Source organism: Cherax quadricarinatus, chromosome 79 (genome assembly GCF_038502225.1).
Source record: "Cherax quadricarinatus isolate ZL_2023a chromosome 79, ASM3850222v1, whole genome shotgun sequence".
Lineage (NCBI taxonomy): Eukaryota > Metazoa > Arthropoda > Malacostraca > Decapoda > Parastacidae > Cherax > Cherax quadricarinatus.
Window position 1 is genome coordinate 5863366 of NC_091370.1, and position 72089 is coordinate 5935454.

Here is a 72089-nt window from a genome sequence, read left to right on the forward strand (position 1 = left end):
GGGTATTAGGGCAGCAGGAGCAGGGGGTATTAGGGCAGCAGGAGTAGGGGGTATTAGGGCAGCAGGAGCAGGGGGTATTAGGGCAGGGGAAGAGTGGCATTAGGAAGGGAAGAGTAGCATAGTAGCTAGAGGAGGGGCATGGTAGCAAGAGGAGACATGGTAGCAAGAGGAGAGCAAGGGTAGCTGGAGGAGGGGCAGGGTAGCAAGAGGAGGGGCAGGGTTGCCAGGGAAGGGGCAGGGTTACACGAGGAGGGGCAGGGAGGGAGGTGCGCACTGAGGCAGGTTCCAACACTGTGCGCACGCACTGCCTCACGTTGTGGTGTGCTGCTGCTGCTGCTGCCACGAGCTTCACCCTCCCTAGGACCCAGCTGCACCTTTTAGTGTGTTATATACCCACATCGCCGTGTTGTTGCGCCTTTCGCTGCTGCCCCTCTAGTCTTACACTCTCCTCTAGTGGCGTGTGTGCGTAAAGATCAATAATGTCTGCGTCTCCAGTAGCTCGCCAGGCTGTGGCTCAAGCCCAACCACAGACCATCCCAAGGAGAATCACCATTAACTCACCGGCGGAATTACCCCACGATTATAGTACCACGCCTGGAGGCACACTCTTCTCCACTACCCCAGGAGGTGAGTTACCAGGCTGGGGAGGCCAACTACTGGCAGTTATGTGAAGTAGAGGTGCTGGTGAAGCAGTGAGGGCGAGGGGTGGGGGGGTAGTGCCTCGCAGGTGGGTTTGTTTACCTCGGTAGGTTAAACGTGGCTTTGTTGGCGCCTGTTACTTGGTGTGTCTAGCTAGCCTTCTGTAACCTTCCTCACCTGTCGCTCCCCCTGCATTACCTGTTACCTGCATCACCTGTCACTCCAGCATCACTTGTTGCCCCTCCTGAATCATCTGTCGCCCCCCTCCTGAATCATCTGTCGCCCCCCTCCTGCATCATCTGTTGCCCCCCTCCTGCATCATCTGTCGCCCCCCTCCTGCATCATCTGTCGCCCCCTCCTACATCACCTGTCGTTACCCCCCTGCATTACCTGTCGTTACCCCCCTGCATCACCTGTCGTTATCCCCCCTGCATCTGTCGTTACCCCCTGCATCTGTCGTTACCCCCCTGCATCACCTGTCATCACCAGCATCACCTGTCATCATTCCCCTGCCTCAACTGATATACGTTTATATCCTCCCTGCTGGTGTCGTGAGTACACTTAAGAAAATCACTAAGTGTCAGGGACCCAAGACTATTCAACTGCTTTCCGGCATACATAAAGGGGATTGCCAATAAACCCCTTGCTGCCTTCGAAAGGGAACCGGATAGATACCTAAGTCGGTACCTGACCAGCTGGGCTGTGGTTCTTACGTTGGAGTGCGTGCGGCAGGCATTAACAGCTTGTAAAGTAAAAGGACACAAGTGCAACTAATGTGACATTTTATTGTGGCAACGTTTCGCTCTCCAGGAGCTTTGTCAAGCCGTTGCTCCCGGAGAGCGAAACGTTGCCACAATAAAATGTGACATAGTTGCACTTGTGTCCTTTTACTTGACATATTGTCGGCAATTCTACCAACATTTATACAGTAACAGCTTGGTTGGTCAGGCCCTGATCCACCGTGAGACTTGGTCATGGACCGGACCGCGGGGGCGTTGACCCCAGGAACATCTCCTACCCCTTGTATTACCTTTCACCCTACCTCTTCCATCACCTTTCACTCCCTACCCCCTGCATCACCTGTCACCTCTACCCCTTGTATCATGTCACCCCCCAGCTTCCCTGCATTGCCTGGCCGTCCCCCGCATCACCTGTCACAACCTATCCCTCCACTGTATCACCTGTCACAGCTTACCCCTCATCTGTCACAGCCTATCCCTCCCCTTTATCATCTGTCACAGCCTATCCCTCCCCTTTATCACCTGTCACAGCGTATCCCTCCCCTTTATCGCCTGTCACAGCCTGCCCCTCCCTTGCATCACCCGTCACAGCCTGCCCCTCCCCTGCATCACCTGTCACAACCTACACCCTCCAGGCTCTGGCGAGAGATATCATAATTTACTCCTGGAAAATCCTAGAGGGTTGATCCATAATCTGCACACAGAAATCACTCCCCGTGAAACCAAAAGACTTGGCAGGCGGTGCAACATAAACCCAGGGAAAAGTAGGGGCGCCGTTAGTACACAAGAGAAAACGCAATAAGTGTCCGGGGCCCAAGACTTCAACAACCTCCAACTAGGCATAAGGGAAATTACCAGCAGTCCCTTGGCTGCCTTCAAGAACCACAGCCGGGCTGTGGTTCGTACGTTGGACTACGTGCGGCCAGCAGTGACAGCTTAGTTGATCAGGCCGCGGGAACGTTGATCCCCGGAATACCCTCAATCACCCTGCATCACCTGTCACAGTCTACCCCTCCCCTGCTTCTCTCACCCCTGCCCCCTACTTTACCTACCCCTCTGCCACACGCCCTTTTCTACACCTATCTCTCCCCTCTTCCACTCCTGTTACTCCCTCTTTAAGAAGTAAGGGGAGTCACGGGAGCCTTATTTCCCCATGCGAGGAACCATTTTTATGCCTAAATTTTATCACACTTTTGTCAGAACTGTATTTTAAACGTCACGATGCTACTTTAAGACTTTTGTTTCCCCCTCACGTAGAGAGGGTGTGCATCTATTACCTGTATATATGGTTAAAGTTTTAGCACTTTCGGCTCACAACTGAAAGACACGTGTTCGATCTATACATGAATTTAAACTAAATATGTTTCCTTATACCGTTATGGGCGTAGTATGAAAGGGCTGTAAATGGTATGATGTTAAAGACACTTGAATTTTTTTTTTTTTTTTTTTTTACACTACGAGGATATTGTATCAACATCCTTAGGCATAGACTATTCATTCAACCTACTATCAGTAGGTATCAGGAATATTGCAGTAGAATATTATGTAGAAGTTCTAAGGAGAAAACTTTATAGCCAGCTCCACAGTATGCCTGATCAACTAGGCTGTGATGGATGCGTGAACTGGCGGGGTACACACAACCAGCTTGGTCAACCAGGCAATCAACAGGCGCCTGACCCTAGGACAGGCTGCTAGTAAACCTGCTTTCTCTGTTCACCTAGCAGCAAGCATGTACCTGGGTGTCAACCGACTTTGTGCCGCATCCTGGGGAAGAGGATCAGATAACATAATGGTTAATAAATCCAATAAAATCTTATTTCTCTGGTTTAGGTATTAATGTCCTTGGCCTAAGGTGTTGAGGTTACATGAAAACCTTTATAACCCTCCTATAGTCGATTGGCTTCAACCCTAATTAACCAACCAACCCATATATGTAGCCCGTTCCGAATCAGTATTTCCATATTTTTTTTCTAAAACTGAACTTTTGAGACACTTAAAAGGGTGCACCTTGACGATGAGGGGCTCTTGATCCAAAGAACTTGAATTAACGCTTACTTGCAACGAATCTTATTGCCTCCCATTCCCCAGGAACTATACATTGTAACCTCTGCAGGCTAGCGCTTCCCCATAAATATGATAAACTTTAAACTTTTAATGTTTAATCATGCTTGGTGTTGATTTTAAAGTATTCTTGGTATCCTTCAATAAACACTTAATTGTACTTTTACAAAATTTTAAAATCTCCTCACATTCTATTCCTTTAGATTTTAGAATATAAATTTATTTTTCCTGGTGGCTTTTAATCTCGTTCGGTTACCAATGCTCTTTAAGCTGCTAGGATGTGTCCCGTGCTGTCCTTTAATGTTTTAATTATTGGTGGTAAACTATACGTAAATATGGATTAATAACAGCTAAACTATCCTATAATAACTGTGTATAATTGTTGTAGCGGTTTCCATCTGCGGAAATAATTATTATAACGTGTGAAAAACGATGTTTTTCTTAATGCGTCCATTCTGCAGTGCCGTACTGATATGACATTAAACAAGGGAAGTCGAACAGAGGAAAGATAAAGTAGAAAGATTATGTGTTAGGTAAGACACATATGCAACAGTTAAGTATCTTTATTTCGTTAGGTATCTTTGTCTTACCTAACAATCTGTCGGTATTTTATACCATTTTAATGTTCAATCAGAAAGATTATGTTTGTGCTTCTCGAGGTGCCAAGTTGCCAGTGAGGGGGCTCTTGACTCAAGGAACTGAATTTATCCTCCCAGTAGTTGAATAGAGCATGAATACTTTCCATACCCCAGGAATTATACGACCCTTGCGGGTTTAGTGCTTTCTTCCTGATTAAATAACAAAAGTGAACATTAGCGCTTTTTATCCCCCCTTAAATGGGGTACCATTGTGCCGAGGAAGAGAGCTGTTGGTGTGAGATTTGAGTTACACCCCTTGGACTGAACCTGACTGCCTCTCATTCCTTGGCCTGGGCATTGTATTCTACAGGTTTATTGCTTTCCCTAGCGTCGTGTGATAATTACAGGTTTAGCGCTTAGTTTGATTATATTATTAGTGCTTCCCCATGAATGTAATAATGCCGAGAAAAGTATCTCCGTTCCATAAGCAGCACCGTTTACCTAAATACATGCTAAATGAATAGTGCCGTATAAGTTCTGATGCTGCTAAATATCAACGTTGAAGATTTGAAGCCAGTTGGAAAGATATTCATAAGTTATCGCTTCGAAACCTGTCGAGTCCAAAACCACTTCAAACCTTCCACCATCTTTAAAAGTTTAATCAGAGGAAGAATTCCCTAGTTATCGCAGACATACCTGTGACCGGTTTCACGAATTTTCTACCCTCGCAGCCCAGCCTGGAGCCAGAGTTTAGTGTTAATCGCCAGGTCAACCAGGCTGTTGCCATTGGCGGCCCGCATATCACAGTCTGGTCTAACACTTAGTGGATGCAGTGATCCATTTTCCTCATGAAAATTCTTAACTTTTTACCACTTTGTCTCGTATATCTTTTGGTAGCAAGTTGAACAGTTCTGGGTTAACGATGACAGCGTTGTGCCGATGGCACCAAAGTTTTTCACTGGGTGTATCCCAACATACACCAGCACTCTTAAGTTTGAAGCCGCTAGAAGTTGGTTTGCTTTCTCGGGTTATCGGGGTTGACCGAAGCTTTGAAGCCGATTACAAGGAGTTAAATATTATCGCATGAAAACCAGCATTTCAGTCTTTCCCAGTTTCTTAAATAAAATGGCAGGTTGGAACCTACCCAGCTCAGATTATCCAGAATATTTCTCGATGAAAGTTGGTAGCCTATCACGTGAGGTATTCTCCAGTTGTTGCTCAGAATCCAACGATTCCTAGTTTATAAACTATGTTAGTATCATCTCAGCCTAAACTTAATCAGTTCATAAGATGTTTCGGCCATTAAAGATTGAATCTCTTCAGAAGAGGCATACTTTTTAACTTAATTCACAGAAAATAATACACAGTTTTAAATATGAAACTGGCACATATACTCCGGTAACTATCCCAGTCTTCTTATAGGGGTACACTCAAGTTAAAAGTTTGAAACTGATCAGAAAAGTAAGATTTCCACGAGGAAGCGCTAAACCCGTAGTGATCATATAGTACCTGGTAAATGGGAAGTAATTAGGTTTGATTCGAAGGGAAAGGTAGCTTCAGTATATTAAATCAAGAGCCCTTCTCTAGCATCTGCCTACCTGCCTTTCAAGGGCGGATGAGGAACTTTCTCAAGTTATCGTTCGGAAATGGAATGTAGAAAGGTAACTAGGGAGCACCTGCATGCTAGTTACACGAACCTTCCTAACATTGAAAATTTGAAGGGGCTCTGGTGGCCTGGTGGTTTCGCTTCACACGACGAGGGCCTGGGTTCGATTCCCAGCCAGAGTAGAAACATTGGACGTGTTTCTTTCCACCTGTTGTCTATGTTCCCCATCAGTAAAATGGGTACCTGGGTGTTAGTTGACTGGTGTGGGTCGCATCCTGGGACACTGACCTAAGGAGGCCTGGTCACAGACCGGGCCGCGGGGGCGTTGACCCCCGGAACTCTCTCCAGATAAACTCTCCAGATATCCGATGTATTTTACTAAGAAATACTGTGCACCTTAGATTTCGACTGTGTGCAAAACTGTGTGTCAGTTCATATATATCGTCCAAAGTTTATGCAAGTGTTCCTGCAGTGACCTTGAACCCCCTCCCATACCACTGCACATCCTTCATCAATAACAAGCTGTTTATCTTGTCATATTTTATCATTTAGAGTTTGTTGCGCGCATAGTGTTAGTTATTTTTTTAATGTGACGCGCTAAACCCGTGTGGGTCATTCAGCGCAGGCTTGGTCATCCATTTGCTAATCACTCACCCAGGCTAAGGGAAGAATTTCAGTAGAGTAATTAGGATATCTTGAAATATTCCACTAAGGGTTCATCAGCTAAGGGAGTTTAAGGTTTTTTTACGGTAGAGTTACCATTAGTCAAGAGTCATTGTAATGAAAGTTAAAATCCAGTGTGTGCAGCAAATCGATTACGTAAAAAGACAGGTGCGAGATTCTCAGAGCGATATCCGCCAGACGAAGGTCGGGCTTAAGGGTTGGCAAACAAGGGTACACATATAATGTCCCAGACAGTGTGGCCTTGCAACTTATTTGCAAGTTTACATGAAGCAGATTTTTAATGTTTTATATAAACTTACAAATGCTATTTTCATCGTTTTAAGTTGGGTTACTCAAACCCATAGTTATAATTAGCAATAGTCAGTAATATAAGTGCAGCGACACGTCTGCCAGCACTGCACATAACCAGGAAACGTTTAAATCCGTACGAGCATCACGCGTAGCGGGAGAATAGGTTTGTCTAAGAGAATCTCGTGGTAAATAGTAAAAGAAAGGGTTTGGGAATGAGAATCTGTCTTGTGGTGAGAATGGGTTGGTGTGAGAATCTCGTGGCGAATGGGTTTGTGTAGAAGGATTTGGCGAGAGAATGGGTTTGTGTACGAGGATCTTTTGGTGAGAATGGGTTTGTGTAGAAGGATCTCCTGGTGAGAAAATGAGTTTCTGTATGAGAATCTCGTGGAGAGAGAATGTATTCATGGCTAGAGAATGGGTTGGGTTTGGGTACATGTGGGGAGTTCCCTAACATAGTTCCTACATTTGTCCTTACTCTGATGACAATGCAAGCTGGACTTCAAACATACGCTAACTTGCCACACACACACACATTTACATTACTAATAGACTGCAATCATGGGGGTTAGGGTTACTTATTGTACCTTTCGTGTACAAAATGACTGGGGTGCCTTTACATATTTGTTATGTTTTTGATGCTTTCCTTTGTGTAAAGACTCGTTATATTCTTGAGTCACTAGTTTTCTTAGTTTTGTTTTTGATTGTGTTATGGAGGTCCAGATATTTGGGTATACAAACATGCATATATATATATATATATATATATATATATATATATATATATATATATATATATATATATATATATATATGCATGTTTTATCCTTTCCCTGTTACTGTTCAGTCTAGTCTGTGAGTCACCAAAGTATTAAAGGGATATAACACGAGTACATTACACTAAGTCGTACCGAATTTATCCTATAAATATTTCGCAATGTTGTGATTGTTGTTTGTGATTCAAACGTAGTTCATAGGTATCAAGATTGAACACATAAAATGGATGGAAATTGCTGAAGATTAATATGATCGTCAATTTATATAATATTTATTATGTTAATGAATGTGTTAGAGTAAATCATTGAATCTGTGTCTAAGTTGGAATTTCTATAATCAATTGTATATTTTGTATGCAAATTACATAAACTATTGTCTAATCATTAATGTAACATGTTTGTATGATGTGCATGTAGGTTATAATGGGTTAAGTGGGGTTTCCAGCAGTTATATTTGTTGCGCAAACAGTTATATCTTTTGGTACTGTGTGTTTTGTGAAACGTACGTATGCATTTTATGGTGTGTTTGTCGTATATATCTAGACGTATTAGTTACAAAGATTTTTTTCTGGTATTTATGGTGTGTATCTTGTTGTACTCTATAGAATATGTATGGTGATGCTATTTAATTTTTAAGCAACCTTGTATTTATGATGTTTTAAATAAAATATATATATAAAAAAATAGACTGCAATCATGCAGGGAGGTACTACCTGCTTGTCATGTCAGTGTGAAATGTAAACATGTTAAATATTTTACATTCTGGCTGGATTGCTGTTTTTCGTTTTTTTTTTATTGTTCATGCCTTCGTAAAATGACAATTTTTACAAATCCCTATTTACATTTAGTGTACACTAAGCAGAACTTTTCTGTTTATTAAGTTTTTTTTGCTGTAATATTTTTCCTCGAGGACCCCAGTGGAAGTAAGTCACTTTTCTTTTTTTCCTAGGTAATTTAAGCATGTATGATAATTGTATATTTGTGTACCTATGCCTAAATAAAGTTATTTAGTCAATGATCCCCTGAACAGTTAACAGATATTAACATATGCTGAATATACTATAGTTTCCTTTTTAAAAGTTTAATTGTGAGGCTTCCTTAGAAGGGCCAGACTTTATTGTAGTAGGTTGATTAACCCAGCCGTTAGGTGAGGTGCTTGGAAGTTTTTGTTTGTAGGAGTGGTCAAGGTCGTCTGGCTGGTGGCTACCTAGCCGCCAGGGGAAGGTAGCTAGCACCAGCCATCTACTACGCCATTCTCTTCATTGAAGGCAGATGCCTTAATTATTTTTATTATTTTAATCACAGGGAAGCGCTAAACCCATAGGGTTATACAGCGCTTGTGGGAGGGATGGAAGGTATTCAGCTGAAGCTCAATTCAGGGAAGTGAGCACAGATCCAATTCCCTAGATCAAGAGCTCCTCACCAGCGTCAAGGAACCTCCCTTGAAGGGCAGATGCCTTGATGCTGGTGAAAGGTTCCTTGATTCTAGGATTTAGGACTACTCTCACTTTTCCCTGGATCGGATCTAATTGCCTTCCACTTCCCAGGGGGCTGTATAACCCTTACGGGTTTAACTCTCCCTCATGTACATGACAGTAATACGGTTTATGGCATTTTAATAAGTTTCATCCACCAGGACTGTATCAATTGATAAAGGCTTTTTATTGCTGGCTGGAAAATTTTCACAATAAAATGTCATAAACTGCATATTGTGACCTACATACATGTCGGTATATTCTATACAGCGTTGACACACTCCAACCCCGTGAATCTTTTGCCAGCATTCGCTGCCAGGCTGGCGGAGCGAGAGGTTGTGCCTTACAACCCTCTTCTGTCTTCCTAGCGAGTCTGCTCTGCCGGAGTACTAACATGGCTGCCTTTGAGAAAAGACGTGTAAACACGGTCAGCATTGAGCTTCTCCGTGGCAGAATTACACAGAAAAATGCGCCTGTGTTGTTGCCGACTATCATACGTGATACATATGGAATTGCTGTTGAGGAGCTGTATGGTGTTTCCTTGAATGGCAATTTCCGTATATTTGTCAAGTTGTTGTCGGCGCCTGTGTACGAGAGGCTTGTGGACAGTTATGAAGATGTTTGTGTCAATGTCAACTCTGAGATTCGGGTGCGTCTGACTGATGTCTCCGGACAATATACCAGGCTCAAACTTCGCAATGTACCATCCGAGGGGGATGAAGCTGATTGCCGGGTTTTTACGAAGTCTGGCGTTATCCACGCCGCACAACCAGGCAAGTGGGTGACAGGTGCCTACGCTGGTTTAGCAGACGGCACCTTTACGCTGAAGATGTCATTGCGTCACCCCATTCCCTATGTATTTATCGAAAATTTCAAAACACAGATTATGGTAACGTACTCTGGGCAACCGCGCACGTGCCGCCTGTGTGGCAATTTTGACCATATGGTTGCCGAATGTGGGAAACGAGGACAGCCCCGAGGGACAACCCGTATACAGGGCCGGATTAAGAAGTCTCCGGGCCCTAGGCTATTCAGATTGGCGGGGCCCCTTTGAGTTACGGGTAAGCGAAGCGACCCCTTCCAGCTTGGGGGGGGGGGTCGGTGGTCGGTGGTAGCCTGTTTAAGGTCTAATTAAATACATTCTGGCTATTTAGATTAAATTTAATAGGGAAAGTACTTCAAGACAACCAAAACCATTTACCAACAGCCATTATAACTATCTTGTTAAATCATGCATTTTAAAGAGAATAAACTCAAGACAGCATAGTATTACTAGATTAGGCTATTAAAGTAGTGACATCATGTACCTATTATATTCAGCATAACCACTACAGCACTATTATTCCCTTTATAAATCACTGACCATTATTGTTATTGCATCATGCATAAGACTATCAAATCATATAAACTCAAGAAAGTAAAGAATTGTTTATATTCACAGGCACTTCTTAAATAAACTTTTTTCTGGATTTCATATTGGCAAAATCATCAATTATATTCTGAAAATCAATATTTCTTGTTAGATCAGACTCAGTGGTCAACAACTTAAGGCACCTAAAATGGAGGAATATAGCAAATAATATTGTTGCAGTAATAACACGAGGAGGCAGCTCTGATGAAAACTCACACTCACACGAGCTTTTAAATCTCTGCACAAAATTCAATTTAAACCAGCAAATAATAGAGCCTACTAGACTGGAAATACACTAGACCTCATCTTCACTAACAATGATGATCTGATAAGAAATGTCACCGTATCAAAAACAATATACTCAGATCACAACATAATTGAGGTTCAGACATGTATGCGTGGAACCCCAGACCGACATAATGAGACTAGTCACGAGGGAGCATTCACCAAATTCAACTTCAATAACAAAAACATAAAGTGGGACCAAGTAAACCAAGTCCTAACCGATATAAGCTGGGAAGATATACTAAGCAACACAGACCCCAACTTATGCCTAGAACAGATTAACTCGGTGGCACTCGATGTATGCACAAGGCTTATTCCTCTAAGAAAAAGGAGTAGTAGATGTAAAATAGAAAGAGACAGGCGCTCCCTTTACAGGCGACGGAAAAGAATAACAGAGCGGCTAAAAGAGGTCAATATATCTGAAATGCGTAGGGAGACACTGGTCAGAGAAATAGCAAGCATCGAACTTAAGCTAAAAGAATCCTTTAGGAGTCAGGAATCGCGGGAAGAACTAAAAGCCATAAATGAAATCGAAAGAAACCCAAAGTATTTCTTCTTCTATGCCAAATCAAAATTGAGAACAACGTCCAGTATTGGGCCCCTACTTAAACAAGATGGGTCCTACACAGATGACAGCAAGGAAATGAGTGAGCTACTCAAGTCCCAATATGACTCAGTTTTTAGCAAGCCGCTAACCAGACTGAGAGTCGAAGACCAAAATGAATTTTTTATGAGAGAGCCACAAAATTTGATTAACACAAGCCTATCCGATGTTATCCTGACGCCAAATGACTTCGAACAGGCGATAAATGACATGCCCATGCACTCTGCCCCAGGGCCAGACTCATGGAACTCTGTGTTCATCAAGAACTGCAAGAAGCCCCTATCACGAGCCTTTTCCATCCTATGGAGAGGGAGCATGGACACGGGGGTTGTCCCACAGTTACTAAAAACAACAGACATAGCCCCACTCCACAAAGGGGGCAGTAAAGCAACAGCAAAGAACTACAGACCAATAGCACTAACATCCCATATCATAAAAATCTTTGAAAGGGTCCTAAGAAGCAAGATCACCACCCATCTAGAAACCCATCAGTTACACAACCCAGGGCAACATGGGTTTAGAACAGGTCGCTCCTGTCTCTCTCAACAATTGGATCACTACGACAAGGTCCTAAATGCACTAGAAGACAAAAAGAATGCAGATGTAATATATACAGACTTTGCAAAAGCCTTCGACAAGTGTGACCATGGCGTAATAGTGCACAAAATGCGTGCTAAAGGAATAACAGGAAAAGTCGGTCGATGGATCTATAATTTCCTCACTAACAGAACACAGAGAGTAGTCGTCAACAGAGTAAAGTCCGAGGCAGCTACGGTGAAAAGCTCTGTTCCACAAGGCACAGTACTCGCTCCCATCTTGTTCCTCATCCTCATATCCGACATAGACAAGGATGTCAGCCAAAACTAGGGAGGCCAAGCCCATGATGACACTCTTCAGGTCACTTGTTCTATCTAGGCTGGAATATTGCTGCACTCTAACAGCACCTTTCAAGGCAGGTGAAATTGCCGACCTAGAAAATGTACAGAGAACTTTCACGGCGCGCATAACGGAGATAAAACGCCTCAATTACTGGGAGCGCTTGAGGTTTCTAAACCTGTATTCCCTGGAACGCAGGAGGGAGAGATACATGATTATATACACCTGGAAAATCCTAGAGGGATTAGTACCGAACTTGCACACGAAAATCACTCACTACGAAAGCAAAAGACTTGGCAGACGATGCACCATCCCCCCAATGAAAAGCAGGGGTGTCACTAGCACGTTAAGAGACCATACAATAAGTGTCAGGGGCCTGAGACTGTTCAACTGCCTCCCAGCACACATAAGGGGGATTACCAACAGACCCCTGGCAGTCTTCAAGCTGGCACTGGACAAGCACCTAAAGTCAGCTCCTGATCAGCCGGGCTGTGGCTCGTACGTTGGTTTGCGTGCAGCCAGCAGCAACAGCCTGGTTGATCAGGCGCTGATCCACCAGGAGGCCTGGTCACAGACCGCGCAGCGGGGGTGTTGACCCCCGAAACTCTCTCCAGGTAAACTCCAGGTAAACAGCACCGTGTCTTCCTTTGCAGATGACACCCGAATCTGCATGACAGTGTCTTCCATTGCAGACACTGCAAGGCTCCAGGCGGACATCAACCAAATCTTTCAGTGGGCTGCAGAAAACAATATGAAGTTCAACAATGAGAAATTTCAATTACTCAGATATGGTAAACATGAGGAAATTAAATCTTCATCAGAGTACAAAACAAATTCTGGCCACAAAATAGAGCGAAACACCAACGTCAAAGACCTGGGAGTGATTATGTCGGAGGATCTCACCTTCAAGGACCATAACACTGTATCAATCGCATCTGCTAGAAAAATGACAGGATGGATAATGAGAACCTTCAAAACTAGGGAGGCCAAGCCCATGATGACACACTTCAGGTCACTTGTTCTATCTAGGCTGGAATATTGCTGCACACTAACAGCACCTTTCAAGGCAGGTGAAATTGCTGACCTAGAAAATGTACAGAGAACTTTCACGGCGCGCATAACGGAGATAAAACACCTCAATTACTGGGAGCGCTTGAGGTTCCTAAACCTGTATTCCCTGGAATGCAGGAGGGAGAGATACATGATTATATACACCTAGAAAATCCTAGAGGGACTAGTACCGAACTTGCTCACGAAAATCACTCACTACGAAAGCAAAAGACTTGGCAGACGATGCACCATCCCCCCAATGAAAAGCAGGGGTGTCACTAGCACGTTAAGAGACCATACAATAAGTGTCAGGGGCCCGAGACTGTTCAACTGCCTCCCAGCACACATAAGGGGGATTACCAACAGACCCCTGGCAGTCTTCAAGCTGGCACTGGACAAGCACCTAAAGTCAGCTCCTGATCAGCCGGGCTGTGGCTCGTACGTTGGTTTGCGTGCAGCCAGCAGCAACAGCCTGGTTGATCAGGCTCTGATCCACCAGGAGGCCTGGTCACAGACCGGGCCGCGGGGGCGTTGACCCCCGGAACTCTCTCCTGGTAAACTCCAGGTAAGGCTAGGTTACACAATTTGTGTTGCCTCATTGTTGAACGGAGCTGGTTTTTCACTCTTTTCAAAACAGAAAATGAACGTTCTCCTTCACAGTTAGTAGCTGGAAGTGTTAGGTAAAGGTGATACACTGTCAGCATTAGGGAAGGTTTCTGAGATACCTGCATTTCTTAAATGTTTCAAAGCAGCTGAGGGCGCACATTTTTCAGGTGGAGCTTTAATCTGATTCATATACCCAGAAAAATGAACTATTTCTTCAACAAATGTGTCCTGAACATCTGCTGAAAGGTGTTGTTGCAACTTTAATGCAGCTTCTCTCAATTCTGCATCTGGTATAGTAGTAATTTTGAACAGAAATCCAAACTTGTCATTGAGATTCTGGTAGATTTCTTTTCTTTTCACCAATTCTGTAATCAGTGAATCCAGAATGACGAAGTATGTAGCTGTCTTACATTTCTGCCTTGGTAGCAACACAGTTTAAATGTCTGGCTCTTCAAAATTGCGTTTCCTCTTCCTTGACCGCTGATGATCAGCCCGGTAAATGTAGTCTTTCACCAGCAGTTTAGCTTTCTCTTCAAACATTTCAAAAGCTTCATCGTTGCGAAGTGAGCTTACAAATTCCACTAAGCCTGCATAGAGGTTAGCACAAGTAGCCATTTCAATTTCAATTTTCTGAAGTGTCTTGTTCGTGGCATTTAACCGTTCCAGTATACAGTCCCAAAGCACACAGTAAGGCCAATTCAAAATCTTCCGATTTTGATGCTAAGCTGGCTGCTTCGCTTCTTGTAGTTGCTGTCTGGTCTTCATCCTCTGCTATTTGGATCAAAGCAGAACATATTTCAGCAAAGCTGTCTTTCAAAGCATGTGTTGCATCATGCTGCACTGACCACCTTGTTGTTGATAATGATTTGATGACATCTCCATGAATGGTTGACTTAGTATACTCCACCAATGTGTTGAAGCAGAGAAAAAATTAAAGAGTGCTTGTAAAAGTCCAAAAAATTAAACTGCAGCGACACAACACTCCGCAGCACATGACCCAACAAGATTAAGAGAATGTGCTGAGCAGGGCACATATTCAGCAAGTGGGTTGATTTGCTTGATACGGGCTTGCAATCCATTATATTTACCCGACATGGTACTTGCATTGTCGTAGCTCTGGCCACGGCAATCCATAATAGAGAGATCATGTTCAAGCAGAGTATCCAGTACTACATTCATCATTGTTTCTCCATCATGGCCTGAAAGAGGAATGAATTTTATAAAGCGCTCTACAGGCTTACCACTGGAGTCGACAAAGCGAACAATGAATGTCAATTGATCTGTATGTGAAATATCTGGTGTTGAATCTACACTTATTGCAAAGTATTTTGCAGTTTTCACAGCTGCTATGATGTTATTGAGGACCTTCTTAGTCATCAGTTCAATAAATTCATTGCATATAGTAGATGACATGTAAGATACAGTGCCTCTTCCTGCATTCCCAAGGCGTGACACATGATTTGCTAAGAATGGATCAAATTGTGCTAACAGTTCTATGATCCCTAGGAAATTGCTATTGTTTTCCGAACCAAAAACCTCATTTTCTCCACGGATAACAAGTCCTCTTAGAGCTAAGAGTTTTACAACAGCAACAACAGTTTGATTTTCCAAATGAGAATCCAATAAGCCTTTTTTCTGTGCACGAAATACTGGCTAAAATGCAGCTCCTGTGAGTGGTGCTGTTTTCATGTTCCTGTGACCCACTCTCATAAGAACGTCCAACATCACGTTCACGAGATGCCATAATGAGGATGTATCACTGTCTGTAATCATGCAAATACAAATTTTTCATTATCAATTATTATTAATTTTTTAATTATTAATTTTTTTTTCTGTCAATTGGGGAGATATGGCCCTTGTAGCCCCCTTTCCTCTGGCTGCGCATCTAAAAATTCAAAACGTTACCAGAAAGGAGTCATATACAGAACTTTTACCATAGATTAGGTTAGTTATTTGGGCTATGAATATTTTACTAATTCATCCTCCTTGATCTCCAATTTACTTAAACAGAAATCATACTGAGTCCAAGAACAATGCACAATGGTATTTATATTACCATTTTCATAACTAAACTAATCATTGTTTTGCATGATATATGGCCTACCACCATAGATAAGGACATGAGAATTAAAGAATGCAGGGACAATTTTCAGTTTCACCCAACCAACGATTTTCTGATGTGGCTTATGTGTTTCTGGGGAAATATGTAGTAAATTAATTGATGTTCTACATCACTTCCGTCGCAACTTGAAAACTAAGCATTTGCGATGGAAGTGATGTAGAACATCAATCAATTGAGATCTGTTATTGAAATGATAAAGACTTAAAGACAGGACAAAGTGCTTTTAAAACCTACAAACGGAAGTCAGTTTGCGTTTTTAGGTTTTTCGTTATAGTATTTTTACCAAAAATGCGTCTTTACTAGTCAAGTAACCCTATCAGGTACCTCCCTTAACATTTAGAGGCGAAAACAAACATGTATCCATACACATCAATGTCTATCAACAACACTTCAGTTAATTTGTCACAGTACAAGTCTAGATAACGTGTAATTACTACAGAAAATTGGAGAGGAATCTCCCATACTCGCCCATTAGCGGGAAAACACAGCTGTTCTGATGTAAACAAAGGCGTGTTGAGTGTTGCCATCTATGGTTAGGTTTATTTATTTTTGTTTTATTTTATTTCATTATTTATTTTTGTTTTGATTAATTTTTAAAAATCAATTTTACTCTCCAAACACTTGAACTTTTTAGGTAGGGACCCCTTTGCACTTGCACCATGCGCGCAGTCTTGGATGAGCCCCTGAACCCCTTGGACCACAGGGCCCCCAAATGCGCGGGGCCCTAGGCAAATGCCTAGTTTGCCTATGCGGTAATCCGGCCCTGCCCATATAGGGGACCCCGTCCCTGTCCCAGTGATAGCTCTGGAGGGCCGGGAAGGAAGTGAGCGTTGGGTTTTGTGGAGCGAGGAAGCGGAAATGACAGCGGACGAGGTGGTGGCGGGGCCAGTGTGGGGAGACCCCAGTGGATGCTACAGAAGTGGAACTAGCCGAGGTGCTGGAGTTGGCATTGCAATCAATGTTCCCGACTGCGGAGGGGAGCTCCCAGCAGATGGTGGAGGTGCATTGGGAGGAATCGCTAGATCCAAGTATGGAGGAGGAGGTCGTGACGAGGAAGAGGGCTGCGGCGACCTTGGATTCCAACGATGTGTTGATGCCTGTCCAGCGGCCAGGAAAGAAGGCTTTGATAGACGTGGTCTGCAGTGTGAGCAGTGGCAAGCCGCAGCGGCAGGTGGTGCAGGGGAGGGGCCAGTGATGTGCCTGGTAAGAGAGGCACAGGTGGTCGTGGGTCCCTTGGGTCAGGTGAAGGGTGTGGCGGGGCAGCGAGGGGAAGAAAGCCTATGCCGGCTTCAGGTGTATGACTATAGTAAATGCCAATGGTTTGTGTGTGCGTGCTAAGTGTGAAAGGTTTAGGGCCTTTTTGTAGCAGCATAGAGTGGACGTGGTGTTCCTTCTGGACATAATTCTAAAGATAGCAGTCTGTTGGAGGTACAGGGATATAGGGTGTTTGCCTCACACTCTGGCCGCTTGAAAGGGGGTGTGGGGGTCTTGATCTGGGAGGAAAGCCTGGGGTGAGGGGGCGGGCTCTGTGGGTGGATGGATGAGCCTGTATCATTTGTGTGCATGTATGCTTCTGCCGAGTGATGTGTGGGTGAAGACGGCATTCGTACATTGCTGTCTGTGGCGATTGGAACTGTTATATGGAGGGCTGATGTGGCACTGAGGGGGGCTAGTCACTTTTCAAACGTCTTAGGGAAACTTTTTAGAGATGTTCAATTGTGGGATGCGTTTAGTGGTGGTTCGTGGGAGGTGGTGCATACTTTTGTGCAGGAGGGTGACACTCTCCACACTGTCAAGGTGGCGTATTTGGATCATCAGGCTGTCGTGGCGAAGGTGGGGTGGGCGTTGCTGGTGAGGGGACAAGCAGGTTATTGGAAGTTGAACACATGGGTTCTCGAGGATGAGGGGCTGGGGGGGTTTTGTGACGGTATGGGAAAGGCTCGGTGATGAGGGGCAGGAGGTTGAGGATGTGGTAGGTCGGTCGGACAGGATGGCAAAGGAAATGATCCACAAGTTTTATGTGCGAGTGGGGAAAAGGATTAACCAACTGCGTTTGGGTCTGACCAACTACTTAGAGGCTAGGTTAAGGAGCTTTTATGGCCAGGGGAGGTGCCACGGGAGTTTGCCCGATGGAGGAAATTGAAGCATTGAAGGGGACGATCTGGGAGTTACAGGATGAGAGGTTTGAGGCAGTACGGGTGCAGGCAGGTGTGGAAGAAGTTTTATGGGGTGATAGGCCATCTGCATGACTCACAAAATCGTAATGACACGATTGCAAACAAACCATACCACGGGCTGGATTGAAACCTCGGTCAGAGAGTCTCAAAACTCCAGACCGTCGCATTAGCCACTGGACCAGCTAGCCACAATAAGATTCGTCCAACTAGGTATATTTCTACACCATAGGAAGGTTAGCATAGGCACCACTGTGACCACAAATGCAAGCTAGCGTGGCCATGAGTCATGTTGACGGCATTGAGGGGACTTGAGCTAGAGTTCATCATGGCCACGCTAGCTGGAGATTCGTCTGTAAAAACTTGCATTTGTGGTCACAGTGGTGCCTATGCTAACCTTCCTATGGTGTAGAAATATACTTAATTGGACGAATCTTATTGTGGCTAGCTGGTCCAGTGGCTAACGTAACGGTCTGGAGTTTTAAGACTGACCGCAGGTTCAATCCCGCCCGTGGTATGGCCATCTGCATGTGTGCTGCATGGCCAGCAGCAGAGGAAGCAGGCCACCACCATCTTGCAGTTAGAGGTGCACAGTCCAGTGGAGGGTTATCGGGAGGGTCAGGTTCTGCGAGCGACAGAGGGTATGAGTGCATATGTGGACAAGTGGTATGGGGAATATTGGAAAAGTTGTGGCGTGGTGTGGGAGGATTTGGAAGAGGCGTGTGGGTGAGTGCCGTGTAAACTTGGGGGGGTGCGATCGCGCTGCGCTGGGGGGAGCCATTGAAGAGGGGGAAATCTGGCAGGCACTGATGGAGATGAGTATGGGTAATGCGCCAAGCTTGGATGGCCTGCTATGTGAATTTAACATTCAGCATTGGGAGCTGCTGTGGGACTTTTTAGTTTGGTTGATGAATGTGATGAAGGGGGGGGGGGTAAGTTGGGTGAGCTGCAGGCCATGGCAGTGGTGGTGCTGGTGCCGAAGGGGTCACAGCAACGTTCCCTTTAGGACTATCGTTACATATCGTTGTGTGCTAATTATAAACTGTTTGCGAAGGTATTGGGGAATCAAATGAAACGTGTCATCGATGGGGTTGTCGCAAAGCCAATTTGGCCTGCCGGGTAGGTTGATGGTGATGGGGCATGTGGTCCTTCAGGGGTTTGTAGTGAAACTGGAGGGGGGACGGGAGGGGTTTGTTGGCGTTGGATTGGAAGGGGCCTATGATATGGTGGAATTACATAGAGAGAGTTCTGGGGGTCAATGCCCCTGCAGCCCGGTCTGTGACCAGGCCTCATGGTGGATCAGGGCCTGATAACCCAGGCTGTAACTGCTGGCTGCAAGCAATCCAACATATGAACCACAGCCCAGCTGGTCAAGTACCGACTTCAGGTGCTTGTCCAGTGCCTGCTTGAAGACAGTCAGGGGTCTATTGGTAATCCCCCTTATGTATGCTGGGAGGCAGTTGAACAGTCTTGGGCCCCTGACACTTATTGTGTTGTCTCTTAACGTGCTAGTGACACCCCTGCTTTTCATTGGGGGATGTTGCATCGTCTGCCGAGTTTGCATTCGTAGAGAGTGATTTTTGTGTTTAAGTTTGGTACTAATCTCTCTAGGATTTTCCAGGTGTATATAGGATAGAGAAATGCTTGGGGACGTTGCGTTCGTATCTTTTAACCCCTTTACAGCGTGTAATTGTGGTGAATGCCCTGCTGTTCAGCAAAATATGGTATGTGGCTGCCATGCACCCCTTAACAGGGTTTTCAGATTCTTATGGGGCTCGAGGTGTGATTAGATGCGACGAGAGGTGGTGACGTTGCCAGCGAGGCGAGTGGGTTGGGACTACTGGACCTGCATTAGCGAGTTAAATGTGTTTTTATTAGGTGGGAGGTGATGCGAGTTGGGGGATTCCGTGGGGGACAGATGGGCCGGGTGCATGATGTGTTATGGCGTTTGTATGGGGATGCGGAGTTGCGGGAGTGTGAGATGGTGTTGAGAGCAATGGCGCTGGCTCAGGAGCCAGGGAAACTCAGAGTGGGGGTTTTGTATGGACTGCTAGTGGGTAAGGTAGTAGCGCCAGTGGAGGGGATCTTCCCTGTGTACGATTGAGGCAACATTTGGCTTCGTTTCAGTAAGATGAGGCTCCGTCCCAGGGTCCATGAGGTGGTGTACCGGTTCCTGCATGGTATTTTGCCAACAGATATGGTACTGAGGGATAAATGGGTGGTGGAGGGGGGGTGATGTGGGATATGTGGGGGAGGAAACATTCCATGTAGTATATTTTTGAGAGGGGTTGGTGGCATTAGAGAATGGATTAGTCGGGTGGTGGGGTGGGTCAGGGGGAGAAGGCTGTCTGTGCTGCGGGCACTTAGCTTAGATGTGGGGGGGGGAGGTCGAGGGAGTTGTATGTAATTGTGGATTTTGTTTACATATGGAGTATGAGGGGGTGGGGGGAGTGGGGTGTGCAGAAGAGGGTTCTGGCAGTAACATTCTATAGAACGATGTGCAGAAATAGGGACTTATATGGGAAATGGTGGGAGGCAGGATTTTCAGAGGGTTATAGGACCCTCACTGGGGGGGGGGTCTGCTTGCATTGTGAGGGTGGGGGGGGTTTGTGTGCAAGGCAGCAGCACATGGTGAAGTTTGGGGTGGGAAATAAGCCACTTAGGCTTATTTCCACTGAGGTCTTCTGATCCTCTTCCTTTGGATGTACCCTACAACAGTTGGCTGACAGGTACCTACTGACTGCTAGGTGAACAGAAGCAACAGGTGTAGGGAAACATATTCAGTATTGCCACTTGTGCTGGACTTGGACCAGGGCCACTCAGATTTGAGCCTAAGGATACCCATTATGACCAATCACTGTGCCTTATTTTAAAGCTGTAGGGGGTTCTTTGATCCTCTTCTCCAAGGTGCAGCCCACAACAGTCGCTCAACACTTGCCTACTAGGTGAACAGGAGCAACAGGCATGAAGAAACATGCCCAGTGTTTCCACTAGTGCCAGAATTGAATCTAGATCCTTGATGAATAAACAGCTGCACTTGTGTAGAGAGAGAAGCAATCTTAGTGCTGTATAGTATTCCCTTTAAGGTCTTCCTGTACTCTATTTCTGTACTCTGTTCCACAAGGCACAGTACTCGCTCCCATCTTGTTCCTCATCCTCATATCTGACATAGACAAGGATGTCAGCCACAGTATCGTGTCTTCCTTTGCAGATGACACCCGAATCTGCATGACAGTGTCTTCCATTGCAGACACTGCAAGGCTCCAGGCGGACATCAACCAAATCTTTCAGTGGGCCGCAGAAAACAATATGAAGTTCAACGATGAGAAATTTCAATTACTCAGATATGGTAAACACTAGGAAATTAAATCTTCATCAGAGTACAAAACAAATTCTGGCCACAAAATTGAGCGAAACACCGTCAAAGACCTGGGAGTGATCATGTCGGAGGATCTCACCTTCAAGGACCATAACATTGTATCAATTGCATCTGCTAGAAAAATGACAGGTTGGATAATGAGAACCTTCAAAACTAGGGATGCCAAGCCCATGATGACACTCTTCAGGTCACTTGTTCTATCTAGGCTGGAATGTTGCTGCACACTAACAGCACCTTTCAAGGCAGGTGAAATTGCTGACCTAGAAAATGTACAGAGAACCTTCACGGCGCGCATAACGGAGATAAAACACCTCAATTATTGGGAGCGCTTAAGGTTCCTGAACCTGTATTCCCTGGAATGCAGGCGGGCGAGATACACGATTATATACACCCAGAATATCCTTGAGGGACTAGTACCGAACTTGCACATGAAAATCACTCACTACGAAAGCAAAAGACTTGGCAGACGATGCAACATCCCCCCAATGAAAAGCAGGGGTGCCACTAGCATGTTAAGAGACCATACAATAAGTGTCAGGGGCCTGAGACTGTTCAACTGCCTCCCAGCATACATAAGGGGGATTACCAACAGACCCCTGGCAGTCTTCAAGCTGGCACTGGACAAGCACCTAAAGTCAGTACCTGACCAGCTGGGCTGTGGCTTGTACGTTGGTTTGTGTGCAGCCAACAGTAACAGTCTGGTTGATCAGGCTCTGATCCACCAGGAGGCCTGGTCACAGACCGGGCCGCGGGGGCGTTGACCCCCGGAACTCTCTAGGTAAACTCCAGGTAAACATAATATATAGACAGTATCTCCTTTTTGGATTTAACATTGCTGTATATTTTCTTCATTGTCCTCTTGGGAATCATGATTAATGTTAAGTTACAGTTGGAAGTTGAGACAAAAATGAACAGAAAATATTGTTAATCATAATGTTGCTGTATCAATACATACTGGGACAGCTGACTAGTAAATTTTTATTAAGAGTAAGTGCCCAACTTGTAGGAGTGATATAGCACCTAGGGAATAGAGGAAATGAAGTTTGATCCAAGGAAGGCAAGGTTAGATCCAGTTTCTTGAATCAGTGTCCCTCACCAGGGGCATAGTTTATCTGAAAAAACTATAGTATTAAGTTCATACTTTGGATCCTTCCTTTCCTATTAAATCTGCATGCACATTTTTCTGTATGGTACGGCATATTTATTTTCACACTCATTGCTTCATGCCGGTAGTGTGACCGTAAACAGTGGAGGGCAGACTTATTGCCCTTACCTCGATCGTCTGGACAGTAGTTTAGTCTCTGCAGATCACTTTGATATACACTGCAGTACAGGGTAATGTATTATGTCAGTGTACAGTACAGTGGACCCCCGCATAGCGACCTTAATCCGTGCAAGAGGGCTGGCTGTTATGCGAAATGTTTGGTATGCGAATGAATTTTCCCCATAAGAAATAATGGAAATCAAATTAATCCATGCAAGACACCCAAAAGTATGAAAAAAAAAATTTTACCACATGAAATATACATTTTGCTACACACAACGAGAAGGATACATGCACAATAGTAGAGTAGTACATGCACAATATATATTGTGCATGTACTACTCTACTAAATGAAGAATAAATGACACTTACCTTTATTGAAGATGCAGCAATGACTGATGAGACACTGTGTCCTGGGAGTGCCTTTTCTTCCTGAGTACTGTAGGTCCTGTTTGGTATTTTCTTCCAGAACAGGCCTTATCACACTGTGTATGTCACTACGATTCTTAAATCTCTCAAACCAACCTTTGCTGGCTCTAAATTCACCAATATGAGCACTAGTTCCAGGCATTTTCCCTGTTCACCTGGGTGTTAGTCGACTGGTGTGGGTTGCATCCTGGGAGACAAGATTAAGGACCCCAATGGAAATAAGTTAGACAGTCTTCGATGACACTGACTTTTTTGGGCTATCCTGGGTGGCTAACCCTCTGGGGTTAATTGTTTCTTGGTATTCTCAATAAGCCACACCAACAACGGTGCTACAGCAGCAGCAGCAGCTGACGGTGGTACAGCAGCAACAGACGATGCTACAGCAGCAGCAGACGATGCTACAGCAGCAACTGACGATGTTACAGCAGCAGCAGATGCTACAGCAGCAGCAGCAGCTGACGGTGGTACAGCAGCAACAGACGATGCTACAGCAGCAGCAGACGATGCTACAGCAGCAGCAGACGATGCTACAGCAGCAACTGACGATGTTACAGCAGCAGCAGACGATGCTACAGCAGCAGCAGACGGTACTACAGCAGCAGGAGCAGCTGACGGTGGTACAGCAGCAGCAGCTGACAGTGCAGCAGCAGCTGACAGTGCAGCAGCAGCAGACGATGCTACAGCAGCAGCAGCAGCAGCAGCTGTACCACCAATAGTAGCGATGGTTGATTGGGGTTCATTATACAACCTGGCCAGCTCGGAGACACGCACTCCACTTTCATACTTATCAATGATCTTTTTCTTCATCTCCATAGTAATTCTCACCCTTATTGCTGTAGGGTTGGCACTAGAAGCTTTCTTGGGGCCCATGGTCACTTATTTTCCAGAAAAAAATCACCAAAAACACCGTAATAATACGAAATGTTCCGATTGTATGCTTGGATGTTACCGCGGAGGCTGGCTGGTAAACAATGCCACCGGCGGAACATGTGAGCGTGGCTCAGGCCGCACATTGGACGCGTCTCGGACGAAGGGCGCTGAGCGGGTTTTTGGGCGGTATGCGAGGCAAAATTTTAGCGATCAAAGCGTCCGGTATGCGGATTGTCCGTTATGCAAGGCGTCCGGTATGCGGGGGTCCACTGTACTGTACAGTGGAACCCCGAGTTTGTCGTAATCTGTTCCAGGAGCTAGGCCTGAACTCGAAGCAGCCGAAAGGCGAAGCAGTATTTCCCATGAGAAATAATGTAAATACAGTTAATTCATTCCAGACCCACAAAAATATTCACAAAAAAAAATACATTTTTTAAAGAATAACTATAGTTTTACATACACACAACATAGATAAATACATATAGTATACAATAGATAAATTAAAATTTAAATTAACATTTAAAATAACATTTGTATGTATATGTACTTACCTTTATTGAAGAGACTTACTGGCATCTGGAAGATAGGGAGGAGGAGAGAGGGAGGACTTATTGTTTGGAAGGAGAATCCCCATCCATAAGGACTTGAGGTATCAAAGCCCTCTCTGGGGTTACTTCCCTTCTTTGTCTTTTAATGCCACTAGGACCAGCTTGAGAGTCACCGGACCCCTGTCACACAAAATAACTGTCAAGAGTGCTTTGTTTCTAGTCTCTTTAAGATTTCCCTAGGATGGGAGATGGTTCTGTCACTGAACTTGTTGCAGAGATGGCTTGTTTCAGCTTGCTCAGGGTAATACTTCTCGGCAAAACTTTGCACGTCATTCCACTTTGCACAAATCTTCTTAATCAATGAAGAAGGCACCTCCTTCACTTCCTCCTCTTCCTCTGAAGCAAATTCCTCAGCTGTGGCCTGTTGCTGTTCCAGATGAAGCTCTTGCAGCTCTGTAGAGGTTAGCTCTTCCCTATGGTCGTCCACCAACTCTTCCACATCCTTGCCACTCACCTCCAACCCCATGGACTTGCTCAATGCCACAATACAGTTCACAATAGGCAGAGGGTCAGCAGGGTCAGGGTCAGCCTCAAACTTCAAAATCCCTCTGGACGACGCATTGTGGCCACAATTATCTCCAGGCAGAGTTCAAAGTCCTGGAAGTCACTCCCTCCCAAGCCTTACCTATAAGGCTTATGCAATGGAGGATACTGAAGTGCTTCCTCCAGAACTCTCTTAGGGTCAACTGAGTGTCTGAGGTCACTTCAAAGCACCTTTCAAACACTGCTTTGGTGTAGAGTTTTTTGAAGTTAGAAATGACCTGCTGATCCATGGCCTGGAGGAGAGGAGTGGTGTTAGGAGGCAAGAACTTCACTGTTATAAAACTGAAGTACCTAGACAATAGGTCTTTCAAGTTTGGAGGATGAGCAGGAGCATTGTCCATTACCAGGAGGCACTTGAGTGGCAACTTATTTTCCAGGAGGTATTTTTTCACACTGGAGCCAAACACTTCATAGACCCACTCTGAAAATTTGCCTTGTGACTCATGCCTTATTATTTGTTTTCCACAAGACGCAATTTATTCTTGATGACATTGTTTTTCTTAAACACACCGGGATTTTCTGAGGGATACACTAGTAAAGACTTCACTTTAAAATCCCCACTAGCATTAGCACAGAACAAAAGAGTTAGCTTGTCTTTCATAGTCTTGTGTCCTGGCAGTGCCTTTTCCTCCTGAGTAATGTAGGTCCTCTTTGGCATTTCCTTCCAAAACAGGTGTGTTTCATCACAATTAAACACTTGTTGGGGTTTGAATTTTTCAGTTTCTATGTGCCCCTTAAATTCATGCACAAATTTTTCAGCCGCTCGTTTGCCTGGCTGGCTGCTTGGCTGGCTGGCTGGATGGCTGGCTGGATGGCTGCCTGGCTGGCTGAATGGATGGCTGGCTGAATGGATGGCTACCTGGCTGGCTGAATGGATGGCTGCCTGGCTGGCTGAATGGATGGCTGAATGGATGGCTGCCTGGCTGGCTGAATGGATGGCTGCCTGGCTGGCTGAATGGATGGCTGCCTGGCTGGCTGAATGGATGGCTGCCTGGCTGGCTGAATGGATGGCTGCCTGGCTGGCTGAATGGATGGCTGCCTGGCTGGCTGGCAGGATGAGACCGCAGGGTAATGTTCACTCAAGGATAAACAACGCTAGACTGGCTCATCATGCCTGCAGAGAGAGGCATGCAAGGGCAGGCAGGTGGACAGGTCTGGTATGCCGGTCAAAACCCGGGGCAGTGGCCGAAACTCAGGACAAAATTTGGTCAAAAAAGCGGTCAAACCTTGAAGCGGCTGATACTCAGGGCGGCCGAAACTCGGGGTTCCACTGTACTTCATTGCCCCAAATATAAAATGCAATTAGTTGATCACTTGTACTGTATTCTGTGTATCATCATGCTGTAATGCACTATTTTTGGGCAGTTAATTTGCTTATTGCAGTAATTGTATTTAATGAACATGTTGAAAATGCATAAAAGACGATAATAGTAATGAAAATTAACTTTTAGGTACAAGAATCATCTATGAACGAAACTTCTTGCTGCAAATGCGGAACTCTCCATTGGCCAGGACTCCTCCAAAGAACTTACCAGTGATACCTGGAGTAACTACCAAGGATGATGCTGTTGTCCATAGGGAAAATGGAACTATTGCAGAGGAACCGGAGAAGACTGGTAAGGTGTTCACCGTTCAACTTGAGTACTGCACTACTGTATACGTATCTTTTTTTTTTCTCTCCTCTTAGTAACTGTGAGACTCTTCCCTATTACAGCTATGCTATAATCATAGACCTTTTTCACAGTACCTGTAACATCTGACTAAGTTTTTGTCATTCAGGTGTGGCTATCACTTACATAAACAGAGTTGTCCATACTTGGTTATACAAGTTGCACAGAAACAAAAAAATAAAAAAATGTGACCACCAACAGCACAACACAAACATCTGCCTCAGGATCCTTTTCCAAATCACAAAAAAAGCAGCATCCTAAAACAATTGTGTTGGTATTTGTATTACCACATACATGAAAACAAATACAGTGGACCCTCGCCTAACGATATTAATCCGTTCCTGAGAGCTCAATGTTAGGCGAAATTATCGTTAGGCGAATTAATTTTCCCCATAAGAAATAATGGAAATCAAATTAATCCGTGCAAGACACCCCAAAGTATGAAAAAAAAAATTTTTACCATGTGAAATATTAATTTTAATACACACAAACTAAAGAAGAGATGTACAATACATGACACTTACCTTTATTGAAGATCTGGTGATGATTGATGGGATGGGAGGAGGGGAGAGTGTGGATGGTCTTAGTGTTTAGAAGGGGAATCCCCTTCCATTAGGACTTGAGGTAGCAAGTCCTTTTCCGGGGTTACTTCCCTTCTTCTTTTAATGCCACTAGGACCAGCTTCAGAGTCACTGGACCTCTGTCGCACAACATATCTGTCCATAGAGGCCTGTACCTCTCGTTCCTTTATGACTTTCCTAAAGTGTTTCACAAAATTGTCAGTGTAATAGTCACCAGCACGGCTTGCAATAGCTGTGTCAGGGTGATTTTCAGCAAAAAAGGTTTGCACTTTAAGCCACATTGCACACATTTCCTTAATCTTTGAAGTAGGCAACTTCTTCAATTTCTCTCTCCCCTCCTCCGAAGCAGTTTCCTCAGGTGTGGCCTCTTGCTGTTGATGATCTAGCAGCTCATCAGTGGCTAGTTCTTCATTGTCCTCCTCCACCAACTCTTCCACATCCTCCCCACTAACCTCACCAATATGAGCACTAGTTCCAGGCATTTTTTCCTGTTCACCTTGTTGTTAGTCAACTGTTGTGGGTCCTGGGGGACAAGATTAAGGACCCCAATGGAAATAAGTTACAGTCCTTGATGATGCACTGACTTTCTTGGGTTATCCTGGGTGGCTAACCCTCTGGGGTTAATCGTTTCTCGGTAATTGTTTCATGTTAAGCCGTACCAACAACACACACTCCACATCTTCGAGTAATACAGCTGATGGTGATGCAGCAACAGCAACAGCTGACTGTGGTGCAGCAGCAGCTGACTGTGGTGCAGCAGCGGCTGACTGTGGTGCAGCAGCGGCTGACTGTGGTGCAGCAGCGGCTGACTGTGGTGCAGCAGCGGCTGACTGTGGTGCAGCAGCGGCTGACTGTGGTGCAGCAGCGGCTGACTGTGGTGCAGCAGCGGCTGACTGTGGTGCAGCAGCGGCTGACTGTGGTGCAGCAGCGGCTGACTGTGGTGCAGCAGCGGCTGACTGTGGTGCAGCAGCGGCTGACTGTGGTGCAGCAGCGGCTGACTGTGGTGCAGCAGCGGCTGACTGTGGTGCAGCAGCGGCTGACTGTGGTGCAGCAGCGGCTGACTGTGGTGCAGCAGCGGCTGACTGTGGTGCAGCAGCGGCTGACTGTGGTGCAGCAGCGGCTGACTGTGGTGCAGCAGCGGCTGACTGTGGTGCAGCAGCGGCTGACTGTGGTGCAGCAGCGGCTGACTGTGGTGCAGCAGCGGCTGACTGTGGTGCAGCAGCGGCTGACTGTGGTGCAGCAGCGGCTGACTGTGGTGCAGCAGCGGCTGACTGTGGTGCAGCAGCGGCTGACTGTGGTGCAGCAGCGGCTGACTGTGGTGCAGCAGCGGCTGACTGTGGTGCAGCAGCGGCTGACTGTGGTGCAGCAGCGGCTGACTGTGGTGCAGCAGCGGCTGACTGTGGTGCAGCAGCGGCTGACTGTGGTGCAGCAGCGGCTGACTGTGGTGCAGCAGCGGCTGACTGTGGTGCAGCAGCGGCTGACTGTGGTGCAGCAGCGGCTGACTGTGGTGCAGCAGCGGCTGACTGTGGTGCAGCAGCGGCTGACTGTGGTGCAGCAGCGGCTGACTGTGGTGCAGCAGCGGCTGACTGTGGTGCAGCAGCGGCTGACTGTGGTGCAGCAGCGGCTGACTGTGGTGCAGCAGCGGCTGACTGTGGTGCAGCAGCGGCTGACTGTGGTGCAGCAGCGGCTGACTGTGGTGCAGCAGCGGCTGACTGTGGTGCAGCAGCGGCTGACTGTGGTGCAGCAGCGGCTGACTGTGGTGCAGCAGCGGCTGACTGTGGTGCAGCAGCGGCTGACTGTGGTGCAGCAGCGGCTGACTGTGGTGCAGCAGCGGCTGACTGTGGTGCAGCAGCGGCTGACTGTGGTGCAGCAGCGGCTGACTGTGGTGCAGCAGCGGCTGACTGTGGTGCAGCAGCGGCTGACTGTGGTACGATAGTATTTCTCACCCTTTTTACCACAGGGTTGGCACTAGAAGCTTTCTTGGGGCCCATGGTCACTTATTTTGCAGGTGAAATCACTAAAAATGCTGTGATATGAAATATTCCGATTGTATGCTTGGATGTGACCGCGGAGGCTGGCTTGTAAACACTGCCACCCACGGAACAAGTGAGGCTGGCTTAGGCCGCACGTGGACGCGTCTCGGACGAATCGCGTTGAGCGAGTTTTTTAGTGCTAGGCGAGGCAAAATTTTTGCGGTAAAATGTATCGCTAGGCGGATTTAACGTTATGCAATGCCATCGTGAGGCGAGGGTCCACTGTATAGGCAAGTGTATGGCAGTAGCATTATTGCCTAAGCTGGAAATTCACTAGAATGGTGGAAAAAATTATGCTAGTTCTCCCATCTCTGGTAAACCTAGCTAGTAAATGAGTTTTCATCCCCCTTCTCAGTAGAGAGTGAAAGATTGTTCACCACTGGAGTAGAGAACATCCACTCTCCTCATTGGAATAGATTAACTTCTGAAAATGGGGAGATATTGATGATCCTCTGCTTCAGCTTGAGAATTTTTAATGTTAGTGCATAGTGCTGAGGCCTGGTCACAGACCTGGCTGCAGGGGCATTGACCCCCAAAATTCTCTACAGGTATAATCCAGGTGTAGATTATTGTACGTATATTGTTTATTAATTTCTTTTATTTTTAATGTGTTTCTCTATAGTTTAAGAAATAGTGTAGTACATATAATGATAATGTCAGTTAATTCAGGAGGCTGTTATTCAAGTTCTGAACTAAAATTTTAGTTCAGAATGTGAATAACAGTTATTACAATTTATATTTTTTTAAAGTGCTCAAGATGTGTTTTTTTTATTTAAGCTTTAAATAAACAGTATTACAAAAGTATTGTATGTTTTAGTTTGATGTTTAGTATAAATAAAAATTATTCATTTATTTTTGTAATTTATTTCTGATTATCTTCATCAGGTTACTAAATATGTAATTCAGATTTTTTTTGTAGGCATTGCAAGGGTGTCTGTAATGAGTAATAATGTTAGCATCTAATAGAAATTAAGTTATTTAACATTTATACCTCCAGGGTTATTTAATACATACTGAGAAATAAGAATTTCTTTATATACTGAGCAAAGACATCATAATTTTAAAAATAAAAAAATACATATATTGAAAAAATATCAATGTCAGTATTGGCCTAAATCTTGAGTACAGTACAGTATCAGTATTGATATCAGCAAAAATTTTGGTATCTTTTCATCCCTTCTCTGTTCTGTGCTGATCTGCTTACAATTTATAGGTTGTATGATCAGGGCTTTTTCCTAGCATAGTTGGTTGCACTTTTTCAATAGCATGTCGAATTCACATTTGCCAGGCTTGTGTAAACTTGGTGTTATATTGTAATTTAATAATTCTTGTTCATGCCAAGTGGTTTGGTTATGTTGACACTGGGCTTGTACTGGCACAGTGTGAACTGTACAGTATTGTGTATACTATATTTTAAATATATTTTTAAGCCTGCCCATAATGCTCTGCATACAAGGGGCTTTTGGCATGTACATCCAATCACTATATTTCTTTGTACAACTATGTATCATGTCCAAATAAAAAATAAATAAATAAATAAATATTCTGGACATTTAATTGCTGTAGTAAAGCAAAATGAGATTTTCATACTGTACAGTGGACTCCCGGTTATCGGCCGTAATCCATTCCAGAAGGTCGGCCAATAACCGAAATGGCCAATAACCGAAATGGCCGATAACCGAATTAATATTTCCCATAAGAATTAATGGAAATACAATTAATCCGTTCCAAACAAAAATATTCACAAAAAAAAAATAATTTTTTTAATTATGTAAGTATTACATACCTTTATTGAAGCCTAATGCTGGCTTCTGGAAGACAGGGAGGAGGAAAGAGGGAGGAGTTAGTATTTGGAAGGGGAATCCCCTTCCATAAAGCCTTCTCTGGGGGTTACTTCCCTTCTGTCTTTTATTGCCACTAGGACCAGCTTGAGAGTCACTGGTCCCCTGTCTCACAAAATAACTGTCCAGAGTGCTCTGTTTCTGGCATCTCTAAGATTTCCCTGAAGTGGGAACATAATTTTCAGCTGCACATTTGTCAGAACTTGCAACCTCACCATACCTTACAGCACTGTGTATGCCACTATGCATCTTAAATCCATCAAACCATCCTTTGCTGGCCCTAAATTCACAAACTGCAGCACTTGTTCCAGGCATTTTCTTTGCAAGATCCTCATGCAACTGCTTTGCCTTCTCACAAATGATCAACTCCACAACACTGTCTCCCACTAATTCTTTTTCCTTAATCCACAATAATAACAACTTTTCCATCTCTTCCATTATTGGCGGCCTTTGTTTAGTTAGAAAAGTTACTCCTTTTGCAACATTAGCATCTTTGATTTGTTCTTTCCTTGCCAGGATGGATGTAATTGTTGTTTTATTCTTGCTGTACATCCTGGCAAGTTCCATCACCATACCATTCTCAAACTATTCTATCACTTCACTCTTAAATTCCATGGTGTTTCTCACTTTCTTTACCACAGGAACTTTACTAGGAACTTTCTTTGGGGCCATCTTTACTTATTTCACAGTTGCACTGCAAGAAAAACCACTAAAAACAATGGTAAACAAGCGAAATGTTTGGATGTATGAGCAGAAGCTTCCTCAGCCACCGATAGACAAATCCAATCTGATACGCAAGCTGCCCCAGCTGGTGGATGGATGCGTCCAAAATGGCCGATAACCGAGCGAACGGCCGATAACTGGGCGCCGAAAAACCCGCCAATAGCCGAGTTAGCCGGTAACCAAATGCCTTCAAGTCTTGAAGATGTACTCATTGGAGCAGAAGAGAGAGAGAGAGATACGTGATAATATATACCTGAAGAGTACTCGAGGACCTGGTCCCAAATCTGCACTCTGCCATGACAACATACTGGAGTGAGAGATATGGAAGTGTAAAATGAACCCAGTGAGGAGTAGGGGTGCGGTGGGAACAATTAGGAAACACTGTATCAACATCTGGGGTCCTAGACTATTCAACATCTTACCAGAAGATATCAGAAACACAGCTGGAATAAGTGTAGAAGCCTTCAAGAGGAAACTGGACAAGTATCTTCACCAGGTGCCAGATCAACCAGGCTGTGATGGATATGTGGGGCAGTGGGCCTCCATCAGCAACTGCCTGGTTGACCAGGCAAGCACCAGGCGAGCCTGGCCCATGGCCGGGCTCAGAGTGTAGATAAACTCTCGAAACTCTTCAAAGGTATATCAAAGGTACCCTAGTTTACTCTTAAATTTACACTTAATAATAATAATAATAATAATCCTAGATGGTAGGCTGGTAGACAGCAGCCGTCCAGGGAGGTACTACCATCCTGCCAAGTGAGTGTAAAACGAAAGCCTGTAATTGTTTTACTTGGTGGTAGGATTGCTGGTCTCTCTTCTGTCTTGTAAACATGCAAGATTTCAGGTACGTCTTGCTACTTACACTTAGGTCACACTACACAAGCATGTACAAGCATATATATACACACACTCCTCTGGGTTTTCTTGTATTTTCTTACTAGTTTTTGTTCTTGTTTATTTCTTTTTATCTCCATGGGGAAGTGGAACAGAATTCTTCCTCTGTAAGCTATGCGTGTCATGAGAGGCAACTAAAATGCCGGGAGCAAGGGGCTAGTAACCCCTTCTCCTGTATGCATTACTAAAGTTAAAAAGAGAAACTTTTGTTTTTCTTTTTGGGTCACCCTGCCTCAGTGGGATACGGCCAGTTTGTTAAAAGAAGAAAGAATAATACAGATCTCTGTTTCTACAAGTATATGTACAAGGTATAGAGGCCTAACTGACATAAATGACATACTGCTACATAGAAAACTGCTTGTTATGCAGAATATTTCAGGCAAATTAGGTAAATTTTGTCCTGGGATGCAACCCACACCAGTCAACTAACACTCAGGTACCCATTTTATACTGATGGGTGAACATAGACAACCGGTGTAAGGAAATATGCCCAATGTTTCAACCCTCACCGGGAATTAAACCCGGACTCTCACCATGTGAAGCGAGAGCTCATAAACCATACCCCCGGCCGGGATTGAACCCGCGGTCATAGAGTCTCAAAACTCCAGCCCGTCGCGCTAGCCACTAGACCAGCTAGCCACAATAAGATTCATCCAACTAGGTATATTTCTACACCATAGGAAAGTTAGCACAGGCACCTCTGTGACCACAAATGCAAGTTTTTACAGACGAATCTCCAGCTAGCGTGGCCGTGACGAACTCTAGCTCAAGTCCCTTCACTGCCGTCAACATGACTTAAGAAATCGTAATGACACGATTGCAAATAAACCATACCCCCGGCCGGGATTGAACCCGCGGTCATAGAGTCTCAAAACTCCAGCCCGTCGCGCTAGCCACTAGACCAGCTAGCCACAATAAGATTCATCCAACTAGGTATATTTCTACACCATAGGAAAGTTAGCACAGGCACCTCTGTGACCACAAATGCAAGTTTTTACAGACGAATCTCCAGCTAGCGTGGCCGTGACGAACTCTAGCTCAAGTCCCTTCACTGCCGTCAACATGACTTAAGAAATCGTAATGACACGATTGCAAATAAACCATACCCCCGGCCGGGGTTGAACCCGACGGGCTGGAGTTTTGAGACTCTATGACCGCGGGTTCAATCCCGGCCGGGGGTATGGTTTATTTGCAATCGTGTCATTACGATTTCTTAAGTCATGAGAGCTCATAACTTTCTGTATACGAGGCTGTGGATAGGGTAGATTTTTTAAGTGTTGTAATAGTATTTCTGTATTTTTTTCAGAGCATGCTGAAGGTGACCAGTTTGAAATGGACCTTTAAACTGTCTCCCTGGCCCCAGCATCACCAGGTTTCTGCCCATCTCACCATTTGTACAGAAATCAAGTAGATCAGTTTCAGAGGAACCTGCTGTACAAATCCTTGGGCTTAAGCCCACTTGTTGCTCATGTCTGAATTGTTTGGGTGGCATCCTAACTTTTCAGTGGCTCTTCATACCTAAGTACCAGTAGTCAGCCTTTGCATGAGATTTTGACCTGAGCCTTCCTTGGACTTCCATGGTGATGATGAGGTCAGGTTCTCATAATTGGTTACGTGGCTAACCAGCACATTCGACTTTGTATCGGCAGGGTCGTACTTATATAAAATGAGCAAAGTTTTACTTGCTCAGATATCGCTCAACAGCAAGCACAATGTGTGTCAGCCCAGTGAAGTAATTTTATGTGTTGCCCTTTCCTATGGGTTGCCAAATTTGATTATTGCTTGTGTGGAAGGAGAGGATCCACTCTACTGAGTTAAGTGGCCAAACCAGTATATTTGGAGTTAGTGGGGTGGAATACAAGCATTTGAACAAATGCAGTTGAAGTTCGTTGAAATTAGTACCCCAAAGCAATGTAGAACTGAGGGCTGTCAGAATGATTTTTTTTTTTTTTTTTTTTTTTTTGTCTTGCATCATCATCAGGGATTAAGTGCAAGTGCAATTGTGAAAATGATTTCATACATTTTCTTTTAAAGACAACTAGTTTTGCTTAGTGCCAAGAATAATTTCCTGTATTAAGTGAATTGTGTGTTTTATGCTTTCTCACAATGTTTTCTTCATCTCAATTTATGAAATATTTGATATTGGTATAAATGTTTCCTAAAAAAAATACTTTTACACACAGTAAAATATGCAAACGACATTGACAAAAACAAATGCAAATAGGATTTTTTTTTATGTAAAATTTACACATTAGTAGTCAATGACTTAACATAGGTGTTCGGTTTTTGTGATGAATTTGAGGTAACTGTGAGAGTATGATTTCTGTGCTCTGTAAAAAAAAAAAAAAAAAATATTGAGGAAAGCGGGTGTGACTTGTAATTCCTCTTCCATTATGCAATAAATATGTTTTATAACTGTTTATAAAAAATATTCAAAAGTTTTATTGCCTAATAAATGCCATGTCTAGCCATTAATTATAGGTTAAAATTAAAAAATTTTATACTGTATAAAGGCCTGCCTAGATGAAACCCATTGGTTTTAAATGTTGGATGCACAGGTTCAAACACACAGTAATTAACTTTTTAATGGTAATTTATGGTAGTCGTGTTTGGTGACGTTTGTAGCAGTGAGTTTTTTGCAGTAATTTGGACAGGGCATTAAATATTGGAGCGAAATACTTATTATAAAGTTCTCATAAAAGAATAAATCCCCATAAAAATTTGTTTCTCCGCTACCTATGCTCTCTTAAGATATATTTGGAAACTAACAAAGTTTAGTGTTCTCAGTTGAAGGAATTTTGTTTTCAAAGTAAAGTTAAGATTTAGCAAGTAGTTGATTTTAAATAAGTCTTCCTGCATGTCCACTTTTAGTGTTATTTTGGCAGTGAAGGGCTTTTGAATATCTTTTCTGTCATACCTGATACTAACCTAATAATAATAATGTCATACCTGATTGCTTCCCATTTACCAGGCACTGATAAATGTGGAAATCAAGAGGAAACCAGTTCTCTACCTTTGCCAAGTGCCGGATCAACCAGACTGTAATGGCTGTGGGTTAGGCCACTAATATTCACTCAACAAGGAAGCTTGGCCAAAGGCCAGGGTGGTAGGGTAGAAAAGCCCTCAAAATTGATCACAGGTATATGGCACTAGAGAGGTTTTTTAGTTTAGGAATGAATACAGAATTTGTTTCATAAAACCAGACTAATGCACAACAGGCATTGCTGGGCTTAGTAACAGTTTTATTATGTAGGAGAGAGGGAGATTACTTCCTGGTTAAAGTAGGTCTTAGACAGGTATGTGTAATGTCACCGTGGTTTAATATATTTATAGATGGGGTTGTAAAAGAAGAAAATGGTAGGGTGTTGGGGAGAGGAGTGAGATTAAATTATATGGAATCAAGTACAAAATGGGAGTTGAGTTACTTTGTGCTGATGATACTGTGCTTATGGGAGATTCTAAAGTTGCAAAGGTTAGTAGATGAGTTTGGGAGGGTCTGTAAAGATAGAAAGTTGATAGTGAACATAGATAAGAGGGTATCAAATGATTTAGATAAAGAAAAATTGGATATCACATTGGAGAGAGGGAGTATGGAAGAAGTGAATGTTTTCAGATATTTGGGAGTAGACTTGTCAGTGGATGAGTTTGAGTGATGAGGTTAATCATAGAATTGATGAAGGAAGAAAGGTGAATGGTGCATTGAGGTATTTGTGGAGACAAAGAATGCTATCTATGGAGGCAAAGAAGGGAATGTATACACAAATAACCCGCACATAGAAGAGAGGAGCTTACGACGACGTTTCGGTCCGACTTGGACCATTTACAAAGTCACACTGGGAAGTGGAGCAGGACGGGTATATATAGGCAGGAAGAGGTAGTGGTGGTGGTAGTAGTAGTGGTAGTAGTAGTAGTAGTAGTGGTAGTAGTAGTAGTAGTGGTGGTGGGGAATTAAAGAGGAGGAGGAACCAGTCAGATACAAAGAAAGGGGAGCACTGCAAGGGAGCTAGGTGCCCACAGAGGGAGAGCAAGAACAGAGGTGGGGGGAAGGGGCAGTAATGAAATAGATAATGAAGGAACAGAAACACAAGACAGAAGAAAGACAGACAACCCAGAAGGGAAAAGAAAAAGGGAAAGAGGGAGAAGAAGATAAAGGAGGAATCAGGTTAAGTCACGGGTGTTCTGAAGTTTGGAGCATTTTACAATGTTGTGGGAGAGGAAGGCATCTACAGAGACAAAGCCAGGGCTAAGGTTCATACAAGGAAAGTTGTGGATTAGGGAGGATTCAACCAGACGGCGACTGTTAAAGTTGGAAGTAAGGAAGACAGTTTTAGCAGAAGACCAGTCAATAGCATGGCTGTGATCTCTGACGTGATAAAAAAGAGCATTATTAGTGTCGGCAAGCCTAACACTATTTTTGTGCTTCCTAAGTCTGTCAGAAAGAGATCGACCAGTTTCTCCAAAGTATTGAAGAGGACAGGAGGAGCAAGAAATAGAGTAGACACCAGGAACATCTGTAGAGGGAGAGGTATGAACGAGATTAGTGTGAAGAGTGTTAGTCTGGCGGAAAGTAAGCTTGATGTCTAAGGGACGGAGAGAATTGTTGAGATTAGAAAGACCGGAAATGTAGGGAAGACAGAGGACAGAAGAGTTCCCAAGAATAGAGAGTTTGGGAGAGAAGAAATTACGTTTAGCACATGAGAGGGCAGAGTCTATGAAATGGGAAGGATAGCCAAGACGGGAAAATGAATTATGAAGAGTGGAAATTTCTGCTGGAAGGAACTGAGGATCACAGATGCGGAGGGCATGGAGAAAGAGGGAGATAACACTTTTCTTGACGGGAAGCATGATAGGAAAAATAGTGAATGTACATGCCATTGTGCATAGGTTTGCGGTAAATGGAAAAGGAAAAACCTGTATGTGAGCGGTGGACACGGACATCAAGGAAAGGAAGCAAGGAATTAGATTCCCATTCACCTTTAAACTTAATGGAAGGGGCAAGATTATTAAGAGCTTCAAGAAAAGGTTGGAAGAGACTGGAGTCATGAGGCCACAGAGCAAAGATGTCATCCACATAGCGGAGCCAGAGTGAAGGGCGCACATCGATGGTAGGAAGAAGAACAGTCTCGAAGTATTCCATGTAAAGATTAGCAAGGACAGGAGAGAGAGGAGAGCCCATAGCGACACCGAAGGTTTGAGAATAATATTTCCCTTGGAAGGAAAAGGAATTAGTCCACACAGAGGTGGATAAGATCAAGAAAGATATCAATAGGTATAGGGAGATGAAGAAACCCTTCATGGGCCTTCTCTCCAAGAAAATCAAGGACATCATCAAGAGGGACATTGGTGAAGAGGGACTCAACGTCAAGACTAAGCATCTTACAGGTCGGTAGAGAGCGAACCCGTTCAATTAAGTCTTGAGAGTGACGGAGGTGGGCAGGAGAAAAAATACCAAGAAAGGGAGTGAGGGTTTTGGCCAGCCAAGAAGCAAGAGAATAAGACAGAACCTCTAGAGGATATGATAGGACGTAGAGGAATATTGGGTTTATGAGTTTTGGGAAGGCCATAGAAATAGGGAAGAGAGGGACAGATGACACAAAACCGTTGAACAAGGTCAAAGTCAGGAGGACAGAGGTCGGAGAGTCTCCTTAGTTTCTTGTTGAAAGTTCTCTTGATGCGATCAAGAGGGTTGGAAAAGAGAGGAGTGTAGGTACACGAGTCAGAGAGCAAGACACCAGCTTTATGGAGGTAATCTTCGCGATCAAGGATAACTACCGAATTACCTTGTCAGAATGATAATGTTAGTGTTAGATTTGAGAGAGGAAATGGCAAGTTGGTAACAGCGTGGAAGGTGGTGGTTCTTAGAAAACAGACTAACAAGAGCAAGAAGGAGAGCGCCACGAAAAGTGGACAAGTCAGGAAGATTATTATGACGAAAAGAATCAAAAGAGCTAATCAGGGCAATACCAGTGCGAGGGGTAGGCGAAGTGGCAAAGGAAAGGCCAAAACCAAGAAGTTCAAGCTCATATTGAGAGTGAGACAGACTACAAGTTAGTAACACAGTCAGTGAGGGAGAATTTAGACCAAGGGCTGGCCGAGATGATACGTTGAAGTTCATTCTGTAGTTTAGAAGAATGAATTTGTGTATTCAGGCGAGCATTGTCAAAGGCAATGGTAGAAAGAAGGTTACAGAGATCTTGTGGTAGAGCCGCAAAGAGAGCACGTTGACGCTGACAGAAAGTAAAGAAGGTATCTTCAACGTGAGACTTAGTAGAAAGAATGAGCTGTTGAAGTAGGAGATGGGCATGATCAGGAAAGGGAGTGCCCAGTGGGTTGGGTTTCAGGAAATGGGAGAAGGCAGGGGGGGCAGAACTTTTTCAGCAAGACAGTCACGTAGGAAGCGAAGCTGATTCTTACGACTCAAAGTAGCAATAAGAGCAGCCTCATAAGATCGAAAGAGGGGTTTAAAGAGGGAAGAACATTAAAAAAGTTGGAAAGAATATGCCCCTCAAGGAAGGTTCCTTGATGTTGGTGAGGGGCTCTTTATTTAGGGAATTGGATCTGTGCTCCAGTTCCCCGAATTAAGCCTGAATGCCTTCCGCATTCCCCCCCTAGGCACTGTATAATCCTCCGGGTTTTGCGCTTCCCCCTTGATTATAATAATAATTATAATAATGGAAAGAATATGATGCTTAACTGCAGGGTCCCAAATGCCTCCCATTACTCCAGGTGCTACAAGACCCTACGAGTTTAGCACGCCCTCCCTTCCACGCTAATGTAATAACTCGTTAGTTTTTACTGCTAAGTACTTTCTGACATGTTAAATTGAGTTGAACTAAAAATCACAGGAATAGATGTATACGTGCATTTTCTTTGTGGCTCTTAATACAGCTTACCCTTGTTTTATGCGGGTTTGCTTTTGGTAGGTTTGCTTCATGCTAATTCCCTTTTATGTGATGCCCCATTTCTTTCAATAATTACATAATTCCCCACATGAATGATGCAGTTCGCATAATCTATTGAAGCTTCTTGTGCTGCCATACACCTGGAATGCATCTATTGCATAAAACTTTTTTGAGTGTTTAGTGCTTACCTTAATTATATTGTATTATTTTTACTGCATAAAACAAGGGATACCTTTATGCTATGTACATAATGTTCTCTTAAGAAATTTTTGCATTTTTAGGTTAAATTCTTCCCTGGTGAGGGGAGGCTCTTGATCCAAGGAATTGACCCTATCCTCCCTTGGATTGAACCTCATTCCCTCAGGCACTGTATGACTCCTATGGGTTAAGTGCTTCTTCCTAAATGTAATAATAATAGCTAAAGTCAGAAGATTAATTGCTTGCTACATTAACATAAAATAGCATACACAGAGAAATCTGAAATCTGCTTAAATCCTTTGACCGTAGTAAAACAAAAATGTTCTCTAAAGAGGACAGGTTGTCTCAAAGTTAATTCAGTTCATATTTACACTTCAGTACACATCTACCCCTTTCAGAAACAAGCCTTGAAGGTGATGAAGGGCTCGTGGTTCAAGATATTGCAGCAATGCCACCCTTCTCAACTCAAACTTGTTTAATCATCTTCCCATTCCCTTCCTTGGCTTTAATCTGGTAGCCTTCCATTCCTCAGGTGCTGTATGACCCAAATGGACATAGTGCTTTCCAGTAAATTAGTAATAATAAGGGGACAGAGAATGCAAGAATTGTAGGTGGGTAAGCCTATCAAGTCTATCACGTAAAGTTTATAGTAGAATTATTGTTGAAAGGTGTTAGCGAGTAAGACAAAGTAAGATTGCAGATGAGCAGGGAGGATATAGGAAGGGTAGGGGGTGTATATACCATGTGTTTACATTGAAGATCAGCGCTGTATGATCCTTATGGGTTTAGCGTTTAGTTATGATTATAATAAGCAGTACTGTATTTAGGCAAGAGTAAACAGCTGTTTATTGCATTAATGTGTTTAGGATGACGAAGTTGATATGGGAGCCATGTGGCATATGTTGCAAATGTACAGAATAGGAGTTAGGTTACTAAAACCATTATTTTTTTTTTTTTTTTGTAAAGTGAGCCTCAAGTTAGGGTGAAGGAGGAAGGGGAACTACTGTATTTTCCAGTGAAAGTAGGACTTGAATAAGGATGTCATGTCACCACGGTAGTTTAATAAATTTATAAAGAAAAGTTGTAAAAGCAAGTGCTATTTAATTATACTGGGAAGGTGTGGATTGAACGATGTTTGATTGGATAGAAAGTGGGATTTATTACGGTTGCTTTCTTTTTGATTATAATAATAATAATCACAGTTGCTCTTTGCTAATGAGGAATTTTGGATACAAGTTGTAAAGGTCCATAAGCGAATTTGGGAGGGGTTGTAAATCCAGGATGCTGTATAGCCCTTGTGGCTTAGCGCTTCTTTTTGATTATAATAATAATGTAAATCCAGGAAATTAAAATTAAACATAGAAAAAATAAGGTGATGGAGGTAACAAAAAAATGGGCAGTGACAGAACAGGAGTCCATACAGATTCTCCTCTCTATGGACTGATGAAGCCACTGTGTGGCGAAACGTTTCCTCAATAAAGATACCCAAGAGTTGCACGTGTCTAATTTATCAACATGTCAGTTCTCTGAACCATTCATCTACAATCCTGTCAGACACTGCAACTTCTTGGGCACTTAATACTTGGGAATTCTTCACTTGCCTACCCCTCAAGGAAGGTTCCTTGATGTTGGTGAGGGGCTCTTGATTTAGGGAATTGGATCTGTGCTCCAGTTCCCCGAATTAAGCCTGAATGCCTTCCACATCCCCCCCCCCAGGCGCTGTATAATCCTCCGGGTTTAGCGCTTCCCCCTTGATTATAATAATAATAATAATAATTCACTTGCCTAACCCTTGGGCACGACCTACTTCCACATTGAACAAATGTGACACCACCTACGACTGCTGCACCTCTCCTGCCTACGGTTTATAAGCTCCTCCACACTTATGCCGCATTCTATTCAAGATTGATGGACTGACCACATCGACTCAAGGCTGAGAGACTTATTACCTCATTCTCCTCCTGTTCTTCAAGATTCTCCTCTGTATGGACTGATGAAGCCACTGTGTGGCGAAACGTTTCCTCAAAGATACCCAAGAGTTGCACATGTGTCTAATTTATCAACATGTTGGTTCTCTGAACCATTCATCTACTATGCTATTTATGCTTGGGGATCAACTGCAGCAACACACCTAAAGCCAAGAATTAATCTAAGTTTGCCTGAAATGCCTAGCCATGCTAGGTGTCCTAATGGCCCCCTCTGTAATTAGTATTTTATTACATGTAAATCACGCAATAACCAAAATCTGTAAACCCCGCATTGTTATCCTTATAGAGAATAAACTTGATTGATTGATTAATAATAACCCAAAAAGCCGCAGTAAGAATAATCATGCAATCCCATCAACACACCTCCCCACTCCCCTCAAGGAAGGTTCCTTTATGTTGGTGAGGGGCTCTTGATTTAGGGAATTGGATCTGCTTCAGTTCCCCAAACTAAGCCTGAATGCCTTCCACATCCCCCCCTCAGGTGCTGTATAATCCTCCGGGTTTAGCGCTTCCCCCTTATATAAGAACATAAGAAAGGAGGATCACTGCAGCAGGCCTGTTGGCCCATACTAGGCAGGTCCTTTACAATTCATCCCACTAACAAAACATTTGCCCAACCCAATTTTCAATGCTACCCATGAAATAAGCTCTGATGTGAAAGTCCCACTCAATCCAACCCCTCCCACTCGTGTACTTATCCAACCTAGATTTGAAACTACCCATTGATGTTGGTGAGGGGCTCTTGATTTAGGGAATTGGATCTATGCTCCAGTTCCCCAAATTAAGCCTGAATGCCTTCCACATACCCCCCCAGGCGCTGTATAATCCTCCGGGTTTAGCGCTTCCCCCTTGATTGTAATAATAATAATGAAACTACCCAAAGTCCCAGCCTCAATAACCCAACTAGGTAGACTGTTCCACTCATCAACTACCCTATTTCCAAACCAATACTTTCCTATGTCCTTTCTAAATCTAAACTTATCTAATTTAAATCCATTACTGCGGGTTCTCTCTTGGAGACCCCTCAAGGAAGGTTCCTTGATGTTGGTGAGGGGCTCTTGATTTAGGGAATTGGATCTGTGCTCCAGTTCCCCGAATTAAGCCTGAATGCCTTCCACATCCCCCCCCCCCCCCAGGCGCTGTATAATCCTCCGGGTTTAGCGCTTCCCCCTTGATTATAATAATAATAATAATCTCTTGGAGAGACATCCTCAAGACCTTATTAATATCCCCTTTATTAATACCTATCTTCCACTTATACACTTCGATCAGGTCTCCCCTCATTCTTCGTCTAACAAGTGAATGTAATTTAAGAGTCTTCAATCTTTCTTCATAAGGAAGATTTCTAATGCTATGTATTAATTTAGTCATCCTACGCTGAATGTTTTCTAACGAATTTATGTCCATTCTGTAATATGGAGACCAGAATTGAGCTGCATAATCTAGGTGAGGCCTTACTAATGATGTATAAAGCTGCAGTATGACCTCTGGACTTATGTTGCTTACACTTCTTGATATAAATCCCAGTAATCTATTTGTCTTATTACATACGCTTAGGCATTGCTGTCTTGGTTTAAGGACGCTGTGGGGCAATTTTCGTAACTCGTTTATTTACCGTCCGATTTTCTCCAGTTTTGGTGCACAAGACAAAGTGTTCTCACTCACTCTTGAAAATATTTATCAAAAATATACCTCAAACAACAACTGAGAAAAGACTGATTTACTGAAAATGCCCTCCGGGGTAATGTAATTTTTTTATGGGGCTACGTAAGGTTGTTTGGACACTTGGTGCCGAGAGAACAATGCTAATCCATATATTGACCGTAATATTTCCTCTAAAATACCTTACCGTTATTTCACAAAAAAATAAAGTTTGTTAGTTTCTGGAATACTGCACCCCTCAAGGAAGGTTCCTTGATGTTGGTGAGGGGCTCTTGATTTAGAGAATTGGATCTGTGCTCCAGTTCCCCGAATTAAGCCTGAATGCCTTCCACATCCCCCCCCCCAGGCGCTGTATAATCCTCCGGGTTTAGCGCTTCCCCCTTGATTATAATAATAATAATAATGGAATACTGCAAAAAAATCTGCCCTTTACTCCCACATAACTCCCAAAGTATTTGGAATATTTCCAACAATTCTTCGGTCCAAATAAGAGAAATCATTATTCTACAATGTCTGTGAATATTATTCCATTTAATTAAGTAATAAAGGAAGAATTTGGTACCTAAGGTGAATAAGTTACTTCCGAGATATCGGCCGGGAACGCCGGCTGGCCCCCGTCTCAAAAAAAAAAAAAAAAAAAAAAAAAAAATCGCGAAAATCGCGTTTGTTTGGGTGTATTTCTTAGTAAACTGATGTTCTAGTGCGGGTATCCTCTTCAAAACACCGTTTTCTCTTACTCAGAGACGAAAGCATGGGATATGGAGAGGAGTAACTCGATATTTATCGAAATATTCCCGAAAATCTTTCGTCATATTATGGCCTATTTTATTCAGTCTAGAGTATATAACATGTTTGTATGTTATTTATAGTGTTTATTATATAATATTAGATCAATTCTGATAGACAAATAAGCCGTAGAGTTGATATATAAGCGTAATAATGGGCGATTCCTGCTGGTACCTCAGGAGCGGGAACACTGCTGAGCGTTCCCATCTGGTTCCCGGTTGTCGCTCTAAGTCTACGGATAAGTCCCACCTACTGTTTTATGATGCCAAATAGTCAGTTATTATATTAGAAAGAATAATGCAAGAAAAGGCGATAAAAAACAAGGAAACAACTCCAAAAAATATATGGGCCGTGAGCAGACTCGCTACCAACATCGCCGTCACCATACCTGATATAAATGACTATAATTTCTTGTAGAAACGTCGTAGAACATTCATTCTGGTAACATTGTGTTGCCAAAGATTTGAGCTATTTTTCTTTATATATAACTCAATTTCCATATTTTTCCGATTTTTGGGTGAGCGCGCGCGGAAAATTGCCCCACCATTGCTGCTCACCATAACCCCCAAGTCCTTTTCGCAATCTGTATGGCTAAGTTCTACATTATTTAACTTATAAGTACTAGGGTTATGGACACTCCCGAGCTTCAGAACCTTGCGTTTATCTACATTGAACTGCATCTGCCACTTTTCTGACCAAGAATAGTTTGTCTAAATCCTTCTGAAGTTCCCTAACATCTACGTTTGAATCAATTATCCTACCTATCTCTGTGTCATCGGCGAATTTGCTCATATCACTAGTAATTCCCTCATCAAGATCATTGATATATATTATAAACAACAACGGGCCCAAGACTGATCCCTGTGGAACGCCACTTGTTACAGATCCCCACTCGGATTTAACCCCATTTATGGACACACTCTGCTTCCTGTCAGTGAGCCATGAATCGATCCACGAGAGCACTTTTCCCCCAATGCCACGAGCTGCCACTTTCTTTAACAGTCTTTGGTGCGAAAGTCTATCAAAAGCCTTACTAAAATCTAAGTAAATAATATCAAATTCTTTATCGTGGTCAACAGCCTCAAAAGCTTTACTGAAGAAAGTTAATAAATTAGTTAGACAAGACCGGCCTCTTGTGAATCCATGCTGAGTATCATTAATCAAGAAGAGGAACTCCTGTCTCTAAGCCATTAGTCCCCTCAAGGAAGGTTCCTTGATGTTGGTGAGGGGCTCTTGATTTAGGGAATTGGCTCTGTGCTCCAGTTCCCCGAATTAAGCCTGAATGCCTTCCACATCCCCCCCCAGGCTCTGTATAATCCTCCGGGTTTAGCGCTTCCCCCTTGATTATAATAATAATAATCTAAGCCATTAGTACCCATCATTCTAATGACTATTAACAGCAAGTAAAACTGCATTTGCGGGAAGGTGGTAGCATTACAGTATGGCACTCAAGTCTGAACTGTAAAAGTCTCATGGGATGGCACGCAAGGCACAAAATCAGTGCAAAATCAACGTCATCTTCAAGTCTTACCTCAACCCAGTGCCTGACCGTGAGAACTTCGGTTCCTTTGGTCTCACAGTCTTGATAACCCTGCTGACTGAAATTATGGGATCATATTACATCACATCACTGGAAGAACGGCAGGCAACTGATGTGTGACCATACACTTGCATCTACTCTGGCTGACACCTGCATCCGATTTTGTGTTGGCCATCAGTGTAGTGCTCCTGATCATAGGGAAACAGATAAACTCACCCAGTATAGCAGCCTTGATCATCATCACTGGCACCTGCATGCGACACTTTGAACTAAAAATATTTTAAAAGAACTTGACTGCAGGTTTATCTACTCTAACCAGAGGCTCTGGTACAGCATCTGTGTTGCGATCCAGAGGGGAAACGTTTGTTACATCTTGGGATTCTTTTGGGCCTCCCAGGAATAAATAAGAGACCTAACACACATTTTTGTACGTGTTATGTAATATTCAACTTAATTGTACCTATCAAATGAATCGTCAGTAAAACACTCGCACGGCCTTTTAATTATTATTATTATTATTATTATTATTATTATTATTATTATTATTATTATTATTATATAGAGTTAAAGAGAATATTTGGTGTGGATCCTAAGGTACTAACAACATGTCACTTCTCTCATCTACACAGGGATTCCAATTCTGTGTTGAGTTATGTCTTCTGACTTGGTTATGCTTCTCTCTTGCATGTTCTCTCTGATATATTCTTTCCCGCGTTATCACCATCTCCACACATGTTTAGAATCAAGCTGGTGAAATAAATAATTTTATTTGCATTTTCTTTAATCTCAAGGTAAATATTTACTTTTATGTAATATATACAGACTGCAAAAGCCTTCGACAAGTGTGACCATGGCGTAATAGCGCACAAAATGCGTGCTAAAGGAATAACAGGAAAAGTCGGTCGATGGATCTATAATTTCCTCACTAACAGAACACAGAGAGTAGTAGTCAACAGAGTAAAGTCCGAGGCAGCTACGGTGAAAAAGCTCTGTTCCACAAGGCACAGTACTAGCTCCCATCTTGTTCCTCATCCTCATATCCGACATAGACAAGGATGTCAGCCACAGCACCGTGTCTTCCTTTGCAGATGACACCCGAATCTGCATGACAGTGTCTTCCATTGCAGACACTGCAAGGCTCCAGGCGGACATCAACCAAATCTTTCAGTGGGCTGCAGAAAACAATATGAAGTTCAACGATGAGAAATTTCAATTACTCAGATATGGTAAACACGAGGAAATTAAATCTTCATCAGAGTACAAAACAAATTCTGGCCACAAAATAGAGCGAAACACCAACGTCAAAGACCTGGGAGTGATCATGTCGGAGGATCTCACCTTCAAGGACCATTTATTTATTTATTTATTTATTTATTTATTATAAATTTGTGCACACATACAGAGGTACAAAAAAATACAGATAAGAGCAGTATGCCAAAGCCACTTATACTATGCATAGCATTACGGGCTGGCTTAAAATTAACTTAAGATTAATTAAGCAATGATGAAGTCAGTGATAAAACATTAATGTAAACAGATTACTATAAAGCACAAGTGAGTATTACAAAGACAGGTCATATGAAGGATTCTGTTAGGTAGTGTATTTAAAAAATAATAAAGTTAGATTGGGTTTTAGGTTTAACATTTATGTGATATAATTGTGAGAAACATTTAAGATATACAATTTATAAGGTTCAGTTATTCAGTATTTATTTGGTTTTGGGTGAGTAAGTGATCTTTGAGTAGAGACTTGAATTTATAAACAGGAAGTGTTTCTTTTATATTTACAGGTAATGAATTCCAGATTTTAGGGCCTTTTATGTGCATTGAGTTTTTGCATAGTGTGAGATGAACACGAGGAACATCAAAGAGTGATCTGTGCCTTGTGTTATGGTCATGTGTTCTGTTGAGGTTGGCAAGGAGATGTTTGAGGGGAGGGTTAATATCAGAGTTAAGTGTTCTATGTATGTAATAGGTGCAGTAATAAGTATGGATGTTTTGTATGGTGAGTAGGTTTAGTGTATTGAATATTGGTGGAGTGTGCTGCCTGTAGTGAGAATTTGTTATCATTTGTTATCATTCAATCGCATCTGCTAGAAAAATGACAGGATGGATAATGAGAACCTTCAAAACTAGGGAGGCCAAGCCCATGATGACACTCTTCAGGTCACTTGTTCTATCTAGGCTGGAATATTGCTGCACACTAACAGCACATTTCAAGGCAGGTGAAATTGCTGACCTAGAAAATGTACAGAGAACCTTCACGGTGCGCATAACTGAGATAAAACACCTCAATTACTGGGAGCGCTTGAGGCTCCTAAACCTGTATTCCCTGGAACGCAGGCAGGAGAGATACATGATTATATACACCTGGAAAATCCTAGAGGGACTAGTACCGAACTTGCACACGAAAATCACTCACTAAGAAAGCAAAAGACTTGGCAGACGATGCAACATCCCCCCAATGAAAAGCAGGGGTGTCACTAGCACGTTAAGAGACCATACAATAAGTGTCAGGGGCCCGAGACTGTTCAACTGCCTCCCAGTATACATAAAGGGGATTACCAACAGACCCCTGGCAGTCTTCAAGCTGGCACTGGACAAGCACCTAAAGTCGGTTCCTGACCAACCGGGCTGTGGCTCGTACGTTGGTTTGCGTGCAGCCAGCAGCAACAGCCTGGTTGATCAGGCTCTGATCCACCAGGAGGCCTGGTCACAGACCGGGCCGCGGGGGCGTTGACCCCCGGAACTCTCTCCAGGTAAACTCCAGGTAAACTGTTATGTATATAATGATACATTCAGCTAAATGCAATTTTCCACAGTAAGTAAGTAAAGTTAGCTAGTTAAAAAGCAAGTCAAAGTAAGTAAAGTAAATGTGGGAAATACTGTATATATTTTCCAGAAATTCAGTATTTATATGTAAATAGATGGCCATACTGTATTTAATAATATTTATGTCATAGAAAATGGAAAGCCTGCGTCTGCGTAGGAGACTCGCCATCTTGGTTTTGAATTGGATACAACGTTAATATAATGGGAAGAATTTTTCATGCTTTAGAGGTTAAAATTGGATTGACACCTCTCAAATAGGAGACGAAATTGTTGGATGTGCATTCCTGCATAACTTGAGATATCAGACGACTGGACAAGACAGCTCCAGGAACCTCAGATAAGCTCTCTAGATTTGTGTATAATTCTGGCCAGCAGTGTTTTCATTAATTTAGTTAGTGAGGTTTTTCTGAGTATGATACAACTTAATATCCAGTCAAATTGGTGAGTGATATTAAGATATATTTTCCTTCTGTTATGTATATGTGAATTTATATATAATCATTTTTTAATATACAGTCCACAAATTTATATATTTACCAGTATTCCTGGTGTATGTATATTTCATTTAATTAATAGGTCCAGAGCAACTTGTGGATATGACAGTGGTAGGTATCGAAGGGGGACATTTTTTGCGACCTAGGTGTCCCAAATTCCTACTTGTCTCTGTAACATTGATAAATAATAATTATATTTGTTATCATTTACTGTTATGTACATAATTAGTTACATTCAGATAAATGCAATTTTCCACAGTAAAGAAGTAAATGTAAGTAAGGCAAGCAAAAGTAAGTTACAAGGTAAGTAAAAGTAAGGTAAGTAATTCAGCAAATTAAGTTAGTAAGACTTTATTTAGGCCTCATACATAAACTTTCCCGATAAGTTCACGTAATAAATTATGTTACGACCGAACTTTAATTAGTCAAACATCTTTATTATGTTGAATTAGACACATGTGCAACTCTTGGGTATCTTTATTGAGGAAACGTTTCGCCACACAGTGGCTTCATCAGTCCATACAAAGGAGAAACTTGAAGAACAGGAGGAGAATGAGGCAATCAGTCCCTCAACCTTGAGTCGATGTGGTCAGTCCATCAATCTTGAATAGAATACGGCATATGAGCGGAGAAGCAGCTTATAAACCGTATGGCAGGAGAGGTGCAGCAGTCATAGGTGGTGTCACATTTGTTCAATGTGGAAGTAGGTCGTGCCCAAGTGAAGAATTCCCAAGTATTTAAGATCCCAAGAAGTTGCAGTGTCTGACAGGATTGTAGATGAATGGTTCAGAGAACCGACACGCTGTTGAATTAGACACATGTGCAGCTCTTGGGTATCTTTATTGAGGAAACGTTTCGCCACACAGTGGCTTCATCAGTCCATACAAAGGAGAAACTTGAAGAACGGGAGGAGAATACCCAAGAGTTGCACATGTGTCTAATTCAACATGTCGGTTCTCTGAACCATTCATCTACAATCTTTATTATGCTCCCCCCCCTACCCAGGGTGTGGGCGGTAGTTTAGTATTACAGAGGTACTCCAGCTCTTGGACCCATTATGTGCCTCTGTAATTTTAACTTCCACCCACACCATTGGTATGGGGTGCATAATTAATAAAGTTAAGTTATAACATAATTTATTACGTGAACTTATCACAAAAGTTTAATATTATGTATGAGGCCTAAATAGTCTTAATATAATGTAGCTTAATAAAGTCAGTGTGAATTATTTCCACTTGGCTCCTCCTGTTAAATAGTTACATTGTTACTGAAATATATTCTGTATATATGGGCATTTTGATTGTTATATATTTTTTCAAATGCAGTAATTGGAAATAATTCTACTTATTTATCATATGCGAATAAATTATAAAAACGGAAAACCCGCAGGGTTAGGCGAATATTTTTGTTTGTTTCATACTGAGGTGGTACTTATAATTTGAATATTTGAATATTCTTCTTTTATCAAGTTTGTGATTAATTGGAATTTAGACGTTTTAAATTACGCTGAGTACAGGCGCCATTTTCTGTTTGAATGTAACGACTATAGAGTACAGGAGAAAGGGATTCAAAGAGAATCCGATACGCTTCTGGTCGCCAGGATCTCCACTATAAAAATTCGGATTTGATATTTATGATGCTATTTTTGGTATTATGAGGCGAGTGTGAGGGAAGGTTCACCAGTGGAAAGTTTATAGACGTCAGCGGGAAGGTATGAAGTTGTGCTGAGGCGGTGGAGGTGTCGTCAACAATGTTACTTTTATGTTGAAAGAATAACTCACTGCTCTTTGAGTTTGTCTTTAGTAAGTTTGTTGCTCCTCGCAGCCTGGGGCATGTGAGTATCACCAGTGTATGTGGTAGTGTGGGGATTTTATGTATATATGTCGGTCATCTGAGAATTGCAAAGCAGGTAGAGGACGAATGTATGGTCCCTGTGGTTTTAGCGCTTCCTCGTGAGTTTATTAGCCACTAGAGGAAGTGTGTTTTTAATATACCCTCAAGGGAGGCTCCTTGACGCTTGGCTCCTGATCCAAGTAATATGACATTAGATGTAAGGTATAATAACGTTAAATAAAACTACACAAGTGCAACTAATGCAACATTTCATTGTGGCAACGTTTCGCTCTCCAGGAGCTTTGTCAAGCTGTTAAGTGGTTGGTGCTTATGATCCTTTTGGGTTTATTTTTGAGGTTTGATTTTTTTATTACAATGTTAAAGATCTTTGATAATATTGCAGTTATAGTTGAAGACTGCTTGACGGAACTCTTAATTATTTTCTGTTAAACTACATAGAAACTACACTGGAATAAACAGTTATTTCTTAATCAGTTTGTTATTTTGGGAGATATTAGCTAAAATATTTAGGATGAGAGGCCCGTCAGCCTGAACAGTCACAACAGTTGTGAACAAAGACCAATGGCAGAGTAAGGTTAAGTTATATTACATTATTCTGGGGTGAAGAGAGAATAAGAGATTTGTTTGGATTTTTGACTCTGAGGGTTAGTCACCCAGGAAAACCCAGTTAATTTCATATATGTAAAGTAAAAGGACACAAGTTCAACTAATGTGACATTTTATTGTGGCAACGTTTCGCTCTCCAGGAGCTTTATCAAGCCATTACAAACAATACATGGACACAGAGGGTATTGTATTGTTTGTAATGGCTTGATAAAGCTCCTGGAGAGCGAAACGTTGCCACAATAAAATATCACATTAGTTGCACTTGTGTCCTTTTACTTTACATATTGTCGGTAATTCTACCAACTTTATTATAATTTCATATAATTGCGTACTGTGTTTTATTTCCCTTGGGGTCTTTTAATTTTGTTTCCCCAGGATGCAACCTACTCTAGTTTACTAACACCCAGGTATCTACTTACTGCTAGGTGAACAAAGGCAGCAGGTTCAAGGTAACTTGCCTAACATGCCTAATGACTTGGTTGTCAGTGCTTTCTCTTCACACGCGAGGCTTGTGGCTTAGCGCTTCTTTTTGATTATAATAATAATTCACACACGAGTGTCCATGGTTTGATCCCTGACACAGGTGGAAGTGTTGGGCATGTTTCCTTACACCTGCTGTCCATGTTCACTTAGCAGTAAGTAGGTACCCGAGTGTTTGTCAACTGGTGTGGGTTGCATCCTGAGGGACAAGATTGAAGGACCCTGATGGAAATAAGACAGTCTTCGATGGCACACTGAATTTCTTGGGTTATCCTGGGTGGCTAACACTGGATTAAAAATCCCAATAAATCACATCTTTTATCTTAATGTTTTAATTGTGCTGGGAAGTGATCTTAGTATTTCGGTTTGCGAGCTGAGGACACTGCCAACCAATTATGTTTCTTACAATTTGCACAACAAAATAATGTGAAAAGTAAAAACTAACCCAATTTTATACATTTTAAACTACTAAATCTCCAGAATCAACTGAGGAGCTGTCTTTAGGTATTACTGACAAGACAAGTGTTTGTAATATTTTGTAAAAAAAAATGATCTCGCTGATTTTCCCAAGTTGTTGATCACTTAGAAGATTGAAATTACCTATTGGTAAAGAGTTCTATGATATGTCTATATGGGAAAAACTGTTTGCAAGCTCAAAACTAACCAGCCTAACCTAGCCTAAACATTTTGTTGCAAAACTCATGAATATATGTTGTTGAACCTGCCATGTGAATAACTTGATGGTAATTTGAAAAGTCAGAAACTTTGCTTTTCTCCATGTACTGTGTAGTACATATATGAATACAATGTATATTCACCTCATGGGATGTTCCTTGGTACTTGTGAGGAGCTATTGATCCAGGAAATTGGATCTGTTCCCTCCTTGGGTTGAATTTGATGGCCTCCCATTCCTCCAGGTATTGTATGATCCCTATGGGTTTATGGTCCCCCTTCGGTATAATGCAGTATTTGTGCTTTCAGGATAGGGGTGAGCTAATTTTCATGTTATTGTTATCTGCCAAAAATTGAGTATTGGTGTTGGCAAAAATTTTAGTATTGTCCCATCATTGCTGCAGAACCATTGGGCAAATTTATATTATGCTTGGGAGGCTATGTAGAGCCTAGAAAAATCAGTTATCTTTAAGTAGAGTGGTATATGTACTCTGTTCCTGGACTTGATTTGTTGAGGAGTATTTAAAAGAGGGGAAACTTTTTGATCTTATCTTCCATTGCAGAAGTTCACTTGACCAAGCGGTTTTCAAAGAACATCTCTCCCCTTCAGGGGTAAGAGTTAATGACTCCCATCAGAAATAAGACTGACAGTCTCTAACAATGTACTAATTTATTGGGTTATCCTGGGTGGCTAACCCTCTGAGTTAAGAATCCAAACAAAATCTTAAGTAGATGAATAAGACATGTGTGCACCATTTGGGTATCATTTTCACCTACACAGCCTGTCTTGTGTGGGAAATGTTTTGGTAGTAAAGATACCCAAGTGGTGCACATGTCTTATTCATTAACTTATCAGTATTGTATAATGTACTGTATTTTGGGAAGTTATTGAACTAAGGCTTTTATCTACATAAAAGCTGTGAAAACACCCAGTTCGAATATGGTGAATACACTGCTCAAACATTCTCAGTGTACTAGATTGCCGAGTTGCAAAGATTAGCTGAAATGTCAAGGACACATTTATAGAACACTAATTCTCATAGCTTGTTTGACAGTCATTAGTTGTACTTTGATCTGATTCCAGAGAGAATAAGACACTAATGAGAAGTACTGTAGTGAAAGTAGAGCTTCTTACCTCGTTGTAGCTTGTGTTGACAATTTGACCTTTGACATTGACAAGAATTAAAAATCCAACAGTTGTGAAATTGTGAGAATTGTTTGAGTTAATTATACTGTAATTATTAATATAGTAATATCATTATTACCATTTCTATAATTATCTACTTACTGTCATGTTGTTGACTTGAGTATGTGTGCAACTACCATTTCAAAAAACATCCTTGATGGAGGCATGAGTTGTGAGAACCCTAGTGGGTTCCAGTAATCACATCTATAAAGTTTCATACTTTTATTGCAAAGTGCACAATTCTCCTGAAATTATATACACATCTGGCAGACTATAGGTAACAGTACAATAAATACTTAATAATAAATTTTCCTTGAATTTTAGTTGAGCCTCAGTCAAAGGTTAAAGAGTTTTGAATTAATTTGGCTTGGAGTAGGATAAAATACTCTATTGTACTGCAGTAATACTGTGTAGAGTAAGTTTGATTTTTTGGTCATTAGCTCGTAGGAAAAATTCTGCGCTGTTCTAATATGGATATACCATTATTATTCGCCATCTAAAAGGTTTATTTTAACATGTTTTCAGAAATATTGGTGGATCATCAGAAATCAAGAGCAATATGGAGTCATTAACAGCCCATTTTGATGACCTCATCAGATGCATGCAGGTCCTTGCTGATCCAGCAGAGGAAAGTAAGTGGTGGTTTGCAAATAAAACACAGCATCTACTTGTGCATGTTCATAAATTACTTTTCCTTTATCATTTGGAAATTTTTAATATTGCTACACAATGGGGTACTCTAGGTGCAGGGGTGGGAACCCATAGCCTCGGGGAATTAAATAAAACTGCTTCAAGGAAAAAGGCTGAGATCTCTTCAAGGCAGTTTGAATGTTCTGCATCTCCTATCATGCCATCTTTCATGCATAATTATGTACAGGTACAACACACATTTACTGGCAATGGATGGTCTGGCACCTCTTTTTGTCTATACACAATTATGGGATTAGTAATTTTTTGATAGACTAGTTTTCTAGGCAGCCTCAGATGGCATTGTATATAATTCACACTTTTTACACTGCAGTTGGTGGTGATCCTTTGATTTTTACACTATTTTAAGAGTATCTTGTTAACAGTTAATCATAGCTATGGCTAGGGTTAATAGGAATATGAGTAACTTGTCAATAGCTCTGGCTATTGATGAATTATATGAATTGTCAGGTGAATTAAAGAATTTTTATTTGATGCATGAAAAATTACACACAGGAACATCAAAGTACATGGATCACCTTTGGATTAAATATTTAATACTATAGCCATAAAGAATGTGTTATAGCAGCAGACCTTCATTAGAAAATCCTATTTGTTTTAACTTCAAGTACAAGATGCCCTCCCTGCAGTGGCAGCTCGTCAAAAAATAGAATGGGGGTGACTACGTGACTGCATGCTTCATAGAACAGCATAATAAACATTATTAAAGTAATAATTTTGTTTTTGCAAATTTCTAATATAGATTCTAAAAGTTCATTTTGTATTGATTTTGATGTTCCTTTAGACACTTTTATATGAGCATCTAAGCTAGAATTCAAACTACAGGCAAAATCAACTAGGTCTTGAAATACACCTGGATTTTTGGAGCTCGAGGTTTCATCATGCCCTGTGAGAGGGAGCTCAAATTTGCCACAGACTTGTATGCAGTTTATAATTTTGGGCAATACATTTCTTTTTTTTCAACCTCTTCATTGTGTTTTGCTATCAAATTCTTGTATGCTGAATCAATTTGAGCTGCATTGTTTACTTTACCCAGCATTGACAAATCAGTAATGCTATTTATATGCTTGGTTGACTGCTCATGTTTCATTACTTTTTGTGGTAAATGCCTCAAGTCAGTCAAGCCACTTTTTGTCCATGAGTCTCCCCCCAAATAGAAAGAATGGAAAACAGAATAGTATAGTGTTCTTTTTGTCACAGCCACAAAGCCATTCACTTTTCTGGTAAACATTGGCGCTAAACCGGTGCTCCTTCTTGTACTTTTTTGTAGAATGGGTAAAATTGGTGTATGTTGTCCTTTTTCTTTTATATCTTTACTTTTTCACTTAAAACGAACTGTGAAAAGTTAATACAGTACTTTGTGAATATTTCACTGAGTTTACTCTAGTTTCCACTACCATCGTTTATCAAATGGTAGTTAAATTTAACGCTATTGAAAAGAATTTAAATGGTCACCAATACCGGCCACGCGTTACAATGCAAATACTCACAGCATGAACATTCCAATTGTAACTGGGTGTGTGCTACATCGAATGCAGCTTCTCGCTGCCAGAAGTACCACCAGTAGTACCTATACTATCGTACCACGTCAGACTTCTATTTTTAATAATTTGTCTTGTTTCAACCAAAAAAAAAAAAAAATTCGCTTGTACATTGAAAACAACATACAACAGATTTTTCCTGTAATATATTTGTCAGTTGCAAATTATTTTAGCGTAAGATTGATGAAGTCATATGTCTGGCATTGAGCATTCGGGGGGGGGGGGGGAGTGCAACTCGGCATCTCCTATGGACGAGCCGCCACTGCCTCCCAGTAATATCACAGGTCCGTTATGAAAGTTTACTCTAAAACTGACAGTAATCCTGACAACCCTCAACTTTTCGTCCTCTGTGATTTGCTCCACATTTCTAGTAAAATTATAAAATTTACCACTGGGAGTTTTAGCACTGCAGCATTCTTTATAAGTACAGAAATTAATATGCCGGGTCACCACATGGAAAGACCCAGGCTAGAACCCATCCTGGCAAACCTATTATGTGACCTCTGTTGGTCTGCCAAAATTTATATTAGTACGTACTGGTAAAGCCTAGGAGCCAAAGCTGCTGAAAAATGGGTGTTTTACTGTACCTGTATATATGCACTTTATTATGCAGAATGGTACATAAGTTTACAGATCAGAAGATTCTCTTCTGTAGAGAGAACAGACATGTATGCTTTTTTTTTTTTAATAATCTAGTGCTTATTTCAGTTTACAGTACTACATATTCCACAAAGTATGTACTTAAAATTTCGAAGCCTGTAAGGCAAATTAAGCATTTTCTTGTTTGATAAATGTGTTATGTGGTTAATTTAGGACTTGTGACAATCTTCTTACTTTTAACGCACTGACCGTATCCCACAAGCAGGGTGGCCCAAAAAGAAAAATGAAAGTTTCTTGCTATAAATATAGTAATGTATACAGGAGTAGTAGTTACTAGTCCTTTGCTCCTGGCATTTTAGTCGCCTCTTACAACATGCATGGCTTATGGAGGAAGAATTCTGTTCCACATCCCCAAGGAGATAAGAGGAAATAAACCATAACTAGAACTATGTAAAGTAAAAGGACACAAGTGCAACTAATGTGACATTTTTATTATGGCAACATTTCGCTCTCCAGGAACTTTGTCATTCTGGAGAGTGAAACGTTGCCACAATAAAAATGTCACATTAGTTGCACTTGTGTCCTTTACACATTGTCAGTAATTCTACCAACATTATTACAAGAACAAGAACTAGTAAGAAAAGAGAAGAAAATCCAGAGGGGTGTGTGTACATGCTTCTACGTGCACATGCATGTGTAGTATGACCTAAGTAAATTTGGCAAGACGTACCTGAAATCTTATACTGTATGTATGTGTGACAGAAGAAAGACACCAGTAATCCTCCCATCATGTAAAACAGTTAAAGGCTTCAGTTACACACTCACTTGGCAGGATGATAGTACCTCCTTGGGTGGTTGCTGTCTACCAAGCTACTACCTAAGACTTGTGATATAAATCACATGTGCATTATAAATTCTGGTATTCACATTCTCAGCCAGTTAGTATATATTTGTGTAACATTAACAATGTACTCATTTTAATTCCTTGATTAGCCATAGATGTATATGCAGTGCTTGGCATTTATCAGTGAATTTGCTTTCATTTCTTTAGAATTCCTGGAATTTGTGGAAGGTCAAGAGCAATATCACATTCATATAAAAAATTTAGAGGCTGAAGTCCAGCGTTTACAACAACAAACCTTGCAGCATCAGAAAGAGATCAAATCTTTGGAGATGAAACTCAGAAATGCTCGACACTTGCTCGATGTTGAGAAATCTAAAAGAATCTCTGTAGAAAATGAAAAGAATGATTTGGTAAGTAGCTTATCTTAATATTACACACTTGCTAGTAATTCTAGGAGACTTTAACTTTAGTCATATTGATTGGAATTTCTTGACTGGGAATTTAGAATCATACGACTTCTTAGAAGTAGTTCAGGATTGTTTTTTGAAGCAGTTTGTGACAGAACCTACAAGGGGTAATAACCTGCTTGACTTAGTTCTGGCAAACAATGAATCCCTTGTTAATAATTTAGAAGTTTCAGAGGAACTGGGTGCTAGCGACCACAAATCAATTACATTTAGCATTGAATGGAAGTATGATAGTAGGGATAACTCAGTAACAGTCCCAGATTTTCGCTTAGCAGATTACGATGGGCTTAGAGAACACTTATCTGTTGACTGGGGTAACGAAGAGAGCTATCAATATGACAGTTTTCTGAACACAATACATGCTGCTCAAAGAACGTTTATCCCTTATAAAGAAATTAGATCTAATAGAAATGACCCGAAATGGATGAATAATAGGCTGAAATATCTACTAAGGCTTAAGAAAGGAATTTATAGGCGTATCAAAAGAGGCGAGGGTCATCTTATGAATCAATATATTGACATTAAGAGGGACATTAAAAAGGGGATAAGAAAAGCTAAAAGGGACTATGAAATTAAAGTTGCTAGGGATTCTAAAACTAACCCAAAAAGTTTTTTCCAGGTATATAGAACAAAAGTCAGAGATAAGATAGGTCCCCTTAAAAATAACTATGGGCATCTTACTGACAAAGAGAATGAAATGTGCTCGATTTTAAATAATTATTTTCTCTCGGTTTTTACACAGGAAGACACTAATAATATTCCGGTAATTAATTTTTATAGTGGGCCAGAAGAAGATAAATTATGTAACATCACAGTCACTAGTGAAATGGTTGTGAAGCAGATAGACCGACTGAAGCAAAATAAGTCACCGGGTCCTGAAGAGGTTTTTTCAAGGGTTCTTAAGGAATGCAAAATGGAAGTCTGTGAACCATTAACTAATATTTTTAATTTATCTCTTCAAACAGGTGTAGTGTCTGATATGTGGAAGATGGCTAATGTAATTCCTATTTTTAAAACAGGTGACAAGTCGTTACCGTCAAATTACCGCCCAATAAGCCTGACCTCAATTGTAGGCAAATTACTAGTCAGTTATAGCTCAGATTATAAGAAGCCATCTCGATAAGCATAGCTTGATTATTGATACTCAGCATGGATTCACAAGAGGCCGGTCTTGTCTAACTAATTTATTAACTTTCTTCAGTAAAGCTTTTGAGGCTGTTGACCACGATAAAGAATTTGATATTATATACTTAGATTTTAGTAAGGCATTTGATAGAGTTCCGCACCAAAGACTGTTGAAGAAAGTAGCAGCTCATGGCATTGGGGGAAGGGTGCTCTCGTGGATCGAATCATGGCTCACAGACAGGAAGCAGAGAGTGTCCATAAATGGGGTTAAATCCGAGTGGGGATCAGTAACAAGTGGCGTTCCACAGGGATCAGTCTTGGGCCCGTTGTTGTTTATAATATATATCAATGATCTTGATGAAGGAATTACTAGTGATATGAGCAAATTCGCCGATGACACAAAGATAGGTAGGATAATTGATTTAAACGTAGATGTTAGGGAACTTCAGAAAGATTTAGACAAACTACTCTTGGTCAGAAAAGTGGCAGATGCAGTTCAATGTAGATAAATGCAAGGTTCTGAAGCTCGGGAGTGTCCATAACCCTAGCACTTATAAGTTAAATAATGTAGAACTTAGCCATACAGATTGCGAAAAGGACTTGGGGGTTATGGTAAGCAGTAACCTTAAACCAAGACAGCAATGCCTAAGCGTATGTAATAAGGTAAATAGATTACTGGGATTTATATCAAGAAGTGTAAGCAACAGAAGTCCAGAGGTCATACTGCAGCTTTATACATCATTAGTAAGGCCTCACCTAGATTATGCAGCTCAATTCTGGTCTCCATATTACAGAATGGACATAAATTTGTTAGAAAACATTCAGCGTAGGATGACTAAATTAATACATAGCATTAGAAATCTTCCTTATGAAGAAAGATTGAAGACTCTTAAATTACATTCACTTGTTAGACGAAGAATGAGGGGAGACCTGATCGAAGTGTATAAGTGGAAGATAGGTATTAATAAAGGGGATATTAACAAGGTCTTGAGGATATCTCTCCAAGAGAGAACCCGCAGTAATGGATTTAAATTAGATAAGTTTAGATTTAGAAAGAACATAGGAAAGTATTGGTTTAGAAATAGGGTAGTTGATGAGTGGAACAGTCTACCTAGTTGGGTTATTGAGGCTAGGACTTTGGGTAGTTTCAAATTTAGGTTGGATAAGTACATGAGTGGGAGGGGTTGGATTTGAGTGGGACTTGCACATCAGAGCTTATTTCTTGGGTAGCATTGAAAATTGGGTTGGTCAAATGTTTGTTAGTGGGATGAATTGTAAAGGACCTGCCTAGTATGGGCCAACAGGCCTGCTGCAGTGTTCCTCCTTTCTTATGTTCTTATGTTCACTCAAGCCTTAACAAAATACGTGGTACCTCGGGATATGAATTTATTTCGTTCCAGAAGGCTGTTCAAGTGCCGATACCAAACGCATTTGTTCCCATAAGGAATAATGTAAATTAGATTAATCCTTTTCAGACCCCAAAAATACACTTACAAAAGCACTTACATAAATACACTTAAATAATTGTTTGAGTTTTGGGCTGTTTGTATCCTGTATGTACATCACTGGATGTAGGACAGTAGTCTAGGAGAATTTTGGTAAAGGTGGAAAAGAGAAGTGACCCTAACAGTAATAACTGAGCATGTAGTTATTTTAAATTAGGAGTTTCAAACCTTTATAGCTTCATAAGGTATAGAATTTTCTGGTAAGGTTAAATAATAATTTATTTTTACTAAGGTTTTATGGAATAACCTTTAATAGTGGCTGTAAACATTATGGTGCATCAAGCAGGCTACAAGAGTAGAAAAACTTATAAAAACAATATCAGGTTCAATAGTACTGTCATGGGAGACCATGCTGTTGCTACCAAAATATTTACAGCAATACCTTTGCTACTTTTATGGGCTGTAGTTTACATCAGCTGAAAAAAAATTATCTCCTAATAAATTACACTTCTGTATTTTGTACATATAATAGGTGCTATCAAAAAGTTCCAATACCTGAATTTTGGTGCGTTTCCTGGATAAAATATGGCTGTGGCATAGCTCACTCTGAGTAGTACACACCTTTGTGAATTATTGTTGCTCTTTGCTGACGACACTGCTTTTGGGAGATTCTGAAGAGAAGTTGCAGAGGTTGGTGGATGAGTTTGGTAGGGTATGTAAAAGAAGAAAATTAAAAACGAATACAGGAAAGAGTGAGGTGATAAAAAAATTAGGTAACAAAAGATTGGATATCAGATTGGAGGGAGAGAGTATAGAGGAGGTGAATGTATTCAGATATTTAGGAGTGGACATGTCAGCAGATGGGTCTGTGAAAGATGAGGTGAATCATAGAATTGATGAGAGGGAAATAGGTGAGTGGTGCACTGAAGAGTCTGTGGAGACAGAGAACTTTGTTCACGAAAGCAATTGGGGAATGTATGAGAGTATAGTTATACAAATGCTCTTATATGGGTGTGAAGCACGGGTGGTGAATGTTGCAACAAGGAGAAGGCTGGAGGCAGTGGAGATGTTGTCTGAGGGCAATTTGTGGTGTGAATATAATGCAGAGAATTCATAGTTTGGAAATTAGGAGGTGGTGTGAGATTACCAAAACTGTTATCCAGAAGGCTGAGGAGGGGTTGTTGAGGTGGTTCGGACATGTAGAGAGGGTGGAACAAAATAGAATGACTTTAAGAGTGTATAAATCTGTAGTGGAGGGAAGGTGAGGTAGAGTTCGGTCTAGGAAAGGTTGGAGGGAGGGGGTAAAGGAGGTTTTGTGTGCGAGGGGCTAGGACTTTCTGCGAACATTCGTGAGCGTGTTAGGAGCGAATGGAGACAAATGGTTTTTAGGACTTGATGTGCTGTTGGAGTGTAAGCAGGGTAATATTTATGGAGGATTCAGTGAAACCGGCAGGCCAGACTTGAGTCCTGGTGATGGGAAATACTGTGCCTGCACTCTGAAGGAGGGGTGTTAATGTTGCAGTTATATAACTGTAGTGTAAGTGCACCTCTTGCAAGACAGTGATGGAGTGAATGATGGTGAAAGTTTTTCTTTTTTGGGCCACCCTACCATGGTGGGAAACGGCCAGTGTGTTCATAAAAAAAAAAACTTTTTACAAGTACACGTACAAGGTATACAGGCCTAGCTGACATCAGTGACATACTACTACAGTGGTCCCTCAATAATCGTCCATAATCCATTCCTGGAAGTGGGACTATTATCGAAATGGACGATTTTCGAATCAATTTTCCCCTAAGAAATAATGTAAATCAAATTAATTCGTTCCAGACACCTAGAAGTATCAACAACATTTTTTTTTTTTTTACCTAAAAGATAGATTTACATGCACAAAAGAATGAACATTCAACATGACAGTTACCTTTATTGAAGACTGTTGTTGATGAATGGAAGATGGGGAGGAGGAGAGAGGGAAGAGAGGTTATTTGGAAGGGGAATCCCTCTCCATAAGGACTCTAGGGCACTAATGAAATGTATAAATGAACATTGGTAATAGGGGTAGTTGATGAGTGGAACGGTCTGCCTAGTAGGGTGATGGAAGCTAAAACATTGGGTAGTTTAAAATTTAGGTTGGATAAATACACGAGTGAAAGGGGTTGGATTTGAGTCGGACTTGCACATGAGCTTATTGCTTGGGTAGCATTTGTTCTGTTAGTGGGTTGGATTTGTGAAGGACCAGCCTAGTATGGGCCAACAGGCTTATTGCAGTGTTCCTCCTTTCCAATGTTCTAAAAGCTATGGCTTGGGTAGTTTCAAATTTAGGTTGGATAAATACACGAGTGAAAGGGGTTGGATTTGAGTTGGACTTGCACCTGAGTTTATTGCATGGGTAGCATTTGTTCTGTTAGTGGGTTGGATTTGTGAAGGACCGGCCTAGTATGGGCCAGCAGGCCTGTTCCAGTGATCCTACTTTCTTAAGTTCTTATTTAACATCACACTTACCAGTAGGGTGATTGAGGCTAGGACCTTGGGTAGCTTCAAGAAGAGATTGGACAAATATACGAGTTGGAGGAGCTGAGTTTGATTTGTGTCATTGGGTACGGGAGTAAATTCTTGGGTAGCTTTGGGTGGAGGTCATTTTGATAAGGACCTGCCTTGTATGGGCCAGTAGACCTGCAGTGTTCTTCCATTGTTGTTTTTACTGGCTATTTGTTTGTGAGGGAGGGATGGCAAGTTTATTGTTGGAGAATGACACTAATATCAACTCTATGACTTATTTATCTATCACAATTCAACTAATATGACATAATAAACAATATTAATAACATAGAAACATGGAATATACTCTAGAATGAATAAAATAAGTCATTACGTATGTCACGAGAGGTGTTGTGTTGTTGTTGGGTATATAAGGGCCACTGAGTGTAAGCCGTCCATAATGGTGGTGAGGCGGCGGTGGTTTTTGTAGCCCTATATAACTCCAACAATATTGGAGGAGTTGGTAGAATCGCTGAATCACTGAAGAAGGAACCCTCTACCACCATCACTATGACCTTCTACCACTATTACAACTATTACCATCATCACTACTACCTTCTACCACCATTACTACCACCAAAGAAAGCTTCTAGTGCCAGCCCTTGGTAAAGAATGTGAGAAACACATAATTTATGAAAAAGTTTGTAGAAAAATACAAAGATGGTGGTGGTAGAGTGGAAGCAGTTGTGATAGTGGTTGATGAACATAAGAATATAAGAACATAAGAAAGGAGGATCACTGCAGCAGGCCTGTTGGCCCATGCTCGGCAGGTCCTTTACAATTCATCCCACTAACGAAACATTGTCCCAACCCAGTTCTCAATGCTACCCAAGAAATAAGCTCTGATAACTATCTACTCATTTGCAAGTCCCAAATGAGTGGATAGAGTTATCAGAGCTTATTTCTTGGGTAGCATTGAGGACTGGGTTGGGAAAATGTTTCGTTAGTGGGATGAATTGTAAAGGACCTGCCGAGCATGGGCCAACAGGCCTGCTGCAGTGATCCTCCTTTCTTATGTTCATCAACCACTATCACAACTGCTTCCACTCTACCACCACCATCTTTGTATTTTTCTACAAACTTTTTCATAAATTATGTGTTTCTCACATTCTTTACCAAAAGGCTGGCACTAGAAGCTTTATTTGGAGCCATGGTAGCTTATTTAGCACTTGCAAGCACTAAAATCAATGGAATATTATGAAATATTTCGTAGGAGCATGTGAGGGGACCGTCACTCACTGGTAAACAATGGCACACTGGCTGGGAAGGAAAGGCCGAGGCGGTTCAGAGCGTGAGTACGCGTCCAAGACGAAGGACTATGAGGACTATTAGCGAGTTACCGGACCATTTGCGAGCCAATATTTTGACGAAAAAACAGGACTATTTCCGAAATGGACGACTTTCAGGCCGGACGATTATTGAGGGACCACTGTATATAGAAAGGCCCTTGCTATGCAGAGCATTTTGGGCAAATTAGGTCAGTTTTGTCCCAGGATGTGACCCACACCAGTCAACTAACACCCAGGTACCCATTTTACTGATGGGGAACACACAACCAGTGTAAGGAAACACACCCAGTGTTTCTACCCTCGCCGGGAATTGAACCCTGACCCTCGCCATATGAAGGCCATGGGGCCACCATTACAGTGCTGTTGGTCATTCTGTTTGTTAGATGGGCACTTTCTGTTGTCTTAGTGCATTTTTTTTTCTGTGTAACAATGGAATCTTTAAAAGAAAGAATAGCATGTGTGTGAAATTCTGTTTCAAGTTTGGCAAAACGGGTTTACCTGGAGAGAGTTCCGGGGGTCAATGCCCCTGCGGCCCGGTCTGTGACCAGGCCTCCTGGTGGATCAGAGCCTGATCAACCAGGCTGTTACTGCTGGCTGCACGCAAACCAACGTACGAGCCACAGCCCGGCTGGTCAGGAACCGACTTTAGGTGCTTGTCCAGTGCCAGCTTGAAGACTGCCAGGGGTCTGTTGATAATCCCCCTTATGTATGCTGGGAGGCAGTTGAACAGTCTCGGGCCCCTGACACTTATTGTATGGTCTCTTAATGTGCTAGTGACACGCCTGCTTTTCATTGGGGGGATGTTGCATCGTCTGCCAACTCTTTTGCTTTCGTAGCGAGTAATTTTCGTGTGCAAGTTCGGTACTAGTCCCTCTAGGATTTTCCAGGTGTATATAATCATGTATCTCTCCTGCCTGCGTTCCAGGGAATGCAGGTTTAGGAACCTCAAGCGCTCCCAGTAATTGAGGTGTTTTATCTCCGTTATGCGCGCGGTGAAGGTTCTCTGTACATTTTCTAGGTCAGCAATTTCACCTGCCTTGAAAGGTGCTGTTAGTGTGCAGCAATATTCCAGCCTAGATAGAATAAGTGACCTGAAGAGTGTCATCATGGGCTTGGCCTCCCTAGTTTTGGGTAGTGAAACTCTCAAAATGCTCCAAGCATTTGGTGACGAAGCAATGGGTTAGACACTTGAATGGTTTCCTTGATTCAAAGCAGGATGAACATTGATTAAAGGTGATAAACACTGGTCATTCATCAGTGTCAAAAACAGATGTCAACATTGACAGTGTGAGGAAAACTGTTCAAGAAGATTGACAACAGGGTATCCAGGACATTGCAAGTGCTGTGGGAATTTCTTATGGGTTGTCTCAAAGCATTTAAGCTGAAAATTTGAAAATGAGGTGAGTGGTGGTGATAATGGTAGTCAGTAAATGTGGGGCTGATAGTGCTGTCCTGGTAGACAGTAATGGTGAAGCTGGAGGTGCTGTCCTGGGAGACAGTAATGGTGAAGCTGGAGATTTTGCCCAGGTATTCGGGAATTATATACAGGAAGGAATGCATATAAATGACCTCATGGGAGACAGGAGCCGTAGTGGGGAAACAAAGTGTAGTCAAAGATAAGATAAAACCAATATTGCAAACTAGAAATACCACAGGAAATAGCAAACAAGAGGACTACACTAGAAATAGTGAGGATATATTACCAAAAACAACTGGTGGGAGCTCCATTGTTGGTGCTAGGGAGGATAGGAATAAGACAGGTAAACATGCACCAACAGGGAATACAGACACAGAAACCCAAGGCAAACTGAAACCAAGCCTGTGCACATACTATGCACTTGGTATCTGCAGGCATGGGAAATCTGGAAAAACAGATGGGACGTGTAACTATGACCACCCTAGAAAATGCCGTGCCCATATGACAACAGGAAAATGCAAACTCCCTTCCTGTAAGCTTTTTCACCCTGAAATGTGTACCTCTTCAGTACAGGAAAGACTGTGCTATAACTTAAATTCCCAGGCACACCATCTAAAGGGGACAAAAAGATACAAAACATCCAGGCCATGGGAAAACCTGGGTAGCCACAGCCACTCAAGAGGGAGGGGTTTTTTAGTGCCAGGAAGGAAAAAAACTGGCAGAAAATGGCAGAAATCGTACACCAAATCCTAGTCATTCCTGGAGTGGAACCACAGTCGATGGCCTCCACTCCAAACCAACAGATACAGATATTAATGCCGGAAAAAAAATCCCCCCCCAGTACCAACAATACCACCAGTCCGATGACATTCTTCTTTGCAAATATACAGGGTCTAAAGCCAGCAACAAACAACAAAATACCTTTCATCCGTGGACTGCTTGCAGAGGCAAAGGCAATGTTCGCGGCTTTCACTGAGACCCACATAAAGGATCACTTGGACAACGAAATATGGATCCCAGGTTACAACCTATACAGATGCGACAGAGTGAACAGGCAAAAGGGGGGGGTTGGCCTGTACATTGCAGAGTCACTTGTTTGCACAGAACTGCTTAATGCCTCAAATGATGTAGTGGAAGTTTTAGCAGTAAAGATCGAGAACCAAAACCTAGTCATTGTGGTAGTCTACAAGCCTCCGGATGCAACATCCCAGCAATTCCAGGAACAGCTGTTAAAAATTGACCACTGTCTGGAAAATCTTCCAGCTCCTGCACCCAACATCTTGCTCCTGGGGGATTTCAACTTAAGGCACCTAAAATGGAGGAATATAGCAAATAATATTGTTGCAGTAATAACACCAGGAGGCAGCTCTGATGAAAACTCTCACGAGCTTTTAAATCTCTGCACAAAATTCAATTTAAACTAGCAAATAATAGAGCCTACTAGACTGGAGAATACACTAGACCTCATCTTCACTAACAGTGATGATCTGATACGAAATGTCACCATATCAAAAACAATATACTCAGATCACAACATAATTGAGGTTCAGACATGTATGCGTGGAGCCCCAGACCGACATAATGAGATTAGTCACGAGGGAGCATTCACCAAATTCAACTTCAATAACAAAAACATAAAGTGGGACCAAGTAAAGCAAGTCCTAACCGATATAAGCTGGGAAGATATACTAAGCAACACAGACCCCAACTTATGCCTAGAACAGATTAACTCGGTACACTCGATGTATGCACAAGGCTTATTCCTCTAATAAAAAGGAGGAGTAGATGTAAAATAGAAAGAGACAGGCGCTCCCTTTACAGGCGACGGAAATAATAACAGAGCAGCTAAAAGAGGTCAATATATCTGAAATGCGTAGGGAGACACTGGTCAGAGAAATAGCAAGCATCGAACTTAAGCTAAAGGAATCTCATAGGAGTCAGGAATCGCGGGAAGAACTAAAAGCCATAAATGAAATCGAAAGAAACCCAAAGTAGTTCTTCTCCTATGCCAAATCAAAGTCGAGAACAACATCCAGTATTGGGCCCCTACTTAAACAAGATGGGTCCTACAAAGATGACAGCAAGGAAATGAGTGAGCTACTCAAGTCCCAATATGACTCAGTTTTTAGCAAGCCGCTAACCAGACTGAGAGTCGAAGATCAAAATGAATTTTTTATGAGAGAGCCACAGAATTTGGTTAACACAAGCATATCCGATGTTATCCTGACGCTAAATGACTTCGAACAGGCGATAAATGACATGCCCATGCACTCTGCCCCAGGGCCAGACTCATGGAACTCCGTGTTCATCAAGAACTGCAAGAAGCCCCTATCACGAGCTTTTACCATCCTATGGAGAGGGAGCATGGACACGGGGGTCGTCCCACAGTTACTAAAAACAACAGACATAGCCCCACTCCACAAAGGGGGCAGTAAAGCAATAGCAAAGAACTACAGACTGATAGCATTAACATCCCGTATCATAAAAATCTTTGAAAGGGTCCTAAGAAGCAAGATCAGCACCCATCTCGAAACCCATAAACTACACAACCCAGGGCAACATGGGTTTAGAACAGGTCGCTCCTGTCTGTCTCAACTATTGTATCACTACGACAAGGTCCTAGATGCACTAGAAGACAAAAAGAATGCAGATGTAATATATACAGACTTTGCAAAAGCCTTCGACAAGTGTGACGATGGCGTAATAGCGCACAAAATGCGTGCTAAAGGAATAACAGGAAAAGTCGGTCGATGGATCTATAATTTCCTTGCTAACAGAACACAGAGTAATAGTAGTCAACAGAGCAAAGTCCGAGGCAGCTACGGTGAAAAGCTCTGTTCCACAAGGCACAGTACTCGCTCCCATCTTGTTCCTCATCCTCATATCTGACATAGACAAGGATGTCAGCCACAGCACCGTGTTTTCCTTTGCAGATGACACCCGAATCTGCATGACAGTGTCTTCCATTGCAGACACTGCAAGGCTCCAGGCGGACATCAACCAAATCTTTCAGTGGGCTGCAGAAAACAATATGAAGTTCAACGATGAGAAATTTCAATTACTCAGATATGGTAAACACGAGAAAATTAAAACTTCATCAGAGTACAAAACAAATTCTGGCCACAAAACAGAGTGAAACAACGTCAAAGACCTGGGAGTGACCATGCAGGAGGATCTCACCTTCAAGGACCATACATTGTATCAATCGCATCTTTTAGAAAAATGACAGGATGGATAATGAGAACCTTCAAAACTAGGGATGCCAAGCCCATGATGACACTCTTCAGGTCACTTGTTCTATCTAGGCTGGAATATTGCTGCACACTAACAGCACCTTTCAAGGCAGGTGAAATTGCTGACCTAGAAAATGCACAGAGAACCTTCACGGCGCGCATAACGGAGATAAAACACCTCAATTATTGGGAGCGCTTGAGGTTCGTGAACCTGTATTCCCTGGAACGCAGGCGGGAGAGATACATGATTATATACCACTGGAAAATCCTAGAGGGACTAGTACCGAACTTGCACACAAAAATCACTCACTACGAGAGCAAAAGACTTGGCAGACGATGCAACATCCCCCCAATGAAAAGCAGGGGCGTCACTAGCATGTTAAGAGACCATACAATAAGTGTCAGGAGCCCGAGACTGTTCAACTGCCTCCCAGCATACATAAGGGGGATTACCAACAGACCCCTGGCAGTCTTCAAGCTGGCACTGGACAAGCACCTAAAGTCGGTTCCTGACCAGCCGGGCTGTGGCTCGTACGTTGGTTTGCGTGCAGCCAGCAGTAACAGCCTGGTTGATCAGGCTCTGATCCACCAGGAGGCCTTGTCACAGACCGGGCCGCGGCGGCGTTGACCCCCGGAACTCTCTCCAGGTAACTCCAGGGAAGATCTAAAGAAAAGTTGCAAAGGTTAGTAGACAAGTTTGGGAGGGTGTGTAAAGGTAGAAAGTTGAAAGTGAACATAGATAAGAGTAAGGTGATGAGGGTATCAAAATGATTTAGATAAAAATTGGATGTCACATTGGAGAGAGGGAGTATGGAGGAAGTGAATGCTTTCAGATATTTGGAAGTTAACATGTCAGCGGATGGGTTTATGAAGGATGAGGTTAACCATAGAATGGATGAAGGAAAAAAGGTGAGTGGTGCGTTGAGGTATATGTGGAGACAAAAAACGTTGTCTATGGAGGCAAAGAAAGGAATGTATGAAAATATAGTAGTACCAACTCTCTTACATGGGTGTGAAGCTTAGATTGTAAATGCTGCAGCAAGGAGGCGGTTGCAGGCAGTGGTGTCCTGTCTAAGGGCATTGTTTTTTTTATTATTATCACACTGGCCGATTCCCAGAAGGGTACTTTACACTACAGTTTTTAAACTGCAACATTAACACCCCTCCTTCAGAGTGCAGGCACTGTACTTCCCATCTCCAGGACTCAAGTCCGGCCTGCCGGTTTCCCTGAATCCCTTCATAAATGTTACTTTGCTCACACTCCAACAGCACGTCAAGTATTAAAAACCATTTGTCTCCATTCACTCCTATCAAACACGCTCACGCATGCCTGCTGGAAGTCCAAGCCCCTCGCACACAAAACCTCCTTTACCCCCTCCCTCCAACCTTTCCTAGGCCGACCCCTACCCCGCCTTCCTTCCACTACAGACTGATACACTCTTGAAGTCATTCTGTTTCGCTCCATTCTCTCTACATGTCCGAACCACCTCAACAACCCTTCCTCAGCCCTGTGGACAACAGTTTTGGTAATCCCGCACCTCCTCCTAACTTCCAAACTACGAATTCTCTGCATTATATTCACACCACACATTGCCCTCAGACATGACATCTCCACTGCCTCCAGCCTTCTCCTCGCTGCAACATTCATCACCCATGCTTCACACCCATATAAGAGCGTTGGTAAAACTATACTCTCATACATTCCCCTCTTTGCCTCCAAGGACAAAGTTCTTTGTCTCCACAGACTCCTAAGTGCACCACTCACTCTTTTTCCCTCATCAATTCTATGATTCACCTCATCTTTCATAGACCCATCTGCTGACACGTCCACTCCCAAATATCTGAATACGTTCACCTCCTCCATACTCTCTCCCTCCAATCTGATATTCAATCTTTCATCACCTAATCTTTTTGTTATCCTCATAACCTTACTCTTTCCTGTATTCACCTTTAATTTTCTTCTTTTGCACACCCTACCAAATTCATCCACCAATCTCTGCAACTTCTCTTCAGAATCTCCCAAGAGCACAGTGTCATCAGCAAAGAGCAGCTGTGACAACTCCCACTTTGTGTGTGATTCTTTATCTTTTAACTCCACGCCTCTTGCCAAGACCCTCGCATTTACTTCTCTTACAACCCCATCTATAAATATATTAAACAACCACGGTGACATCACACATCCTTGTCTAAGGCCTACTTTTACTGGGAAAAAATTTCCCTCTTTCCTACATACTCTAACTTGAGCCTCACTATCCTCGTAAAAACTCTTCACTGCTTTCAGTAACCTACCTCCTACACCATACACTTGCAACATCTGCCACATTGCCCCCCTATCCACCCTGTCATACGCCTTTTCCAAATCCATAAATGCCACAAAGACCTCTTTAGCCTTATCTAAATACTGTTCACTTATATGTTTCACTGTAAACACCTGGTCCACACACCCCCTACCTTTCCTAAAGCCTCCTTGTTCATCTGCTATCCTATTTTCCGTCTTACTCTTAATTCTTTCAATTATAACTCTACCATACACTTTACCAGGTATACTCAACAGACTTATCCCCCTATAATTTTTGCACTCTCTTTTATCCCCTTTGCCTTTATACAAAGGAACTATGCATGCTCTCTGCCAATCCCTAGGTACCTTACCGTCTTCCATACATTTATTAAATAATTGCACCAACCACTCCAAAACTATATCCCCACCTGCTTTTAACATTTCTATCTTTATCCCATCAATCCCAGCTGCCTTACCCCCTTTCATTTTACCTACTGCCTCACGAACTTCCCCCACACTCACAACTGGCTCTTCCTCACTCCTACAAGATGTTATTCCTCCTTGCCCTATACACGAAATCACAGCTTCCCTATCTC

General features: G+C 42.3%; 2 protein-coding genes across 8 annotated transcripts in view; both read left to right on the forward strand.

The window, feature by feature from the left end:
• The first annotated feature begins 280 nt into the window (after positions 1-280).
• Positions 281-35530, forward strand: Thor (eukaryotic translation initiation factor 4E binding protein thor). Its single transcript, XM_053796925.1, has 3 exons — positions 281-627; positions 26520-26684; positions 34117-35530. The coding sequence occupies exons 1-3, from the start codon at positions 480-482 to the stop codon at positions 34152-34154; spliced, it is 351 nt and encodes a 116-aa protein (XP_053652900.1). The 5' UTR covers positions 281-479; the 3' UTR covers positions 34155-35530.
• Positions 35531-50863: 15333 nt separating this feature from the next.
• Positions 50864-72089, forward strand: part of LOC128702753 (rac GTPase-activating protein 1) — a 73979-nt gene continuing 52753 nt past the window's right edge. For 4 of the 7 annotated variants that reach the window (XM_070101855.1, XM_070101857.1, XM_070101858.1 and 1 more), the window contains exons 1-3: positions 50898-51046; positions 54536-54642; positions 57911-58113. In XM_070101855.1, coding sequence (XP_069957956.1) covers positions 54570-54642; positions 57911-58113 — 276 coding nt within the window. In that variant the 5' untranslated portion in view covers positions 50898-51046; positions 54536-54569. Of the gene's footprint in view, positions 51047-54535; positions 54643-57910; positions 58114-72089 lie in introns of all 7 variants that reach the window. The other 3 variants (XM_070101856.1, XM_070101861.1, XM_070101860.1) reach the window with 3 other exon arrangements.

What these genes read in the sequence shown, in the direction of transcription:
- Thor (XM_053796925.1), top strand. Translation starts at nt 480, where the DNA reads ATGTCTGCGTCTCCAGTAGCTCGCCAGGCTGTGGCTCAAGCCCAACCA. An exon ending in CTTCTCCACTACCCCAGGAG is followed by an intron (nt 628 to 26,519) that starts GTGAGTTACCAG and finishes ATTAACTTTTAG; the next exon opens with GTACAAGAATCATCTATGAA. An exon ending in AGAGGAACCGGAGAAGACTG is followed by an intron (nt 26,685 to 34,116) that starts GTAAGGTGTTCA and finishes TATTTTTTTCAG; the next exon opens with AGCATGCTGAAGGTGACCAG.